The sequence below is a fragment of the Lethenteron reissneri genome, chromosome 40 (assembly GCF_015708825.2).
Source record: "Lethenteron reissneri isolate LAM-NWPU_2019-01 chromosome 40, ASM1570882v1, whole genome shotgun sequence".
Classification (NCBI taxonomy): Eukaryota; Metazoa; Chordata; class Hyperoartia; order Petromyzontiformes; family Petromyzontidae; genus Lethenteron; species Lethenteron reissneri.
Window position 1 is genome coordinate 966154 of NC_083818.1, and position 67027 is coordinate 1033180.

The 67027-nt window shown below is 55.2% G+C and overlaps 1 protein-coding gene across 7 annotated transcripts; it reads left to right on the plus strand.

The window, feature by feature from the left end:
• The first annotated feature begins 14584 nt into the window (after positions 1–14584).
• Positions 14585–44187, plus strand: LOC133352519 (uncharacterized). Of its 7 annotated transcripts, none has more exons than XM_061568222.1 (12): positions 14585–14797; positions 15781–17199; positions 25484–25669; positions 31398–32155; positions 32825–32870; positions 33658–33983; positions 35998–36093; positions 38292–38446; positions 38942–39078; positions 39916–40080; positions 40984–41072; positions 41615–44187. In XM_061568222.1, the coding sequence occupies exons 2-12, from the start codon at positions 16188–16190 to the stop codon at positions 42149–42151; spliced, it is 3507 nt and encodes a 1168-aa protein (XP_061424206.1). In that variant the 5' UTR covers positions 14585–14797; positions 15781–16187; the 3' UTR covers positions 42152–44187. The 7 variants fall into 7 exon arrangements, with proteins under 7 accessions (XP_061424206.1, XP_061424212.1, XP_061424207.1 ...); XM_061568228.1 differs by having other exon boundaries at positions 31398–32014; XM_061568223.1 differs by lacking the exon at positions 14585–14797 and adding an exon at positions 14825–14966.
• The last annotated feature ends 22840 nt before the right edge of the window (positions 44188–67027 follow it).

Below are 67027 nucleotides of genomic sequence, written 5' to 3' on the forward strand. Positions count from 1 at the left end.
TAATCACCACTAACAACCGCCACTCACCCTCCCCACTCACCCTCACCACTCACCCTCACCAATCACCACTCACCCTCACCACTCACTACTCACCCTCACCACTCTCCCTCACCACTCTCCCTCACCACTCTCCCTCACCACTCTCCCTCACCACTCTCCCTCACCACTCTCCCTCACCACTCACCCTCACCAGTCACGCTCACCACTCACCACTCACGCTCACCACTCACTACTCACCCTAACCACTCACCACTCACCCTCAACACTCACCCTCACCATCACCACTCACCCTATTCCCGTTTTAAAAACTTACTCACGTGTCGCCAAGTATGCTTGAGGGTGATTGGTGATTGGTGAGGGAGAGTGGTGAGGGTAAGTAGTGAGGAATAGTGGTGAGGGTGAGTTGTGAGGGTAAGTGTGAGGGTGAGTGGTGAGTGGTCAGTGATAGTGAGTGGTGAGTGATAGTGAGTGGAGAGGGTGAGTGGTGATGATGAGTGAGGGAGAGTGGTGAGGGAGAGTGTTGAGGGTGTATACATTTTTTGCCTATGATGACAGCAGTACATGCTGACGTTTTGTATGTTAAATGTAAAAGCTAAATGTGTGAATGTGTGTGTCGGAAATGTTAAGGGCGATCCTAAAGGAATCTACAACCTTCGATGATTCCTTTGTGCGATTCAAAGAATCGATTCCTGGTGCATAGGTTTCCATTTTTAATTGCAGAGTTTTATTTTCATTGGTATGTTATGTTTTAAAGTTTTCAGAAGATTTTAAATGTATTTTCCCCCGGGCAACGCTGGGTATATCGAGTTTATACCACAAAGTCGTCGCCTCAGACGTGTGGGGTGTCGAGGCCTAGTACCGTGCAGAGCCTCTGGCCTCGCCTAGAATGCCCACCCGGCCGAGGCTGGGTGCTGTGGCCGTCACCCCCCCCCCCCCCCGCTACAATAATACTGTCTAATCGCAAAAATTTTATTATCTACCGACCCTATGATAGTAATTGCACACATTGGGGTGGGGGGGGGGGGAGTGAAGAGGACGTGAAACTTTGTGTTAATGCGTGCACATTTTTTAACGGGAATTAAAAATGGCGTCCACCCCGTAGCGACGGCGTTGCTGCCAACCGCCCGTTGCCAGGGGCAACCGCCTTCCCGCATGCCAGTCGGCAATAGTAAATAAATAAATAAAGAGAAATTGCACTAAATCGATAATCGGTCCGATTTAAAGTTTAGAGACGAAAAATCGGAAATGCCTAAGTTTACCGCGGGCCGGGGGCGTGCCCACCTGCAAAATTTAATCTCGGCGAACCCCACGGTCCGAGAGCTAAATCCCCCGGAAGGGAGCGTACGCAGACAGACGGACAGACAGACAGACAAAAAATGAATTATATAGGTTAGATTGGATTTCTCCGGTATAATTAAATATTTTCATTCGGGAAAAACAATTCTGAAGATTATGATGGTGATGAGACTTTAAGAGCGGTCCTTTGTGCATTTCAACTAAAACACTATCAACAAAACTCTTTTATTTTACCAGGTAAGGCCCGCTGAGCTACGTAGCTGTTCTTCAGAAGCGACCTATCACAAGTGATAGCTCAACCGAGTGGCTTATCAATGTGGAGATTTATAGCAGCAGCCAAATACTCTAAAAGCGTGATTTTTATTCTAAATGTGGAGGGAAAAAAACGGAGGACCTGGAGAAACATCCACGCGACCACGGGAAGAGAGATGCCGAAAATTCCAAATATACAGCAGCAGGCGTCAGGGTCGGGATCGGACCTACGACCTCCTGCAAACCAGGCGAGCGAGTTAACATCTCCTAGCCACTTTGGCGCCCCATGTGATAACTGCGCAAGAGGCGTAGAATCAGAGAGATTTCAATACACGGATGTTTGTTTACCGATTTCAAGCCTCAACGTCCACTTGGTTCAACTGTGGGTTTGTTTAACTGGACGAGAACTCAGGGTGACCTTTATAGGGTCTCATTCGCAAGACTCTGTCGATTGGGTGAATAAGCGAGTGAGTGAATGAGTGGGTGAGTGAGTGAGTGGGTGAGTGAATGAGTGGGTGAGTGCATGAGTGGGTGAGTGAGTGAATGAGATTGCGGGTAAGTGTGCAGTTTAATTGAGTTGATGAGTGAGCGAGCAAGCGAGCGATTGAGTGTGATTTTCTTTCAGCAGGAGAGAATCCAAGAGACCAGGATGAGTCTCATTGGCATGAGTGACCTTGGGTGGCATCAGCCCTGCCAGTCGGGGCGCGATGATGGCTGCGATACGCACCTGAGCTTGCGTGGAGGCTCGTGAAGGACCGAATGGGGGAGCGGTGGTGCAGCGGTTAGCGCTACGAACCCGACGACCTGAGTTCGATTCCCGCTCACGGCCACCAACACCGGTGACGATTACACTATGTAACACAATTTTTGTTCCCGGGTAGTAAGTGTTATTTCCTAATTGCTTATCCCTAATAAGTATAGAAAATGTATATTATTCCCCACAAATTTTTGCTTTTGTAACCACGACAGTGATATTTTAAATTTTACCTATTTTCAATAAGAAAACGGGCGAATTTGTGTCTTTTCGTTCACAAAGTCAGAAAACAACAACATATTAATCAAAATTAACATTTATTTATACTAAAGTAATGCAAAAATGACTACAAAAGATTTAGAAGTGAATATTTTTTCGAGATTTACGATTATACTGTCGATCACTTTCACGAATCACCCCCAAAATGTAGTTTCCCATCATGTTCTCGTTATACTGTCCTTGGTAGCGGCGTTCAAAGTACAGTATATCCTGGTGGAAGTGCTCGCCTTGCTCCTCCGAGTATGCTCCCATGTTCTCCTTGAATTTATCAAGATGAGCATCAAGGATATGGACTTTGAGGGACATCCTACAGCCCACGGTGCCATAGTTTTTTACCAGTCTCAACCAGGAAGCCACGAACCACTGCAACAAAGCTGTTCCAAGCCGCTTTCTCCTTCCTAGTGAGCTTCTTGGGAAATGATTGCACTCCAGGATCTTCTTTATCTGTGGTCCGACGAAGACATCGGCTTTGACCTTTGCCTCAGACAGCTTAGGGAATAAGTATTGAAGGTACTTGAAGGCTGCCGACTCCTTATCTACAGCTCGGACAAATTGTTTCATAAGGCCCAATTTGATGTGCAGTGGTGGCATCAGCACCTTCCGGGGGTCCACCAGTGGCTCCCACTTGACGTTGTTCTTCCCCACAGAGAACTCTGTCCGCTGTGGCCAGTCCTACCTGTGGTAGTGTGCCTTGGTGTCCCTGCTGTCCCAAAGGCAAAGATAGCAGGGAAACTTGGTAAAACCGCCTTGGAGACCCATCAGGAATGCCACCATTTTGAAGTCTCCGATGACCTCCCAGCCGTACTCATCATACTTCAAGGCGTCCAGCAAGGTCTTGATGCTGTTGTAATCTTCTTTGACGTGCACCGAGTGAGCCAGGGGAAGAGACGGGTACTTGTTACCATTATGGAGCAGCACGGCTTTGAGGCTCCTGGATGAGCTGTCAATGAAGAGGCGCCACTGTGGAGGGAGCTGAAGGGTCGAGTTGCCAAACATCAGCCTCGAAACCTTAATGACTTGGAGAAGATCTGCAAAGAGGAGTGGGACAAAATCCCTCCTGAGATGTGTGCAAACCTGGTGGCCAACTACAAGAAACGTCTGACCTCTGTGATTGCCAACAAGGGTTTTGCCACCAAGTACTAAGTCATGTTTTGCAGAGGGGTCAAATACTTATTTCCCTCATTAAAATGCAAATCAATTTATAACATTTTTGACATGCGTTTTTCTGGATTTTGTTGTTGTTATTCTGTCTCTCACTGTTCAAATAAACATACCATTAAAATTAAAGACTGATCATTTCTTTGTCAGTGGGCAAACGTGCAAAATCAGCAGGGGATCAAATACTTTTTTCCCTCACTGTAGATACACAGCGACACGTAGAGATACTCATAGATACACAGCGACATGTAGAGATACATACTCATAGATGCACGAATAGATACATACTCGTAGATACAAAGCTACTCGTAGTGATATTCATAGATACACAGTGGCACGTAGAGATACATGCTCAAAGAGATGCATGACAAACAATCGACAGGAGTGCGACTGTGGCCATGCAACCCAAACTGTAGGACCATCAACACCACACCTGTCAACCCCTTATCAGTGCCCTACATTATTACAGACCAATTCAGACCTTATTGGTCACCCCGTGCCCTTATAAATCTAAACGTTCATCCTACAAAGTCCCATCACAAGAGAGAAACACAAACAAATCGACAAAAAAATACGTTTTTGCCCGTATTGAAACGGTTGTACGCCGTATGGATCTGAAAACTCAATTTTCCTGTACAAGAATACGGGGTAGACATCATGGGTTGAAAGCTATGGTATAGTAGTGTACTATATACTACACTATACACGACACTACTATAGTGTAGTGTATAGCATATGCGTGCCTACCCTATTACAGACCAATTCAAACCTTATTTGGTTTAACACGTAGGATTTGGCGAACAATATTATTCATAATGAAGGTTATTGTGGGTTCGATCGCGCAAGTATAAATGTGTCGTAACCCTCCACCACCCGACACAGCCAATTAGTAAGGGATTTGTCACGTACATAAAACGCCAATTAGTTACAACTTCAACCCACCGGTCACAACAATTACAATTTGAGTAGTACGACGTTTCGCTGGTAATTACATCCAGCATCATCGGGCGATTTGCCAGAATAGTGAAGCCATCCACCTGCTTCCGGTCTTAAATAGAGCAGCATCAGGACGACGTCATCACTGAACCCATCAGGTGCAGAGATCAGAAGTAGAGGAGGGGGGTATTGTAATTTTTAGATTAGTAATCAGTTAATTATTATGTGTTTTTTCTAGAAGGAATTGTAATTGTAAGATTATTTAAAAATATGCTTCCAGGCCGCACTAAGCCTGTAGCTGTCAGATCGGTTAAAATTATTTGTATTTCAATTTCAATGGATTCTCGAATTAGTCCTGGCCAGTAATAATTCGTTTTACACAACACTTAAACGTTATCAAAGTCAATTGAGTGTCCTTGTTGGCAAGCATGTTCTGCAACTGCTGACAGTTGTGTTTGAGAGTATTTAATGTTTCTTTAGTGTTCTTTTAGTCTTATGCTGTTTTGCCCCGTCTGTCCAATATAGCATTTGCCACATAAGCAATTAATCCGATATGCCACCTTCTGTTGATAACTTAGACAATTCATCTTAAGTACAAGATACTAGTTTTGGAATGTTGTGCACCGTGCCAAATCTTACTTAGATGTTTAGCTTTTGCAAAACTCTTGCTAATTTGTCAGTGATATATATGTAGTGGTGGTATTGACGTGCGCCGGCAGTGATGGATCACGGGGCGCGGGGTTGGGCACGCGGTGTGGGCGTGGCATGGACGCGCGCGCCGGTGGTGAGGCGCGCTCACACAAGCTGGGAAAAGAGGATCGTAGCGAGTGCGCAGTGATTGGTCAGATAAGTGGGTACTCTCAGCGACGTCCGCAGGAGGGGTATAAAGGGGGACGCGCGAGAGCACTCGTGGTCAGTGTTAACCAGTTGAAGACCGAAGACGGGGTGGAGGAGGTAGGGGCCCTGTGTGGCTCGGAGCCGAGACTGGGGGGACCGTAGTCCGACGCCCGTGTGGGTCGGGACGGTGGTACCCAGAGCCGAGACGGGCACCCCGGCTGGGTGTGTCCCGGAAGGCTACGGGGCGTAAGAGCCCGTGTCAGTACAGCTGAGTGGGTGTTGGTCACCCGTGTAGCTGAGTGGGTGTTAGTCACCCGTGTAGCTGAGTGGGTGTTGGTCACCCGTGTAGCTGAGTGGGTGTTAGTCACCCGTGTAGCTGAGTGGGTGTTGGTCACCCGTGTAGCTGAGTGGGTGTTGGTCACCCGTGTAGCTAAGTGGGTGTTGGTCACCCGTGTAACGAAGTTGTAGCTGAGTGGGTGTCCGTCACCCGTGTAGCTAAGTGGGTGTTGGTCACCCGTGTAACGAAGTAGGGTGTTAGTCATCCGTGTAACTACAAGTTGGTGAAAATAAAGAGTGTGCTACCCGTGAAGTCGTCTCCTGCCGAGTTACTACTTTACAACTGGCGTCAGAAGTAAACCTGTCTTCAAGGAGAATGGACACAAGGAAGACTTCTCGTTCCCACGTGCAAGACCGGGGAGACGACGACGTACCGGTGACACCACCCTCGGGAGGAGAGGACGAGGAGTTGCCGCCGATGCAGCACTTCGCGGAAATGGCCGATGCTCCGCCCGCCTCCGACACCAGCCTGCAGGACGCACACTCCCGCCTGGCGGAGTTGCTGCTCGCCGCCGCTGCGATCTTGGCGGAGATCTCCGTTCCAGCGGCCGGTGGAACGCCTGCGGGGTTGGAAGAGGCGGCGCGGCTGGAGGGTTCCCGCCATAAGGCGTTTCGCGCCAAAAGTTTGGGAGTTGGCGCCATTTTTGAGGGTCCGCCTCCGGTTGGCGGGAAACGCGGACACCACGTGGCCAGAGGTCTCCACACAGCGCAGCCCGCGTCATCGGCGAGCGCCGGAGCTCTCCATTTTGCGCCTGCAGAGGGAGCCGACATTTTCTACAACCACAGCGGCGCGCGGGAAAATCGTTCCAACGACGACGACGACGATCGAGTTCTCCAGCAACGATTGCCCGCGCTGTCGGTGTTCAAGGCGGACGGGGGCGACTGGGGAGCCTTCCAGCGACGGTTCATCGCGCATCAAGAAATGTCGGGGTGGTCCGACACCACTGCCCTGCGCGCGCTGCCAGCGATGCTCGACGACGACGCGCTTGCGGCCTTCACGTCTGCCCCGAGGTCGTCCCGCTCAACGCTCCAGGCCGCGCTGCACCTGTTGGCCAAGGTGTTCGGGCCGCCCTCGACCTGTCGCCACCAGTTCTACGATCGGCGGAAGGTGGTTGGAGAAACAACGCTCGCCTATCGCACGGCGCTGCTCGCCCTGGCGGATTCAGCTTTTCCCCGCATGGACAAGGAGGGGAAGGACGCCATGGTGACGGAGCAGCTGCTGGCGCTGGCTCACGGATTGGGAGTTCCCATTAATACGGCGGACGAGATGGACATCTGCTCCCTGGGGATTGCCACGAGTATCCACGCTTACGAGGTCCTACAGCGGAAGCCGACGGTCGTCTGCGCATCGGTGGAGAACGGGGCACCGGCCGCCACGATCATCGGACCTCAGCCTGCTGTGCCTCGGGAGGAGGCCTTCGCTGGTTCGAGGCCGGGGGAGTGGAGAACGGGAGGTCGTTCGCCCACACGCTCCTTCCGCAAGCTGGAGCAACCGAAACCTACGACGTCCCTCGTCGTCTGCTACAACTGCGGCCTTCGGGGCCACGTCGCGTCCGGGTGCCGGGCCCCGCGTCAACGCACCGCGGGACCACGTCCGGACGACGACCAGGGACTCAAGACATCCCAACTGAACCCGGCAAGTCGCGGCACCTCACACGTTCGGTCCACACGCACGGCACGTTCGGGTCGCCGCTTAGCGGTGGGGGGACCGTGTATGGGCGCCGGGGGTTCGGTTCGGCGAGAGGGGTCCGCGTACGGCCCGAAGGCAGTCGAGTGGTCCGAATTGGCCCACAGGATTGTGGCTGCGTCGGCCGGGTCGTCCGTGGTAACGGGGTACATTGACGGGGTTGAGGTCCGGGTGCTCGTGGACACGGGTGCGTCGGCCACTATTATTTCGGACCTTATTTATAATATTCTTCCCGTACAATGTCGACCACTTCTGCCGGTGGACGTACCATTTTACGCGGCAAACGGGGGATCTTTGGGAATCATCGGCCAGATTCGGGCGAATATTTGTATTGGCGACATTAAATTGGCGGGTCCTATTTTTGTATCATCATCGTTGGCCGTTCCTTGTTTACTAGGCACGGACTTTCTGTCTAAAATGCCCATAAAAATTCTCATAGACCAGGCCTGCATTGAGCTTCCGTCGGGTCGGCGGGTTGAGTTTTTGAAGAGTCCAAATAAGATACGCACGGCTTGTGCGACGGTGCAGGCGCTGGCAACCCGGACTGTACGGGTGCCCCCGGGATCGCAAATGTTGGTACCCCTTCGGTTGAGAAAACCCCTTGGGGCGGATGCGGGGGCGCAGGGAGTTCTATTGGGGCCGTCTAACAGGGCTAAAGGGGACCTCGACTTAGCGGTGGCCCAGACCATGGTGAGGGGGGACAGTGAGCCGTTCGTTGTGGTCCTGAATACGGGGTCGCGGCCGGCCGTGATTACGCAGGGAACGGTGCTCGCTCACGCCGCGCCGCTACCCGTCGAGGAACAGCTCGTTGCTCACGCCGATTCGCATGTCGATACGCATCCCCAAAGTGAGGAGGGGACGGAGTGGTTGGACTCGTTGTGTGCCGGGTCCAGTACCTTGTCCAGTGTGCAGTTGGGTGCATTGAGGGGCTTGCTGCTCGAGTTCGCTGACGTGTTTAGCAGGCACAAGTACGACATTGGCTGCACAGACCTGTTGCGCCACCACATAGAGACTGGGGACGCGGCCCCTATTCGACAGAATCCCTTCCGGCTCAGTCCAGCCGAGAAGGAGCATGTGCAGTCGGCAGTAAATGACATGTTGGCGGCCGACATCATTGCGCCCTCTTCCAGTCCGTGGGGTGCTCCTATCGTCTTGGTTAAAAAACAGGATGGATCCCTGCGGTTCTGTGTTGATTTCCGCCGCCTAAACAAAATATCAATGGCCGATGCGTATCCGCTCCCCAGGATGGATGAGTCGCTGGATGCCTTGGCAGGAGCACAGTTTTTTTCGACGCTCGATTTGCTTTCGGGATTTTGGCAATTGCCCCTCGATGACGAATCAAAACCTAAAACCGCTTTCCGGACACCGGGAGGCCTATTTGAGTTCAACCGATTGCCCATGGGTTTACATTCCGCTCCTGCCACGTTCCAGAGGCTCATGGAATTGGTTTTGTCAGGCCTTCAATGGGACACCTGTTTGATTTACCTCGATGATATCATCGTTTTCAGCCGAACTTTTGAGGAGCACCTCCAGCGACTGAGGGCAGTGTTTCTCAGGATGCGTTCCGCGAAGCTTAAATTTAAACCGGCTAAATGTTTTCTGCTTCGGGAATCGGTCAGGTATTTGGGCCATATCGTTAGCCGTTCGGGGATCTCGACGGACCCTGCTAAGACGCAATGCGTCGGCTCATGGCCAACACCGACCTCTGTTACTGAAGTCCGCAGCTTCATAGGATTTGCCTCCTATTACCAGTCGTTTTGTCAAACAGTTTGCCACCATAGCCAGGCCCCTGCACGCCTTGACGGCTAAAGGGGTGCAGGTTTCACTGGGGGCCGGAGGAGGAGGCCGCGTTCTGCTCCCTTCGTGACGCCTTGGTGCAGGCTCCCCCCTTGTGTTACCCCGATTTCACGCAACCGTTTGTGCTCGACACGGATGCCAGTAACACGGGTATCGGGGGAGTGCTCTCACAGGTGGTCGGGGGGGTCGAACGGGTGGTCGCCTACTGGTAGCAGGGTTCTGTCCCCCGCGGAACAACGCTACTGCGTGACACGGCGTGAATTGCTGGCGATTGTGTTTTTTATACAGCAATTCAGGCCGTATCTGTATGGCCGTCACTTTACGGTTCGCACGGACCATGCGGCTCTCCAATACGCTATGCGGGTGGCGCAGCCATCCGGCCAATTGTCCCGATGGTTGGAGGTCCTTCAGGACTACCAATTCACGACGATTTACCGCAAGGGGTTGCGCCACTCGAATGCGGATGCATTGTCACGGTTGCCGACGCGTACGGAATGCGCATGTCAGTTGGGATCGGCGCGGTGTAAACCTTCTGTCGATGTCCCCGCGGAAGTGGTGCTAGTCGCCACAGATACTACGGGGGTCGACGCCCCCACGGGGAGGGACTCGCTGTTAGCATTGCCTCTCATCGAGTGGGGCCGTCTGCAAATGGCCGACAGCTCCCTACTCGCGCTACGTCAGAAGGTTAACGTTCCCGAGGGCGGGGAAACGCGGGTCGGTTCCTGGGTGTGCAGACAGGGCCTCTTGATGAAGTGGGACTCCATGTCCCGGCGTCACATGCTTGTGGTGCCGGTTGCTGTACGGGGTAAGGTCGTCCTGGCTGCCCATGAACGACTCATGCATCTGGGGTTTCACAAAACGCTCGCCCTCATTCAGCGAGACTACTATTGGCCTGGGATGGACAGTGACGTGGCGAACATTCTTAAGGGGTGTGTAGGGTGCGCTAAAAGAAAACCGCCGCAAATAGCGGCTAATCCACCGCTTCAATCCATTCAAGTTTCGCGCACGAACGAATTGGTCGCGCTAGACATCTTGGGGCCCTTTCCCACTACACCTCGGGGAAATAAGTTCCTGCTGGTTGGCGTAGAGTACTTCACCCGCTGGCCCATGGCGTGGCCACTCGCCAACCAGTCGGCTGCGGCAGTGGCGGACGCCTTTGTCCAAGGTTACGTTTTGGACAAAGGCGCCCCCGAACGCTTGCTGACGGATCAAGGGAAAAACTTTTCGAGTGTTTTGTTGCGCGAGGTGTGCGACCTGTTGGGTACAAAGAAAGTACGTACCTCCCCGTACCACCCGCAGACTGACGGTATGGTTGAACGTCTGAACAGGACGATTACGTCTATGCTGTGCCAACAGGTATGCGACGACCAGGTGGATTGGGACTTACAGGTACCGGGGGTACTAGCGGCCTATCGGATGGCACCCCATGCGGCGACGGGGTTTTCTCCATTTTTTCTGATGTATGGGCGGGAGGCTGATCCGGCCATGGACGTCCAACTGGGGATTTCACAGCCACGTGCGAAATCTAAATTGGCAGACCACATTAAGTTTAACATCGCCAAATTGGCTGAGGCGCGAGAGGCTGCGAGATTGAATTCACGCTCTCGGCAGATCGCGAACGAGCGATTGCATGAACGGAAGGTGCATACGCACAATTGGGAACCGGGCGATAAGGCCTGGCTGCATTGTCCACACGCACCGTTGGCTACGTCCCCCAAACTGTTGAGACCATGGAGGGGACCGGTGGAAATTGTGCGGGTTGCACGACCCCAGAGTATACAGATTAAATGGGGAAAAACGCCGTTGGTACGTGCACTCCTCCCGACTGAAACCCTACGCGGCGCCGCGTGACCCCGGGTTGTGCCGTGACGACCGAGCGTGTGATGTGACCGTCGACTCGGGGAGGGATGTGTCGCAGGCTGATCCTCACGTGTCTCCACCTGACCCACCCCCAGGTGTCTCGGACCTGACGGCTGTTGACCGTCGGGAACCGGAACCCCGCGGCTCGCACGGAGCCCCGATGCCTGGCCCATGCCTTCCTGAACTGCCGGCGCCGCCGGATGGCCAACTTGCGTCCTGTGCCGTACGACGGTCCGGCAAGGCGGACTCGGTCAAGGACGCAACACTTTTCATGAAAAAAAAAAAAAAATATATTCTTTTTTTGTTAAAGCCCGACTTCGTTGCCGGCTTCCCCCTCTGCCGGGGTAATGTCCCGTTCAAGGGACGCTCGGACATTGGGACGCTGCATGAGTCGGAGAGAAAAGAAGAGAAAATGATTAAAGAAATTTTTTTTTATTGTTACTCTTTCCGCATACACAGTATCGTTGCCACTCGCCGGATTGTGCATGTTGTTCTTGTTGCGGGTGTGGCGGTTGCTGGGTTTTGCGGATTGCGGTGTTCATGTTGTGTTGTTAGGGTGTTATGTTACGGGGCACACATGGGAGTGAAGGGGTGTTGTATGTTTTATTAGCAGCCGGGTCGGCTGCGAGCTATGTGGTAGGGGGTGATGTAGTGGTGGTATTGACGTGCGCCGGCAGTGATGGATCACGGGGCGCGGGGTTGGGCACGCGGTGTGGGCGTGGCATGGACGCGCGCGCCGGTGGTGAGGCGCGCTCACACAAGCTGGGAAAAGAGGATCGTAGCGAGTGCGCAGTGATTGGTCAGATAAGTGGGTACTCTCAGCGACGTCCGCAGGAGGGGTATAAAGGGGGACGCGCGAGAGCACTCGTGGTCAGTGTTAACCAGTTGAAGACCGAAGACGGGGTGGAGGAGGTAGGGGCCCTGTGTGGCTCGGAGCCGAGACTGGGGGGACCGTAGTCCGACGCCCGTGTGGGTCGGGACGGTGGTACCCAGAGCCGAGACGGGCACCCCGGCTGGGTGTGTCCCGGAAGGCTACGGGGCGTAAGAGCCCGTGTCAGTACAGCTGAGTGGGTGTTGGTCACCCGTGTAGCTGAGTGGGTGTTAGTCACCCGTGTAGCTGAGTGGGTGTTGGTCACCCGTGTAGCTGAGTGGGTGTTAGTCACCCGTGTAGCTGAGTGGGTGTTGGTCACCCGTGTAGCTGAGTGGGTGTTGGTCACCCGTGTAGCTAAGTGGGTGTTGGTCACCCGTGTAACGAAGTTGTAGCTGAGTGGGTGTCCGTCACCCGTGTAGCTAAGTGGGTGTTGGTCACCCGTGTAACGAAGTAGGGTGTTAGTCATCCGTGTAACTACAAGTTGGTGAAAATAAAGAGTGTGCTACCCGTGAAGTCGTCTCCTGCCGAGTTACTACTTTACAGATATGGTAGTTTAATCGTCTTAATAACCTGATTGCTTTCAGCAGTATTGCTGTTCGATCTTGGTTTGGCATTCAATGCTCTGTTAATTTGAGCATTGATGTAGCCAATCATTTGTAGCGCTTCTTTAACATGTTTAATCTCTCTCCTCAGACTTTCACCATCTGACACTGTTTTAGCCCGATGTATGAGCATCTTGATGAGAGAGGATTTCAGTGCGAGGTGATGATGTGAATCTGCATTCATATAGGCATCAGTGTGGGTTCCCTTTCGGTAAACGGTGTGTTATTTTTTTGCACGCTTTTATTTAACTCACTCTGTCTGTTGTTGTTGTCGTATCCTCAAATCTTGTAACTCAATTTTAACCTACTTCCCAATGTGGTATCGACTGCAAACTTGGTATACTTATGTCATACTGATGACAATACTATATTCTATCATTAAAATAATAATAAATATTGTTAAACCATCTTTTTTATATGTTATGTTTCGCCTTGGGTCTCATTGTCCACGCTCAAGTCACGTTGGTTATAAATCACCACGGCCACTTCCTGGAGTCATGGAGTTATGCCATTATGTGTACGGTACATTTCATTAAAGCGTGTTTAAATTTTTTAAGTATATATTACTTATTTTACCATTTAGGCCGCATCCGAGCAAAATATCTAGGAAAGGGAGCATGTTATTCAAATCCATTTCCATGGTGAACTGGATGGCCGGATTTTGTGAATTGAGATGATTTAGAAATTCATTAAGTGTATCTTTACCATGTGGCCAGACAACCAAAGTGTCAAATACATATCTAAACCAAAAAGATGGTTTTAATGTACTTGCAAGTGCTCTTGCTTCAAAGATTCAGACCGTATTGGTCACCCCTTGCCTTTAAAAATCTCAACGTTCATCCTAAAAAGTCCCATCACAAGGGAAAACACGAACAAATAGACAATATTTGTTTTGTTGCCCATATTGAAACGGCTGTACGCCGTATGGACCTGAAAGTCCAATTTCCCAATGAAACAATACTGGGTAAACCGCGTGGGTTGACAGGTATGGTGAACACCGCCGGTGAACCCAATGAAACAATACTGGGTAAACCGCGTGGGTTGACAGGTATGGTGAACACCGCCGGTGAACCCAATGAAACAATACTGGGTAAACCGCGTGGGTTGACAGGTATGGTGAACACCGCCGGTGAACCCAATGAAACAATACTGGGTAAACCGCGTGGGTTGACAGGTATGGTGAACACCGCCGGTGAACCCAATGCGGTCTGCGATCCCTCAACGGAGGAGGAGGAAGAGCCACAACGACGCAAACTCTCTCTGCTGAAGCCCTCTCGCCGTGGCCAGGAAAAGGTCTCGACATTGGCCTGTAGCTCCTGAGTATAGTGCTGCCTAAGGCAATAATAGAATACTGTAGTCCATGGACAACTACACTATAAACTAAACTGTGTTTTTATTTTTATCAGGTAAGGCCCGCTGAGCTGTAGAGCTATTTTTTTCAGAATCGACCTGGCTATCACAAATGATAGCTCAACGAAGTGGCTTATCATGTCAGAATCAGAATATTGATTTATCCTGGAGAAATCCGATGAGCTATAAAGCTCTTTTTTCCACATATTGTCCAGTAGGGGTTGGTCAGAAAGTTACCACAACAAACAATACAAAACACGATAGCAGTGCAAAGTATAGGAGAGGTAAACAAATAACCTTGAAAAACATATATTCTTTCTTACTAGCTGAAGCCCACTGAACTATTAATTTATTTTTAAGAAGCAATCTGGCCACAGATAATAGCTCAACCAAGTGGCTTGTCACGTGGAAATGTATTGCAGCTAAATCCCGTTGGACTCCGCTCGCTGGCAATTATGTGGGTTTTTTTTTTTCCGGAGCTCAGCCACAGCTCCACCCACCACCGGAACTAAAAAAACCGGGCTGCGTTTCCTCTTCGCAGCCCGGACGATTTTCTGTTGGGACATGCGGCCTAGTCTTCCTCCGCGGCCTCGCGGCTCCTCGCGCCACAGGCTCCCGCCTCCTAGCAGAGTGCCTCCGGTGTAAAACAGATTAACACAAACTCTCTTAACCCTCCGCTCCGTCTTCACGTCCAAGTTGAATTCTCACCTCGAGCGTCTTAAACTCTGAGCGCTGAGCGAGGGAACGGCACCCGAGGCGGCCGGGAGGCTCCAGGGACCGCGGTGAACTTAACCCCCACCACCCCCCTCTCTCCCTCCCTCCCTCCCTCCCTCCCCCGTTGTAAATGATAAACTCAACGTTTTATAAGTGTTGTAGTTTAGACGGCGAGGTGAGATGTTGCGCCGCGAAGTGATTGAGTGAAGGGGAAGCGTCGCCCGATTCGTGGCCGAGGTGAGAGCGCGCGCCGCCCTCACGCGAGTCGAGCACCCGCATTGGGGGTGGTGGTGGTGGCGGCGGCGGCTCGCGCGACCAGTATCATCGGTGAGAGGTGTATCTACGGGGTTTGAGCGCGTAAATATATACATGCGTCGTGAAACCCGCCACCACCCGACGCCATGGGGCAATTAGCAAGGTTTGTCACGTAAACAGAACGTGTCAATTCGTGACTGGTACAGCAACACCGGTTGTGTGTTGGAGAGCCAAGCCACAACATTTACAATCTGAGCCCGACGTTTCGCCAGTAATTACAAGCGCCATCATCAGGGGGACAGCAGCCAGACTTGTCCTCCTGTTGCGCGATGCATCACGTGGACGTGACATACACAATGCGGATGGACGCGCACTCGTCACGCGAACGTGGAAGTGTCAACAGCCAGTTCGTCGTGGCACGAGCGTTCACGGCGGGATCTGACGCGAATGGCGTTGACGTGTCTGTCACGGAGTCACTGAAACTGACACCAGCGTCACTGTGACACTGACACTGAGGCACTGTGTCACTGTGGCAATGCGGTGGTCAAGCACTGGATGTGGTCGCCGCGAGCTGTCACCCCCCCCCCCACAACGCGCGGTGTCTGACGCTCGCGGCGCGCCTTATCGTTCCGCGATACCAGCACTCGACACTGGGACAACGTTGCACGAGCAGTGTGTGCGTGCCCGTGCTGTGATGATGTTACACCGGCACTGTGATGATGTTACACCGGCACTGTGACATCGACATTGTGACACCAGCACTGTGACACTGACACTGTGACAATTGATTTTGCAGGTAATTGGAGTCCACTCGTCTTCCAGTCGAATGGCGTGGCTCTGCCCGTTCTGCTAACGTCATCATCGCCTCTCCTCGTCCACCTCGTTCGCAGTCGCCTCACCCCCCCTCCCGCCTCCACCCTCCCAATCTCCTCCACGCTCCCCATCTCCTCTCGACCTTCACCACATCTCTCCTTTCTGGCCGCCTTGCCCTCGCATATCCTCCATCTCTAAGCCCTCTCTGCTTTCTCCTCCACCGCAATCTTTCATCCAATTATCCTGCATCTCCACTGCCTCGCGGTTTACTCTCCTTCCTCTTCTGCTGACCTCTTCCTCCAGCTCCTCTATATCGTCCTCTTACCCCCACCATTCGCACCTCCTCCCTACCACTACCATTTTCACCACCTCCTCCCCTCCACCGACACCATGACGGTTCGCCCGTGCCCCGACCACTGCGTCTCCATCATGACGACGCTGAGCGCCCAACGCCTCTCGGGCTCCTCGCTCTGCGACCTGGCGCTCATCGTCCACGTCCCTCCTCCTGCTCCTCCTCCTGCTGCTGCTGCCGCAGCATCATCGGGATGTGGCACAACCAGGCGGAGGAGGGGCGTGGGGAGGGAGCTCGGCCGAGGGAGAGCCGGGGGAGCGGAGGGAGCTGGTGGGGGAGCTGGTGGGGGAGCTGGTGAGGGAGCTGGTGGGGGAGCGGAGGGAACGGGAAGTGGTGCCGGGGAGCTCGTGGTTCTGATGCCGTGCCATCGCGCCGTGCTGGCCGCGTGCAGCCCTCTCTTTCGAGACGCCGTCGTCGAGACGTGTGGGGACGTGCAGGATAGCGGCGGCGGCGGCGCCGGCGGCGATGCTAACGACGTGGGGACAGACCGGTGGGAACGCGCGTGGGAGGACGGGGAGATGGTCGGGAACGAGGGGACCTCGGCCGGGAGCAATGGCCACGCGGTGAGCGAAGGAAGTGGCGTTGATGTGGCCGTGAGGACAGAGGAGGAGGAGGCGGCGGATGCAGCCGATGCGAGAGACCAGACGTCGGCTGAGAAGGACGGCCTTGGCGCAGCCATCGGAAACGACGGTGGGGGCGCAGCCGCGACGGAAGAGGCGACAGCTCTGGAAGAAGGGGAGACGATGACGAGGGATGAGCAAACGAATGTGAAGGAAGGAGAGGAGGTTCTGTGGAAAGAGGGAGATGCCGTTCTCAAGGAAGAGCAGGCGGTCCTGAAGATTGTGGAGATAGTGATTGGAGAGACAGTTTTAAGTTGTTATCAGACGGCTGAGGAGCACAGCAGCAGTGCAGTAACTGAGAGAAGTAACCCGGAGACAGCTGTGGCAGAAGAGGAGGAACCTGTAAGGGATGCGGAGATGGCCACGAGGAATGAGACGCCGACGATTCATCCCAGCTCGCTGGGACAGTGGATTCCTCGTCTCCGACCAGGTTTCCCTCGCCATGTCACAACGCATTGGCCTGCCCCTAGCAATACACAAGTAAACACGACTGTCAAGTTAAGTCAATCTTTTTGCGATTGTGGCTCGGTGGCTCGGAGGTCAATCAAAGCGCTGAGCTGGGTTCAAATGCGGAAAACTTTCAAATGGCTCGCAGCTCTTGTCATATGCAGAAAAAGAAAATTGGTGAAATAATTGCACGTGAATACTGGGCAGACTTGTTCAATTTTAAATACAGTTAATGCAGCATCGTTAGCTGAAAACTACAATTACATTACAATCACCAGTTTTAATTTGGCCCCTTTACACTGCAATTGATCAAATCGCACTGAAAAAAAGAGCTTACAGAATATAATTAATTTTAATTGCAAAAATGTTTTTCACGATTATGGCCATGCGTCATGAACATGAGCTTGTAATGGATGAGGCATGCCTTGTGTTAATCTGTGTTCCTTGCACGTTTGTGTTCACCCCACGTGTTGTGTTTGTGCCTGTCCATGTGTTTCTTTTTCACTTTGCCTCCCCTGTGCATGCATGCCTCTATGTGTGTCCACGGCTGGAGGAGTGGTGGCACAACGGTTAGACATTACGCTACGAACCCGAGTGACGAATATTTGAATCGGTGCTGGGCCACCCCTAGGACGACTCTTCCTCAAATGAGTACCGGATGCGGTGTGTAAACAACATCGCCACTGGGCGTGGTGCTGGCCACCCACCCCCTCGTGTGCTGTAACCGGCCTTCACAGGTGCTCGCTAACAGTACTTGCCATAACAGTCTGTTAAGGAGGATCTTTAATGTCTTTTTAAATCCTTTATATTAAGTTTGCGTGCTTGCTTGCTTGCTTAGGACCGTGCAAATCTTTCGGTCGTTTTTTAACCCACTTCCCGTGATCCAATCGAGCTGACATTTTCCACACAGACTCGTTGTGCCAGACAATTATTATTCGTGAAAAAAAATTCCCAAAATTTTACACTTTTTAGGCAAAAAACATTTATTTTACATATATTCAAATATAACGCATTCATGGCTTTGGCTGAACATCACAGTGCAAGAGCCCAGAGCGTAACCCCTCCACAGGCCATGGTGGAGTAGCCTAGTTAGTAGCGCCCTCGCTTCCCATGCCAAAGGTCGCGGGATCGATCCCCGCGTCCTCCACAGGCGAATATATTTTTTAATCCTTTATATTAAGTTCGCTTGCTTGTGTAGAGGTGTAATTGCGCATGGCTACGAATGTTGAGGTGTGATTATGCATGGCCACGGATGGCCAACAAACACAAGGGGCGGGGTTACGGCCGTACACAAGGGTGGCGCTAGCACCGACGTCCGCATGTGTATCCCCCACGGGCCCCCCCTCGGGGGCGAGTCCTATAAAAGGTGATGAGCTCGAGGGCTCGAGGTGGGGACTCAGCTTTAACCAGAGAAGACGGAAGACCAGCTAGTGTAGGCCCCAGAGCTCCCCTGGCTCGCTGTCCTTATAAGGGCCGACCAGGGCAAGCCGGTGGCGTGGCCCCGAGAGCCCAGACGAAGCTGGTCTGGTGACTCAGGGAGCCGGGATCCCAGCTTAACCAAGCTGGGACAGATAGCCTCCCCTAGTCCCGTAGTGGAGGAATTGGTATAGGTTAGAGGGGTTAGCTGTCGAGAATCCCTGTAGCCAAGTGACCTGTAATAACTGTGTTGGTGTAATAAATAAGTGTGCCTCCGATCCTGTCGTCAAGCCTCCATATATACTTACTACATCTGGGGTCAGAAGTAAACGTCCAACGATGGACACACGAGGGACGACACGTACCAGGGAGTCGGAGATGGAAGACGCCGCGGCCGAATCACCACCAGAGATGGCCGGGGTCGATTCGGAGCAGCCGGGGCCGAGTACGCCCGCGCCGCTACGACAGGAGGAGGGGGATGCGTCGGCCGAAGGACTCCGGCTGGCCCACTCCCGCCTGGCGGACCTGCTCTACGCCGCGGCCGCCGCGTTGGAGGAGATCACGCGGCTGGGGGCTGGAGGAGCAGCGCGGGTCGACGACGGCAGCCGGCGCGGGGCGACGTTTCCCGCCACCCCGACGCGGCTCGCGGTCAAATTTCCCGCCATATCTACAGTACGAGCGGAGGGCGGGGCCGGCCCGCGTCACGTGTCTGCTGAGCGCCAAGCACAAGCCGTGACATCATCAACGCCGGCCGGCGCGTCAACATCGGAGCGACCGGCGATGCCATGTGCACGGCCCGCCCACACTGTATCATCGGCGGGGAGCGACGGAGAGCGTTCTGCGGCCACGGACGCCGCCTTACAACAGCGTCTGCCGCCTCTTAAAGAATTTGTCGGCGCTGACGGAGACTGGGGCGGCTTCAAGAGGCGGTTCATCGCTCATCGAGATGGCGAACTGGTCGGACGCCGAGGCCCTACGCGCGCTGCCAGCGATGCTGGACAACGACGCCCTGGCTACCCTCACCTCGGCGCCGAGGGAAAAGCGCGCCACTCTACACCTGGCGTTGCAGCTGCTGTCAGCCGTCTATGGGCCGCCTTCGGACTGCAGGCAGCTGTTCCACGATCGGAGTCGGGGCGCCAACGAGTCACCCCTGGCCTTCCGGACGGCCCTCCTGGCTCTGGCGAAGGCTGCTTTCCCAAGGATGGACGAGGAAGGAGTGGATGCCATGGTGGCCGAGAAGCTGCTGCTACTCGCTGACGAGCTGGACGTCAACGTCCTGGCTCAGGACGACGCGGAGATGTCGTCCCTGCTGGTCGCGCGCCACATCCATGGGGGCTTGCGGTCCCTGCGTCGAAAGGCGGCAAAGGGGGCGGCCAGCCATGCCATGGCGGCTACCGCCCTCCCATCGGAGGAGGTCTGCGGGGTGGAGCGGCGAGGGGAATGGAGAGCGGCGGCACCACAGGCTCGGAATGGACCGAGCCGCCAGGAGCAGCCCAGGACATCGGGGGCGCTCACACGCTGCTACAACTGTGGCCTGCAAGGCCACGTTGCGTCAGGATGCCGGGCTCCCCGTCAGCGCGGGGCGACACCTCGTCAGGACGCCACGCCGTCTCCTCCCAAGCTCCAGCAGAGAAATACGGCGAGTCGCGGCACCTCACACGTTTGGCCCACGCACACATCCGACACACACTCACGCGCTCAACCAAACAGGGCTCCAAATTCCCCGTCCGTCGCGCGCGATTGTTCTATAATGCGGCGAGCGCTCCAACCGGGTCAGTGGTCGGAGCTCGCCCATCGTGTCGTTGCTGCGTCGGCGGGATCATCGGTTGTGGTCGGTCATATTGATGGGGTAGAGGTGCGGATTTTAATTGACACAGGGGCATCGGCGACCATTATATCTGATTTGATTTATAACATCCTTCCCGTTCAAAGTCGTCCCTTGCTCCCTGTTGACGTGCCATGCTATGCTGCTAACGGGGGCTCGCTGGGCATTATTGGGCAAATCCGCGCCACTATCTGCATTGGAGACATTAAATTATCCGGGCATGTTTTGGTTTCCTCCTCACTCGTGGTTCCGTGCCTGTTGGGGACGGATTTCTTGGCCAAAATGCCCATCCGCATCCTGATTGACCAGGGGTGCATTGAGCTCCCATCGGGCCGACGCGTTACATTTTTGTCTTCCCCCACCACGGAGCGCCGGGCGTTTGCCACCGTGCAGGCGCTCGTGACAAAAACTGTGCGCGTACCTCCGGGGGCTCAGATGCTCGTCCCTCTTAGGTTGCGTCGGCCGTTTAATGAAGGGGTTGCGGATCGGGGGGTCTTGTTGGGACCATCTCGGGCCGGGGTAAATGGACCCGATTTGCTCGCGGCTCAGACCATGGTGAGAGGGGATGGGGACCCCTTCATTGCAGTCCTTAATGTGGGATCGCGAACGGCCGTGGTTCCTCAAGGGACCGTGCTTGCACACGCAACGCCGGTACCCTATGAGGAACCACTCGTGGGTCAGGTATCCACCGATCCTCCGTCGCGACCGCATTCGGACTGTGATGACGGATGGCTGGATGCGCTTTGCGCGGGTTCAGTGGACCTGTCCGACTCGCAGCGCGCGCAGCTGCGAGTTCTCCTGAGCGAATTTGCTGACGTTTTTAGTCACACAATTTGATATTGGTTGTACTAAATGGCTGCGACACCATATTGACACGGGTGACAGCGCGCCAATCCGCCAAATCCCTTTCGGTTGAGTCCCGCCGAAAAAGGATCATGTCAAATCGGCTGTTGATGACATGCTAGCCGCCGATATCATTTCCCCTTCAACAGCCCGTGGGGCGCGCCGATCGTTTTGGTGAAAAAACATGAAGGCTCACTGAGATTTTGTGTCGACTTCGGCGTCATCAACAAAATCTCTGTGGCAGATGCGTACCCAGCTTCCTCGGATGGATGAGTCGCTCGACGCCCTGCGCGGTGCGCGATTCTTTTCCACCCTCGATTGCTATCAGGATTCTGGCAGCTTCCTCTGGATGACGAATCAAAACCTAAGACTGCTTTTCGTACACCGCAAGGTCTCTTCCAATTTAACCGCTTGCCGATGGGTTTACATTCTGCGCCGGCAACTTTTCAGCGGTTAATGGAATTGGTCTTGGCAGGTTTGCAATGGGATTCGTGTTTGATTTACTTAGACGATATCATCGTCTTTAGCAAATCCTTCGAGGAACACCTCCAGAGGTTGCGTGCTGTTTTTCTCAAAATGCGGGCTGCCAATTTGAAATTTAAACCACAGAAGTGCCATTTACTCCGCGAATCGGTGCGATATTTGGGTCACATTGTTGGGCGCTCGGGGATATCCACTGATCCCGCCAAAACGGAATGCGTCAGCTCCTGGCCGACTCCCACCTCTGTGGGAGAGGTCAGGAGTTTCATTGGGTTCGCGTCGTATTATCGGCGATTTGTGGCTGACTTCGCTACGATTGCGAAACCATTGCATAACACGGGCATCGGGGGCGTGCTGTCCCAGCTCATTGGGGGCGTAGAGCATGTGGTGGCTTACGGTAGTCGGGTACTGTCTCCAGCCGAACAGCGGTACTGCGTTACCCGTCGGGAATTATTGGCGATTGTTTATTTCATTCAGCAGTACCGCCCGTATCTGTACGGTCGGCGGTTCACCGTCCGTACAGATCATGCGGCCCTACAATACGCCCTGCGGGTTCAACAACCATCGGGCCAGTTGTCTCGATGGTTGGAGATTCTCCAAGACTATGACTTTGTCACCACATATCGTAAGGGTCTTCGCCACACGAACGCTGACGCCATGTCGCGATTGCCACCCACTTCGGAGTGCGCGTGCCTCTTGGGTTCGGGGCGTTGTAGGTCTCCGAACGTCACCACCGATTCGGTCCTCGTGGCCGCTGCCGATGCGCCTTCGGTTTCGGGTCCTATCGAGCAAGAAGGGAGGGATTCGTTGCTGGGGTTGTCGGTCGCGGAATGGGGTCGCCTCCAAATGGAGGACACCTCCCTCCTCGCTCTGCGCCGTCGCGCCGGGGGGGTTGGCCAGGGGGTGGAAAACGTTGACTCGTGGGGGTTGTTCCAGGGACTTTTAATGCACTGGGATGGTAAAACCCGGCGCCAGCGGCTCGTGGTGCCTGCTGCTTTAAGGGGTAAGGTGGTATGGGCTGTTCATGAGTGGCTTCTGCACTTGGGGGTTCACAAGACCTTTGCCACGCTCCAGCTAGATTTTTTTCTGGCCGGGCATGGAAAAGGACTTGGGGGATCTCCTGGGGTCATGCACGCAATGCGCGCAGAGGAAGCCACCTGCTAGGGGGTCCAACCCTCCGCTGCAGTCCATAAAAGTTTCCCGGGTTAACGAGCTCGTCGCTCTGGACATACTTGGCCCATTTCCCGCTACACCCAGGGGCAATAGGTATTTACTAACGGGGGTTGAATACTTCACGAGATGGCCTATGGCCTGGCCCCTGGCGAACCAGTCGGCAGCAGCCATCGCGGAGGCCTTTGTCCAGGGCTATGTCCTCGACAAGGGTGCTCCGGAACGGCTGCTTACTGACCAGGGTAGGAATTTTTCTGGTAAACTCCTACGTGAGGTGTTGCGACCTCTTGGGTACGGAGAAGGTTCGGACCTCTCCGTATCACCCACAAACTGACGGGATGGTGGAACGGCTGCATCGGACCATCACGTCCATGCTGTCCCAGCAGGTGTCGGTATCCCAGACGGATTGGGACCTCCGCATAGCCGGTGTGTTGCAGGCCTACAGAATGGCTCCCCATGCGGCCACCGGATTTTCCCCTTTCTTTTTAATGTATGGGCGCGAAGTTAACCCCCCTGTGGCGACCCAGCTGAAGCTCTCGGCGCTCCAGGCGAAGTCTAATTTGTCCGAACACGTTAAATTTAACATCGCTCAATTGTCTGAGGCGCGGGAAGCGGCCGTGCAAAATTCTGAACTCCGCCAGAAGGCGAACGAGAGGCTTCGGTTGGGGCGGGTGCAGGTGGTCAAATGGAAACCAGGGGACAGGGCGTGGTTGCACTGTCCCCAGGTGCCGCTGGAAACCTCGTCAAAATTGGTACGGCCGTGGCGGGGGCCAGTGGAGGTCGTACAGGTCTTGCGGCCGCAATGTGTTCGCGTCAAATGGGGGAGGCGCCGGTGGTATGTGCACCCCTCAAGGTTGAAACCATTCATCGCGCCGCCCCGTGGTTCACACACACACACGCATGGCCAAACGTGTGAGGGTTCCGCCGACTCCCCGACGTCGCTTAACTCGCCTAACCCGACATCAACTGTTCCGTCCCCAGGCGCAACAGGAGTGACGGGTCCACACCCACCAACCCCTCCCGGAGGGGTCGGGGGTCACTCGGCAGCGACGCCTGACTCTCTTGCACCCGGACCGTCAACAACCGTCACTGAGCGTGCCAGGACGGGCCCTTGTGACGGGCCCGCCGCGAGAACGCGCGCCAAAACGCGCAGACTATTGTGAGGTCGGCCGTTGGGGGGCCTTGCGGACAATGGGAGGGGTGGCGTCCGGAGTGTGTGTATATATGTTGGTTTTGGGGTATTTATTCGGGGGGGGTGCGTCGGGTTATTTTTTTTCTCTCTCTCTTTCTCTCTTCTTGTTGTTGTTCTTGTTAAGGTTCTCTTGTTCTTGTTAAAAATTACGCGAGGCACACACACGGGGTTTTCGTGAGGGATGCACCTTTATTCTGATTTTTTTGCAGCCAGGGACGGCTGCGAGCTGTACAGGGGGGGGTGATGTAGAGGTGTAATTGCGCATGGCTACGAATGTTGAGGTGTGATTATGCATGGCCACGGATGGCCAACAAACACAAGGGGCGGGGTTACGGCCGTACACAAGGGTGGCGCTAGCACCGACGTCCGCATGTGTATCCCCCACGGGCCCCCCCTCGGGGGCGAGTCCTATAAAAGGTGATGAGCTCGAGGGCTCGAGGTGGGGACTCAGCTTTAACCAGAGAAGACGGAAGACCAGCTAGTGTAGGCCCCAGAGCTCCCCTGGCTCGCTGTCCTTATAAGGGCCGACCAGGGCAAGCCGGTGGCGTGGCCCCGAGAGCCCAGACGAAGCTGGTCTGGTGACTCAGGGAGCCGGGATCCCAGCTTAACCAAGCTGGGACAGATAGCCTCCCCTAGTCCCGTAGTGGAGGAATTGGTATAGGTTAGAGGGGTTAGCTGTCGAGAATCCCTGTAGCCAAGTGACCTGTAATAACTGTGTTGGTGTAATAAATAAGTGTGCCTCCGATCCTGTCGTCAAGCCTCCATATATACTTACTACACTTGCTTAGGACCGTGCAAATCTTTCGCTCGTTTTTTAACCCACTTCCCGTCATCCAATCGAGCTGACATTTTCCACGCAGACTCGTTGTGTGTGACAATTAATTTTCGTCAATTTTTTTTTCCAAAATTTTACACTGTTTAGGGAAAACTAATTAAATATTTAATTACCAATTGCTTAATACTGGCAGACAATCATCTGACCCATAGATTGCAGCCATCTCAAGCCAGAGGACGAGAGAACTCTAGCCGCCATGCATATAAAGGATTTAGAGTGAAAAACTTTGTTTTTACGGGTTTACTTGTTCATACCTTCGAATGCGCCTGTGCGTGCGTCCGTGGGAAGCGGGAGTGTAGCGGTTTGCATGTTGCGTTACAAACCCGGCGACCCGTGTGTGTGCATGCGTTGTGTGTGCGGCCACCCGGGTTCGATTCCCGTTCACAACCAACACCAGTGACGATTAGCTCAACCGGTCCTGGGCCTCCCCTAGGTCGGCTCGGCCTCCAACAATCTGATAAGCCTATACGGGGGGTGGGATCTTTGCCTCTGTCTTTTGTGTGCAGCTGTGCCCGGGCACTGGCTGTGCGAGCTGCCCCCCACGCTGGGCCCTCTGGCCGTGTCCCGGCTCCTGGACTTTGCCTACTGGGGTCGGCTCGACGCGCACGCTGCCCGCGACCGCTTGACCTTGCACGCCGCGCAGGTGCTCCGCATGACCGGAGCCATCGCCGCCTTCATGGAGCCCGTGAACGGTGCCGCCCTCCTCGCACTCCATGTGCCCACAGTCCCTCCCCTGCCCGCACTTCCTGACCCACAGTGCTCCTCCTCTTTGGCATTCTTATGTCTTTGCCAGTGGAAACAACCGAGCTGTACCAGGGCCGTGACACGGTGCCCCACCCACACATCCTCTACCCACAGTGCCCCACCCACACATCCTACACCCACAGTGCCCCACCCACACATCCTACACCTACAGTGCCCCACCCTCACTCCCACACCCACAGTGCCCCACTTACACATCCTCTACCCACAGTGCCCCACCCACACATCCTACACCTACAGTGCCCCACCCTCACTCCCACACCCACAGTGCCCCACCCACACACCTACAGTGCCCCACCCACACTCCTACACCCACAGTGCCCCACCCACACTCCTACACCCACAGTGCCCCACCCACACTCCTACACCCACAGTGCCCCACCCACACTCCCTACACCCACAGTGCCCCACCCACACTCCTACACCCACAGTGCCCCACCCATACTCCTACACCCACAGTGCCCCACCCACACTCCTACACCCACAGTGCCCCACCCACACTCCCACACCCACAGTGCCCCACCCACACTCCTACACCCACAGTGCCCCACCCACACACCTACAGTGCCCCACCCACACATCCTACACCCACAGTGCCCCACCCACACTCCTACAGTGCCCCACCCACACTCCTACACCCACAGTGCCCCACCCACACACCTACAGTGCCCCACCCACACTCCCTACACCCACAGTGCCCCACCCACACTCCCACACCCACAGTGCCCCACCCACACTCCTACACCCACAGTGCCCCACCCACACACCCTACACCCACAGTGCCGCACCGACACTCCCTACACCCACAGTGCCCCACCCACACACCTACAGTGCCCCACCCACACTCCCACACCCACAGTGCCGCACCCACACTCCTACACCCACAGTGCCCCACCCACACACCCTACACCCACAGTGCCGCACCCACACTCCCTACACCCACAGTGCCCCACCCACACTCCTACACCCACAGTGCCGCACCCACACTCCCTACACCCACAGTGCCCCACCCACACATCCTACACCCACAGTGCCCCACCCACACTCCTACACCCACAGTGCCCCACCCACACTCCTACACCCACAGTGCCCCACCTACACTCCTACACCCACAGTGCCCCACCCACACTACTACACCTACAGTGCCCCACCCACACTCCTACACCCACAGTGCCCCACCCACACTCCTACACCCACAGTGCCCCACCCACACTCCTACACCCACAGTGCCCCACCCACACATTCCACACCCACAGTGCCCCACCCACACTCCTACACCCACAGTGCCCCACCCACACTCCTACACCCACAGTGCCCCACCCACACTCCCACACCCACAGTGCCCCACCCACACTCCCTACACCCACAGTGCCCCACCCACACTCCTACACCCACAGTGCCCCACCCACACTCCTACACCCACAGTGCCCCACCCACACTCCTACACCCACAGTGCCCCACCCACACATCCTACACCCACAGTGCCCCACCCACACTCCCTACACCCACAGTGCCCCACCCACACTCCTACACCCACAGCGCCCCACCTACACTCCTACACCCACAGTGCCCCACCCACACATCCCACACCCACAGTGCCCCACCCACAAATCCCACACCCACAGTGCCCCACCCACACTCCTACACCCACAGTGCCCCACCCACACTCCTACACCCACAGTGCCCCACCCACACTCCTACACCCACAGTGCCCCACCCACACTCCTACACCCACAGTGCCCCACCTACACTCCTACACCCACAGTGCCCCACCCACACTCCTACACCCACAGTGCCCCACCCACACTCCTACACCCACAGTGCCCCACCCACACTCCTACACCCACAGTGCCCCACCTACACTCCTACACCCACAGTGCCCCACCCACACTCCTACACCTACAGTGCCCCACCGACACTCCCTACACCCACAGTGCCCCACCCACACTCCTACACCCACAGTGCCCCACCCACACTCCCACACCCACAGTGCCCCACCCACACTCCTACACCCACAGTGCCCCACCCACACTCCCACACCCACAGTGCCCCACCCACACTCCTACACCCACAGTGCCCCACCCACACTCCTACACCCACAGTGCCCCACCCATACTCCTACACCCACAGTGCCCCACCCACACTCCTGCACCCACAGCGCCCCACCTACACTCCTGCACCCACAGTGACCCACCCACACTCCTACACCCACAGTGCCCCACCCACACTCCTACACCCACAGTGCCCCACCCACACTCCTACACCCACAGTGCCCCACCCATACTCCTACACCCACAGCGCCCCACCTACACTCCTACACCCACAGTGACCCACCCACACTCCTACACCCACAGTGCCCCACCCACACTCCTACACCCACAGTGCCCCACCCACACTCCTACACCCACAGTGCCCCACCCACACTCCTACACCCACAGTGCCCCACCTACACTCCTACACCCACAGTGCCCCACCCACACTCCTACACCTACAGTGCCCCACCCACACTCCTACACCCACAGTGCCCCACCCACACTCCTACACCCACAGTGCCCCACCCACACTCCTACACCCACAGTGCCCCACCCACACATCCCACACCCACAGTGCCCCACCCACACTCCTACTCCCACAGTGCCCCACCCACACTCCTACACCCACAGTGCCCCACCCACACTCCCACACCCACAGTGCCCCACCCACACTCCCTACACCCACAGTGCCCCACCTACACTCCTACACCCACAGTGCCCCACCCACACTCCTACACCCACAGTGCCCCACCCACACTCCTACACCCACAGTGCCCCACCCACACTCCTACACCCACAGTGCCCCACCCACACATCCCACACCCACAGTGCCCCACCCACACTCCTACACCCACAGTGCCCCACCTACACTCCTACACCCACAGTGCCCCACCCACACTCCTACACCCACAGTGCCCCACCCACACTCCCACACCCACAGTGCCCCACCCACACTCCTACACCTACAGTGCCCCACCCACACTTCTACACCCACAGTGCCCCACCCACACTCCTACACCCACAGTGCCCCACCTACACTCCTACACCCACAGTGCCCCACCCACACTCCTACACCCACAGTGCCCCACCCACACTCCCACGCCCACAGTGCCCCACCCACACTCCTACACCTACAGTGCCCCACCCACACTCCTACACCCACAGTGCCCCACCCACACTCCTACACCCACAGTGCCCCACCCACACTCCTACACCCACAGTGCCCCACCCACACATCCCACACCCACAGTGCCCCACCCACACTCCTACACCCACAGTGCCCCACCCACACTCCTACACCCACAGTGCCCCACCCACACACCTACAGTGCCCCACCCACACATCGTACACCCACAGTGCCCCACCCACACTCCCTACACCCACAGTGCCCCACCCACACTCCTACACCCACAGTGCCCCACCCACACTCCTACACCCACAGTGCCCCACCCACACACCTACAGTGCCCCACCCACACTCCCACACCCACAATGCCCCACCCACACTCCCTACACCCACAGTGCCCCACCCACACTCCTACACCCACAGTGCCCCACCCACACTCCTACACCCACAGTGCCCCACCCACGCTCCTATACCCACAGTGCCCCACCCACACTCCTACACCCACAGTGCCCCACCCACACACCTACAGTGCCCCACCCACACTCCCACACCCACAGTGCCCCACCCACACTCCCTACACCCACAGTGCCCCACCCACACTCCTACACCCACAGTGCCCCACCCACACTCCTACACCCACAGTGCCCCACCCACACTCCTACACCCACAGTGCCCCACCCACACATCCCACACCCACAGTGCCCCACCCACACATCCCACACCCACAGTGCCCACCCACACTCCTACACCCACAGTGCCCCACCCACACATCCCACACCCACAGTGCCCCACCCACACTCCTACACCCACAGTGCCCCACCCACACATCCCACACCCACAGTGCCCCACCCACACTCCTACACCCACAGTGCCCCACCCACACTCCTACACCCACAGTGCCCCACCCACACTCCTACACCCACAGTGCCCCACCCACACTCCTACACCCACAGTGCCCCACCCACACTCCTACACCCACAGTGCCCCACCCACACTCCCACACCCACAGTGCCCCACCCACACTCCCTACACCCACAGTGCCCCACCCACACTCCTACACCCACAGTGCCCCACCCACACTCCTACACCCACAGTGCCCCACCCACACTCCTACACCCACAGTGCCCCACCCACACTCCTACACCCACAGTGCCCCACCCACACTCCTACACCCACAGTGCCCCACCCACACATCCTACACCCACAGTGCCCCACCCACACTCCCTACACCCACAGTGCCCCACCCACACTCCTACACCCACAGTGCCCCACCCACACATCCCACACCCACAGTGCCCCACCCACACTCCTACACTCACAGTGCCCCACCCACACTCCTACACCCACAGTGCCCCACCCACACTCCCTACACCCACAGTGCCCCACCCACACTCCCACACCCACAGTGCCCCACCCACACATCCCACACCCACAGTGCCCCACCCACACTCCTACACCCACAGTGCCCCACCCACACTCCTACACCCACAGTGCCCCACCCACACTCCCTACACCCACAGTGCCCCACCCACACTCCTACACCCACAGTGCCCCACCCACACTCCTACACCCACAGTGCCCCACCCACACTCCCTACACCCACAGTGCCCCACCCACACATTCCACACCCACAGTGCCCCACCCACACATCCCACACCCACAGCGCCCCACCCACACTCCTACACCCACAGCGCCCCACCCACACTCCTACACCCACAGTGCCCCACCCACACATCCCACACCCACAGTACCCCACCCACACTCCTACACCCACAGCGCCCCACCCACACTCCTACACCCACAGTGCCCCACCCACACATCCCACACCCACAGTGCCCCACCCACACTCCCTACACCCACAGCGCCCCACCCACACTCCTACACCCACAGTGCCCCACCCACACATCCCACACCCACAGTGCCCCACCCACACATCCAACACCCACAGTGCCCCACCCACACTCCTACACCCACAGTGCCCCACCCACACTCCTACACCCACAGTGCCCCACCCACACATCCAACACCCACAGTGCCCCACCCACACTCCTACACCCACAGTGCCCCACCCACACTCCTACACCCACAGTGCTCCACCCACACTCCTACACCCACAGTGCCCCACCCACACTCCTACACCCACAGTGCCCCACCCACACTCCCTGTGCCCACGGTGCCCTGCCTGCACTTCCTATACCCACAATGCTCCTCTTTAGTACTCGTACACGTTTGCCACTGGAAGCAACTGAGACGTGCCAGGGCCGTGCCGAGTCAACCTGACACGGCTCGGCAGGCGCCAGGTTGCTTTTCCACTGCAGAAGCCGAGCCGCTGACGTCGGACGCAATGAAGCGGCAGAGACGCGTCCTCACGGCATGCTGACCGATGTCACGCACGACGAATGAGTCGAGACGTACGTATACAACGCGGTAACTCTGTTGGCACGGTTTAATTTGTCACGAGCGCCAATTCGTTCGGAATTCTGCTCTTCTGACTCCACAGTTGGGGCCGACAGAGGTGGGGCTACCCCTAGCGAATTCAACGACACCACCGACGACGACGACGGTAACGGCACGAGGAGTAGCTCGGCTCCGCCTCGAGCGCGCGGAGTTCCGGCACCTCGGCACGGGCGTCCGCAGAAACGTCCGAGGACTATCCCGGTGCCCTACAAGGACTCCACGGCTGCTGAGGACCTATGGCCGGCCAATAACGTGCCCGCACCGGCAGAATCGAAGGGGGACCCCCCCCCAGCCAGGACCTTACAGGCGTCCAGGAATATGCCCGTGCTGGCAGAGCCGAAAGAGGACCGATCGAAGCTCCAAAGGGTGTCCAGGAAAGTTCCAGCGACGGCAAAGTCCACGGACGACTCGCCCGAGACCCCACAGGTGGCCAGAAAAGTGCCGATGCCGGTGGAGTCGGCAGAGGACCTACGGAAGACCCCAAGGGCGTCCAGGAAAGTGTCCGTGTTGGCGGAACCAAAGGAGGCCTGCCCGGCCAAGGTGGCACCACCTGCAGCCAAGCAAGTGCCAGAATCCGAGGACCCAAGGGAAGAATCGCCGCTGCCTGCCGAGACCCCGCGGCCAGCCAGGAAAGCGCCAGCGCCCGTGGATGAACTCGAGGTGCCCCCTGCTAAGACCACACGGATGGCCTGGAAAGTAGCGGTTTCCGGGGAATCACGGGAGGTCCCACGGGCGTGCGAGGAAATTGCTGGCGAAGCCCAGTTGGTGAAGCGTGTGTGCCGCGATGAGGTTTCGCTTGCCGTGAGTGTTTTTATTTTTTTAACACAACTTGCTATGCAAAACAATAGACTACCTGGCCATAAGTAATAGTGGGCGGAGCCACTTTGACAAAGGGCGGAGCTACTTGGACAGTGGGCGGAGCTACTTGGACAGTGGGTGGAGCTACTTGGACAGTGGGTGGAGCTACTTGGACAGTGGGTGGAGCTACTTGGACAGTGGGTGGAGCTACTTGGACAGTGGGTGGAGCTACTTGGACAGTGGGCGGGGCTACTTGGTTTAGTGGGCGGGGCTGATGAAGGGCGTGTCCCAGTTGAGTTTAAGAAAAATGCTGTAGCCTTTGCCAGAGAATAATGGTGAGAAAATTAAGTATTTAATCACGTGCAGAACTACACACAATGCCAGTCACCGGGGTTTGATTCCCTGCTGTGGACAATATCGGTGGCAAGTGGGTGTGAACCTGTCCTGGACCTCTCCTAAGTTGACTGAGACATGAGTACCTGGTGCCGTTTATGAATGTCTAGTGAGACAAAGGTGGCCAGACGTGATCCAAGGTCACGTTACCCATCATGTGCGTGTTTGCCTTAATGGATGCTCACTAACAGCACCAACCCCAACAGACTGTTAAAGGCGATATGGGGGATCTTTGTGTGTGTGCGCGTACATTGGTGTTGTTGTCTTGTTTTCCTGAAGCTGCCTGGACCCGCAGCTCCAAATGTCATCTTGCAGAATCCTCAAGGTACCAGCAACACAACCCTAGCTCTGAGCCTAACCTCACACTCGCACTGACACGAACTCTTCCTCTATCACTAGGACTGACACCAACACACTGACTCTAAATTACTGACACTCGCACGGACGATAACTCTGGCACTGATTATAACCCTCACCTTAAGCATAACCTCAACCCTAGCCATGCATGCCACTGGCCTAGCGCTAGCCTAAACCAAAGCTTGCAGCTAACATAACAATAAACGCTAGCTCTGAATCTACACCTCGACCAAACCCCTCCTGTTTAAATCCGATGCAAGTCACAGTTTGATGTCCATTCTTTCTGATAACTTCACTTGCAATCGTATTGGACACCTCTCTTTGTCTGTTTATATATCGGTGCGATGGTCATCATATATCTGTTTGATGTTTGCCATAACTTAAATTTGTAATTGTAATGGTCTGTCTGCGGATAATCGATAGCAGGAGCCCACTTGCACTGCAGGGAATTTATTACTTTGACGTTTGTGCAATATTCTCGATGTTCTCACGTGACGCGGTTGTTTTTGTGCCGGTTTCTATTTTGCTTCATTCCTGCACTTTATCTTTCTCATTCTGCTGTCGTCAATTTTGTTGACCCAGGTCACTCGCACTCGCAAACGAGAAGCCACATTCTGCTCTCTCGAGATCCCCGTTTAAACAAAATAATCTTGAAACGTGAACCATCCCCCTAGCCTCACCCCCAGCCTATCCCTCACCCCCCCAACCGCCGCTGACCCCCGCCGCCTCTGCCTGCCCCGCGCGTCGCCTACTAGATCTGAGCGATGAAAACGATGGCGCCACGATGAACGTCGCCGCAGCTACGCCGGACGCGGACGGGGCAGCCGCCTTTGCGTTCGTCAAAGGGTGCGGGGCCACGGTCGACACGGACGTGGCCTTGGCGGCTTTTTCGGCGGCTTCGGCGGCGGTGGAAGCGCACGCGGCTGCGGCGGACGCGGGATGCAGGAAGAGGACGACTTCGCGGAAGAAGGCGGCGGAATCGGCAGCCGCCGCGGGAAGCAAACGGTCAAGCGGGCAGAGGCCCAGACGCCCCAGAGTGAGGACCCCTGGCGGCGAGGAGCCTGCCGTGAGGGAAGAAGAGGTGAGGCTTTCACGGGGGCCGGTCGTCCACATGTCCTTGTGTGTGTCTCTCTGCGTGTTGGCCCATATTTGTGTCTGCGTAGATGTCTCGGTGTAGTCTGTGTATTTATCTGTGTGTCTGTATCTCCGTGTGTGTGTATCTCTCTTTGTGTGTCTGTGTATCTCTCTGCGGTTGTCTGTTTATCTCTCTGTGTGTCTGTGTATCTGTGTGTTTGTGTGTATGACTGTGTCAGATGGAATGATGTGGTACGAGAGGATATGGAGCTCGGTTGACTTGCAAATAGCTGGTATCACTGTGGAGGAGGTTACTGGGCAGGTAGAGGCAGATGCCCTCCAGCAAAAACGGAGGGCGGAGGAGCGACGCTCACAACAACGAGCGGAGTGCCAGGAGATTAAAACACAGCAAGCTGCCACAGTAGGGGGCACAGGTGGTGCATCGGCCAATGGTTTCAATCAGTCAACCCATGGCACCTGGGTGTGTCCCGTGCCCTCCTGGCAGCGGTCCTTGCACATAGTCTGGCACGAGGGCCATGGTGACGTCACCGGCACTTCGTGGCAAATGGCAGTTGGTGTTGTGTCTGTGTATCTCTCTGCCTCTGTGTGTCTGTGTATCTCTGTGTGCTTCCGTGTATTTATCTGTGTGTGTACCGTATTTTCCCGCATATAGCCCGCATACGCATGTAACCCGCAGACGCATATACCCCGCAAAAATTGCGTTTTGTGTAAACAAATTTCAGATAGCCCGCACCTCCATATACCCCGCATGCATTCATATCTTTAATGTCGTTACCGCAGCTTAATTCCATCATATTAATACAAAGTTTACATTTGTAATACATTCCACTATCAATTGTTAACATTAAAATCATAACGTGCACAAAGAAAACAAACTAACCGGAAAACAGTGAACTTAAAACAGTAAATAAGTAACAAAAGTAAATATCCAATAAATAAGTAACACATAACTGGTAGATAAGTACAGTTTTGTTTCAAACTTCCAATGGCTCTGTTGCCGGGAGGCAGTGGCGTTACCGTAGTGCCGCTACTGGACCGGTAGCTACCCCTGTACAGTTTCAGCACTGGTAGATTGCGCACTGCGCAGACAATAGCGGCACTCCGGCAACGCCATTGCCTCCTGGCAAGAAAGCCATTGGAAGTTTGAAACAAAGCTCATGGTCGCGACTGTATAGTGCTCAGCCAATAGCAGCGGCCTAAGGGACTCGGCAATTATGATTCCGCGACTGGTAGACGCTTGTTAAGGCCCTTCCCATTGTGCAATCCATAGCCTCTGCTGAAACTTTCGCATCCCCCTACAGCCACTGAAAGTATTACGGTAAACAAAGTGCGCCCACTTCAAACATTGTCGTTTCATTGTACAAACAATTCGAAACATTTAAAACGTGATAACATGTGCAATTTTAGTGTGAGTGGTTTATTCAGCAGTGCTTTAGTCAAAGGTAAGTGTTGCATAGTGGATAGTCCTACCATGAAAAAACTTAACGAGTTATGACATGTCACACGTGCAAAATATTTTTGGGATAGCCCACACCTCCATATACCCCGCAGGGTCTTGTTTTGTTTGTAAAAGTGGTATACCCCGCGGGTTATATGCGGGAAAATACGGTATCTGTGTCTGTGTATCTCTGTGTGTGTCTGTGTATCTCTGTGTGTGTCTGTGTATCTATTTGTGCGTCTGTGTATCTCTGTGTGTGTATCTCTCTGTGTGTCTGTGTATCTCTGTGTATCTGTCTGCCAGTTCAGTCTACCCCTCTTCCCCCTCCCTACCCCACCCCCCCCCCGTCGCCTTCACCCACTCGGCCACGTAAATTGGTCCCCCACAGTGAGCCGATCATGAGCCGCGTACGGCACGTAACGATCTGTCGTTAAACTGCTTCGACTGTGAACGCGCCAGGGCTGGCCGCTTTGGTGCTCGGCGGTGTGGGGGCGGCAGCGCTTGCCCCATGAGTGATCCCCCCCACCCCATCCCCACCCCCCTCCGCCCCCCTTTGCGACAGAAGTGGCCAAAGTCGGACCCCGGCGGCGCCGAAGAGACCGCGTGGCCTCCCGTGGCCTCCTCGCCCCCCGGCAAGGCCGAAGAGAAACGGCATCAGGTGATGAAAAGGGGGGTGGGTGGGGAGGTATCGGAGGTTTTTTTTGCATTGGGCTGTTGGAGGAAACCCGCTAGGGAGAACCTGGAGGGGAAAGCCGTTGCTGAACAGGGGGATAGCGTACTAACTCCACATGGAGAAACGCGGCCCTTGAGTCAGCAATCGAACCCAGGCCCTTTCAGCTGCGAGGCATGACTGAGTCGCAGACGTTGTCTTGGGAGCAACACTTTTATTAAACTCTTAGCACAACATACTCCAGGCTATTAACACAACACACTCCAGGCTATTGACACAACATACTCAAGGCTATTAACACAACATACTCCAGGCTATTAACACAACATACTCCAGGCTATTGACACAACATACTCAAGGCTATTAACACAACATACTCCAGGCTATTAACACAACATACTCCAGGCTATTAACACAACATACTCCAGGCTATTGACACAACATACTCAAGGCTATTAACACAACATACTCCAGGCTATTACCACAACATACTCCAGGCTATTGACACAACATACTCAAGGCTATTAACACAACATACTCCAGGCTATTACCACAACATACTCCAGGCTATTGACACAACGTACTCTTGTGGTGGTGACCACCCAACTTAGCACGCTATGGCGGAACTAGACACGGTTCCACCATCCCAGTCCGGACCACAAGCTGGGTCCCGGACCGCGTGGCTGGAGGCTTCTTCAAGCTTGACGTAGATCTCCTGCCTCTCCAACAGTAAGAACCCCGAGCCCCTCACAGGGCCCCCCCCCCTTATATGGGGCCGGGCTGGGGCTGGCTCCGCCTCTCGCCCCGCCCACCTCGATCTCTCTCGCCCCCTTGCCCGAAAGCTCTCGAGAGTTCTTCTCGGACCATGTGACCACCCATTGGTCCCCTCCACCGGTGGCCCCCCTCCAGTATCATCCGGTAACATGTCCCCAGGTCGGCCAGAGTATCGTGCCCCCAACGTAACCCCAGCTGGCTGATGCTCTCTCAACGGGCGCCCGCACCGCACGCTGTGCGTGGTGCCACCACACTGAACCAGCGCTCACCCAAGCCCCCACTAGGGCTGGTACTACACCCCGTGTCTGTGGTGTACACACAGCAGTATACATCCCGCCGTGGCCTCGCAGGCCGGCACCACACAGTGACATTCCCAGTCACTACAGTTGCGCGAGGAGGGTCGAGGTATGGGAATTATATGAGGAGGAACGGGGGAGCAGAGTGGTCTGGAGAGATGAGGATCGGGAGGAAGAGGCGACGTCGGGGCCTCGACGTTGTTGCGTGGAGGAGGGGGGCGGCGTTTGTCTTCACATTGGGTGGGGAGAGGCGGGAGGGATTCGGAGTGGTGGTGGGCGCAGACAAGTAGCACGATTCATGGGAGGCCCGGACCGATGTTGGTTGTGTATTTGGTACCTCAGCGGGGGTTTATATGAACCATCGCCAAGCTATATGAGCGGGCGAGAGTGCGGTGGTGAGGGATGGGACTGCATGGTCAGGGAACGCCTTCTTGTGTGCTTTGAGCGAACGCTTTCTACGCGAGGTCTTGTGCTGCCCCCCAGTGTCTTGCAGTCAGCATGTGCTGCACATGCTCATAAGCATGCGCGCGTATGTGAAGTATCCGTGTCGTGCGCTACTCGAACACTTAAATACACGCACACATGCATTAGCAAAGATCACCCATATAGCCTTAACAGACTCGGGAACAAGTGATGTTAGCGTGCACCGATGAAGGCCGGCACGGCACACGAGGGGGTGGGTGGCCAATACCACGCCAAGGCGATGTACGTAGCAGAGCATTTATAGCTCGTGGTGAGACTGGGCCTTAAAGAAGGCCCTATCTGGTGTCGGCCAATCAGTTTCAAAGACAATGCGTGTATAATTATCAGAGCATGTTTGTTTGCATGTTCACAAGTACTGTGTGTGGTTAATACAGACATGATTCCTTGCAAAAGGTTCCTATTTGGTGTTTGAAAGTCTTATGAATTTTTGTGTTTAGTGTCCTTCCCCCGCACCTCCGATTACAGCACGGTTGGCTACGTACGGTGCGAAAGAAGTTCAACACACACACGTGCGCACACACACTCACCACCTCGCCTGCTCTTACCAGTCTTCGTAGGCGCCCGCGTAACAGCACTTGACCCAACAGTCTGTTCAAGGCTACACGGGGGATCCTTTCGTTCTGTGTGTGCCAGTGCACCGAGTGCAGCAAGAGCTACGCGAGCCAGAGGCAGCTGGAGATGCACAAGTCGTTGAAGCACCGGAACGAGGGGCTGTGCATGTGCGACATGTGCGGCGTGACGCTGGGCACCCGGCAGGGACTCCACATGCACATCAAGACCCAGCACAAGTGAGCGGCGTGCTCTTGGTGGCGTGTGCGTCTGTCGGGTCATCTCGGGCAGGTAACCCGCAACACCTGGACCTGTTCCCGTGACCTCGTGCCAGCAGCAGCGGGCACGGCTCGGGCTGGAGAACAGGTGGGCTAATGCGGTGCAGGGGGAGGAAGGTGGAGCCGAGTGGACTGGACGACGACCGGTACCAGCGGTGTTGAGATCGGCCTTTGTGGAGGAGGCTGCTACTGGGCAGTTGGAGGCAGTCCCGTGACCTCCTATCGGCGAGCCTTCGACACTCGCCGCAAAGTGCACATAGCCTGGCACACGTACTATGGTGATGTGTCCCCGTCATTTAGTGGCGAATGGCGGCCATTATTATTGTATGTACGCCTATGAGTGTCTACCTGCGTGTGTGTGTGTATCTGTGTGTATCTGTGTGTGTGTATCTGTGTGTATCTGTGTGTGTGTATATCTCTGTGTGTATCGTGTACGCATGTGTTGTACCCCCACAGGGACGAGCGCACATTTGTGTGCGAGTTCTGCGGGCAGCGCTACGGGCAGCGCACGGGGCTCATGATTCACCGGCGCAAGCACACGGGGGAGCGCCCCTTCTCCTGCTCCATCTGTGGCAAGGACTTCATGTCACGTGGTACGTGCAGGTCTTTAAATAGACCAGTACCGGCCCTCTACCGGCCCAGTATCGACCGTTTACCAGCCCACTACCAGCCCAGTATCTGCCCACTACCAGCACAGTATCTGCCCACTACCAGCCCAGTATCTGCCCACTACCAGCCCAGTATCTACCCACTACCAGCACAGTATCTGCCCACTACCAGCACAGTATCGGCCGTCTTCCACTCCAGTACCGGCTCTCTACTGGCTCCGTATCAACCCAGGAGCAGTCATTACCCATGTCTTGATTGTTCAATGTTGAATGTGCCTTATTATTGAGGGTCTACTGCGTGTTATCTTGGTGTGGTTTTGGGATTATTTAGTTGTTTTTGCTGCCTTGCTCTACCTTGATAAATCTGACGTATTTAATGATTTTACCATTTATATTTAGTTAATTGCCCGCCATTTTTCTGTTTCGTGCTCCTTTCGTCGTGTTTTTGTTGCCCTGTACGAGGACATTTGTGATAAAAGAGCTTCATAGCTCATCGGATTCCTCCTTAAGTCTAAAAATTATCAAAGATTCTGATACCGGCCCGGCACCAGCCAAGTGATGGCCCTGTCGTTGCCATGAACCGCACCACCGATTAGCCCCGCACCTCCGATGATTACGGTTGGCTACGAAAGAAGTTCAACGTACAAACGTACACACAAACCAGCGCAGTACCAACCCTGTTCCGGTGCTCTCCTGGCCCAATACAATACCAAACAATCACCGAGCTCCTATCCTCCTCCTCCCAATCCCGCTCCTCTCCCTCCTCCCCGCACTCCCCGTTCCCTCCACGACCCCCCCCCAACCCCCCGTTGCCGCGTGCAGGAACGATGGCGAAGCACGAGCGCACGCACACGGGCGAGCGCCCGGTCCCGTGTGAGCGCTGCGGCCGAGGCTTCGCTGACCGCGGCTCGCTTGTGCGTCACATGCAGAGCGTGCACTCGGACGGGCCGCTGCTCTCCTGCACACTCTGCTTCAAGCCCTTCAAGTGTACGCACCCCACCGCCCTCACCCACCAGCTCCCCACTCCCTCACCACCCCCTCCTCACCCCCTCCTACCCCCACCTCACCCACCCGCCACGGCACACCACATCCAGTTGTAAATGTGCTTCCCCATTGTTGGATTAATCTTAACTCGTTCCTTACTCCCTGTTAAGGAACGAGTTCCCCACCTCCGTACCAAATCTATGAATACTTCTCAGGACTTTGAGAGATAGCAGCTGCTTGGGGAGGCCTTCACCCAGCAGTGGATCATGGCTGATGACGTTGAGACTTGCTTGCTTAAAGGACAGTCCACCAGCCAGGTCGTGGTGATGGTGGTGGTAATGATACTGTGAGAAGCTATGAGTATGGTGCCACAAGTTTGGATGTTAACTTCACTTGTGTGCTTCTCTCTCTCCTCCGCTCTCCATTCTCTCCTCTGACTTATCACTCTTCACACTCTCCCCTCTTTCTCTCCTGTCCTCTGAACTCTCCGCTCCCTCTGCACCCTCTCTCTCCATTCTCCTATATCTCCTATCCACCCCCCTCTCTCTCCACTCAACTCAGCACTTTTCCCACTCTCTTTCCCATCTCTCTCCCTCATTTTTGATTTCTCTTCTCTCACCCTCCCCCCCTTTCTCTCGTCCCTCTTGTATTTCCTCTCTCCCCGTTTACATTCTGTTTTGTCTCTTTCGTCTCTCTCTCGAGTCTCTCCACACTCTCTCTCCCATCTTCCCCCTCTCTTCAATCTCCTCTCGCATGTCTCTCCCCTATCTCCCCCCCACCTCCTTTTCTCCTTCTCTCCTCTCTCTGCCCCTTCCACCTTTCATCTCCCTTCTGTCTCTCTCATCTCCCTCCACTCTCTTTCCCTGCCCCATCTCTCCCCACCTGTTGCATCTCTCCATGCGTCAGCGAGCGACCAGCTGCGTGCTCACCTCCGCCGGCACACGGGGCAGCGCAAGTTCAACTGCTCTCTGTGCGAATACAAGTTCACTCGTCAGGTGTGGGGGGGGGGGGGGCGGGGGTGGGTGTGTGCGGGGGGGGGGGGGGGGGGCGATGATGAGGGGGGTAACAATGTCACAGCCATCTTCATCGTCACTTTGCGATTGGCATCATCGTCATCCCCATCGTCAGTAGTCTCGCCACTAACGTTGCCATCGGAAACATCGTTATCGGCAGCAGCATCATCATCATCAGCTTCGTCAATGTAATCAATATTCTCGTCGGCTTCATTGGCATCACTGTTGTTGTTACCATCATTTTCGTTAGCATCATTATCTTCAGCTTCGTCATCACCATTGTTGCTATTACCATTGTCATCATCGTTAGATTCAACATCAATCAGGAGCGCCACGGTGTTGTCCCATCATCAATCCCTGCCCCGTCAACAATCCCTGTCAACATCAATCCCTGCCCCGTCAACAGTCCCTGTCAACAACAATTCTTACCCTGTCAACAATCCCTGTCCTGTCCACTCGCCGCGGTGTCAGCTGATGAACACATTTTCACAGCCCTGTCTTCCCCCTCCCCTCCCCCGCACCAGGCCCACCTGCGGCGGCACATGGAGGTCCACGGCCGTGTCACCGACTACTGCCCCCAGTTGCGGCGGCTGCGCACCACCGCTGCCGGTGACCAGGAGAACGCCGCCACCGCCGACTCCTTGCAGCAGCAGCAGCAGTTGCAGCTCCAGCTGCAGCAGCATCTCCCGCCCGGCACGGCGCTCACCGTCCCCGTCGCCGGGCAGCCGTCGCTGCTGACTTACACCATCACTCCGTCTGCACTGAGTGCCAGCCAGAGCCTGGCGCTCGCCGTGGACCTGCTCAACGACGTGAACGGCGAGGGTGGCGAGGTGGCCGTGGAAGAGGTGGAGGAGATGGGCCATGAGCAGCACGAGCACGAGCAGCAGCTGCTTCAGCTGCAGCAGCAGTTTCAGCAGCACCAGCAGCAGCAGCAGGAGGAGGAGGAGCAGCAGGTGGCGGACGTGGCGACGGTGGCCGGTGGGGAAGACCCGGGAGTGGCGCTGCTGCTTAAGCTAGCCGAGCAGAACCCGGGGGACGTGTTCGTGCTGATGCAGTCGTGAGCGGCGATGACTGATGTGAGCGGGGTGGGTGACGACTGGGGGAGAGGTGTAGCCCTGCGTTATCGTCAGCATCGTCATCATCGTCGTCGCCATCATCGTCGTTGCCATCATCACCGCCACCATCATTGTCACCATCATCATCAACGTCGTCAACGAGTATGTTGGGGGTAACGAGGCGCGGCCCCGCAATCGCTTGATCTCGTCACCCTGCTGGGAGAAGGGGCTTCCCCACCAGAGGGCGTTCTAGGGACACGAGCGATATGTTAACAAATGAGAGGGGGGTGGGGGGAGCGAGGGGCCCCCCATTCGGTCCATCCGGCTGCTTTGTCGGTAGCAGATGTGTTTGGGGAACCTCACCCGGGCCAGTGCTTGAGGAGTTTCGGTGAATTCGATTCCACGACGTGTTTATTGCGGACCTGTCCCGGACTGCTCCACCACTATTACAGAGGAGGGTGTATTGGGCCTCCTCTTCCACATTCGCTAGACTCCTTGGAATAGGTAGAAGTACCCACATTTTACGCCACCGCCACATGGACCCATGCGTCGGCAAACTGCTGGGTGAGCAGAGGCAGTGGGGGTTGGGTGGGATTAAAAAAACTTGGCAATTGTTTCGACTGCCGCCCCGGGAGATCAAATGGAATCGGCGACATCTGTATTGCGAGTCCAGCGTGCTCATCAACGTAACTAACCCCATGCTGTTGTCATCGTCTGGGTTGTCATTATCTTCATCACCATTATTTACATCATCATCACCACCATAAATTACTGTCACCAGCACCGCCACCATCGTCAACAGTTTCATCATTGTCACTATCATTGCCGCCCGTTAAAATGTTTTCACGATCGTCATTCTGATCATGATCATCGTCGTGTCAACATTATCACCGCCATTGTCCACATCATTGTCATCTTTGCGCATGGGGGGGTCTGACTTGCCCGGGTGTCAAATGCTGACTTCCTGGGTTCTGTCCGATGATACTGGACGTGGCTTCAATTGAAACGTCGTGTGTCTGATCGGTGAGTGAGCTGAGACAATCGTAATCGGTGTGGCGTTAAAAATTCTCCCACTATAGGGGACAACTTAATTTGTTTTGCCTTTGGGTGGTGGAGGGACTTGACGACACATTTGCCAAGATCCTTTACGCGGTCTAACCCCAAAAATCAAATGTGAACAATTATTATTTTTTCTCGCATTTAAGGTTTTATTCGTTACCAATTTGTACCGGCCCCTGTTCTGTTAATATTTATTGCTATTTTCAATTGTACTCGGCAAATCTTGTCACGAGACTGGAAGCAATATCTATTGGAGACTCTCATGGTTCAAGTTTCTCAAGTAAACGTTTCTTGAACTGGGTGAGATCTCAGGGGGCCAGGATGAGCCTCATTCGCAAGGCTGACCCGGGCATGGTAGCGACGATTGCTGATGCGCGTACAATTTGCGAGCCATTGTCGAATTTGGTAAATTTGGACTGACACAGGCACACAACAAACGTCGTCCTCCTCTCGCGTCCATCGTGAAGCACGCGCCGCCGAGTATCTTTGTCCTTGTCGTCGTCGTGCTCTTCGACGGCGCGGGGTGTCCTTACGGTTAGTACACAACCGTAGTAGTAACCAGGGGCGACCGCTGGATTCGAGCCATGGACCTCTGCAACAAGCGACAAATACACAACGCCCGTGGCCACGCGTCTGTGAGCGAGCCGTCTCACCATCAGACAACTCAGCAAGGAAGCTGGACATCGACTGCGAGAGAATGGCCTGCCGAACGTGGGATGGTATTTATTTTGTTTTTGTTGTTCCGATGGCTTTCTACTTCATCGCCGTGCCATGATGATAGGAACTCTGCGTTCAATCCCACCGGGCATCGCGATTTGCAATCCGTTACGCGTCCCGCTCCGCCAACCAATCGGCTGCCAGGACAACGACCCTGACCCAACGTGGATGCCGCCGTTGCACAACGCCGAGTCTCCTGCAGGGCTGAAGTTGGATATTTACGTTATTAATGCTGACGAATGTTTGATAAAGTGATGCGAGTGTGATCTTTGCACGCATTTATTTTTGCGAACGTGTTGAGAGTGCGTGTAGGTAATTGTTTGAGTGCGTTTGCCTTGCTTGGTGATGTTAATGTTTCTGAGAAAGTGTAATTTATTCGCGTGCGCATGTGAAGCGTGTGCCATGCCGGCCTTAATTGCTTGCTTAACAGTATTAAAAAAGGCTTTCTGATTTCGTCTATTTATGAACAGTGGGGTTCAGTGTGTGGGAGAGTATTTGTACGCGATTTGGGCACGCGTGTGTCTGCGTGTTGGGTATCGATGTAGGTGTTTTTTTTACGGCTCGAGAAATGCTTTTAATAAGTAATATTTAAAAATACGTTTTTAAAAACACGCTTTAATGAAATGTACCGTACTCGTAATGGCAGAACTTCACGACTCCAGGAAGTGGCCGCGAAGCTTTCCATAACGTAAGGGGTGTGGACAATTAGACCAAAGCCGAAACATAACATATAAAAATGAATGTTTAAAAATGTTTACATTTTTAACGATAGACTATAGTATTGTCATCAGTATGACAAGTATACCAAGTTTATAGTCGATACCACATTTCGAAGTGGGTTTAAATTGAGTTACAAGATTTGAGGATATGACAACAGCAGACCCAGTGAGTTAATAGAAAGCGTGTAGTAGTAGTAATCAGAAGGGGCTGCTGTTTGGGGATAACCAAAGCGAGCAATTGCCCCTCTCTCCCTCGCGACGTTTCGCCTCCAGCGTGCGCGCGTGTGAGCGCACGTAGGGAGCGGTGGTGCATCGGTTGGCGCGCTGCGCTACGAACCCGGTGACCCAAGTTCGATTCCCGCTCGCGGCCAACTCTTGACGATTATCTAAACCGGTCATGGGCCCCTCCCCTAGATCGACTCGGCCTCGAATGAGTACTTGGTATGGTGTGTAGTAAACATCACCACTGGGGAGACAAAGGTGGCCGGGCATGGTGTTGGCCACCCACCCCCTCGTGAGCCCTCATAGGTGCTCGCTAACAGCACTTGCCCCAACAATCTGTTAAGGCTACACGGGGGATATTTGTGTGAGAGCACACACGGAGGGCAGAGGAGCGACGCTCACAACAACGAGCGGAGCGCCGGGCGGATAAAACGCAGACAGTTTGCATGTGTGGGAAGCACAGCTGGTGCATCTCTGCCGGTCATCTCAGTCAACCCATGGCACCTGGGTCTGTTCCGGCTTTTGGCGAGCCATTGAAAGACGGTCACTGCATCGCACGGCGCTTTCAGTTGCGCTTCTGCGACCGTCTGTTACGCTCTTCCAATTTAAAATCGAGATTGACCAAATCATTTCTTTCGAACTGCTCTTTGTGTTTAGTTTGTGGTTCTTCCCCCGGCACCTCCGATGCAGGCGGTTGTCTACTTACGGTGGCGAACTAAGTTCAACGGACGCACAGCGGACATTGGCCGCTTCACGCGGACTCAAAGTGCACCGAGCATGGCACGGTCGCCGTGGTGGCGAGCAGCGGCAGCGGTTGTTGTTGCGAGTGTCCACGTGTGCGCGTGTGGACGTTGATATGGCGGACTTGGGCAATGTTCGCATCGCCCAAACGTAAACTCCCGCAGGGCATCGGAAATTGGACAATTCACAAAATAAGTAACATTTTAAAAAACTTTAAAAAACACGCTTTTATGAAATGTACTAGTAATGGAAGTGGCCCCGAGGCTTGCCATAACGTAAGGGGGACCGTGGGCAATTACAGGCAACGTCAGTTGAGTGTGGACAATTAGACCCAAGCTGAAACATAACATTAAAAATAATGTTTAAAAATATGTTTTTTCTTTTCGAATATAGTATTGTCATCAGTATGACGTAAGTATACACAGTTTGCAGTCGATACCACATTGGGAAGTGGGTTAAAATTGAGTTACAAGATTTGAGGATAAAACGACAACAATAGAGTGAGTTAAATGAAAGCGTGTTAAAATGTACGAAGTCGTTCGGCACTCGGGGGGGGGGTATGGAGTAGGGGGGGTAGGGTGGTGGAATAGGGTGGGGGGTGTGGGGAGGAGGTGGAGGAGGGGAGGAGTAGGGGGGCATCAGACCAGATATGACCCAAATGAAAATTATTCAGGAACTCGGCTCTTTTGTTCTCACCCTGGTTGAACAGAATGTACACGTGTTTGCAAAACGTGGTCCGTGGAAGTTGACAATACAGAGCTACTTTTCACATCCCTACGACTACCGCTCATCAACACCAGGTGGTGCTGCTACTGCAACCATTTCAGAGTTGAAATTCGCGATCTACGACCGAATTGAATCAGAGTAGATTTCTTTTGTCGGGTTTGTCAACTTAATGAAGACGGTCAATTCTGTGTCGTAAGGTCCTCCACCACCCAACACCGCGAAACTAAAATTGAATTGATAATTGTTTTTTTTACCCTTCTATCTGGCAACAAAACTGACACCTTTTTTACAAGGAGTCATGTTTGCATAGATCACAATACCTGCAGTCATAATGCAAACAAAAAACATAACTGATAATGTATGCACTGTCCTTGAAGTTGATTGGTCCACACCCGAGACAGCTTTCTTTAGAGCCTAGTCTCACATGGGTTGGACCAGATGACGCCAAAAGGCGCACAACTCAAAGACAATGCACCATCAGAGTATGAGAGCTCGGGGTAAGCATTTACACCATTGGAACCTCATTTGCCAGTAAAAAATATGATAATTGTTTTTACCCTTCTATCTGGCAACAAAACTGACACGTTTTTATAATTATCATATTTTTTACTGGCAAATGAGGTTCCAATGGTGTAAAATTGAATTACCACGTGTATAAATGGTGAACGACGCCTCCAATTGAGTCGGAGAGCAATCCTCACGGAGAAACGTAGCAATTGGACACGTGGCTTATCGTTATTTTATTTAATGTTACAGAGAATGCCTCCCATATTTTTATTTACAATTGAGGTTGCATTTTTGAAAATTTTAATTGTTTGGCAACGTCAACGGGTGTTGGAGGGTCTTGCGACAACAATTTTTTTTTGCCAGATCATTGTGGCGTGACCGAAAAATCTATTATTAATTATAATGTTGCCGTACTGAAACCCCGCGTGTTATGTTGGCCACATTTTTATGAGACCAGAAAACTCGCAACAATTGAGAAACCTTGTTTCATCGCAACTCATTTTGTGCACGAGACTTTGGTTCTTCGGCTCTCGATGTTAGTTCGCTGGTCTCTGTGCCAGTCGATGTGGACTCTTGTGTGAGCCCTTGGTAACCCGGGGTCGGGATCCATCAAACTCGGCTCAGCGGTTGGTCGGGCGGCTGAATCCCGGACTCGAACCCACAATGTCAGCGGTGCCCGGCCTCCGTGGCTCCCGGCATGGCCACAATGACCCCTCCCCCCTGGGAACACCCCCCCACCCTTCCACGGTATTCAATGACTGACGGCTCCAGCTCGGCTCCAGCTCGGTGATTTGATTGGCTGCTGAGGGAGGTGGTCGCGTGCTTGTTGCTATGCCCAGGAATTGTCACTTGACTAGTTTTTCAACTAAATAAAATACAAAGCCCCGAGGCCAGTGGTTCTTCACCTTTACTGGAGCCTTGATTCTCAATTGTTAAAACATGTATAATGTTAATAATAAAAACAGAGTTTTTATGAAACAAAGTGGTTGTATTTCCGCCCCCAGAAAGGGCATCTCGCAACCCCAGGGGGTGCAGCGTGCGCCCAGGTCAAGAACCACTGACCTATAATAGAACACCGGTCGCCACCAATCTCACCACGCAGGCCACCAACATCGCAGCCCCCCAGATCCATGTGGGACGCCTTCTGGCGTGCTCTGGTTTACCACTGGTGGTGAGACGAGGCCATGAAGATGGCCGCTGTCTCTGGTGTAGGCCAATCAGTTTCAAAGACGATGCGGACATTATTGTTATCAGAGCATGGTTGCATGTTTTGTCACAAGTAGTGTGTGGTGAGTGCAGACTTTTGATGCCTTGCAAATGGTATCTTGTGTTTGAACATCTTAACACAACTCCTGTTTTTATTGCCAGAAAAGTCAAAACTTATTCTTATTTTTGATATTCGCCTCACGCTTATCGAACATGCTGTTTGTCTTGTATTTAATTTGCAGAGCAGAAGCCGATGGGGTAGCGTTCAGAGCACAACGCGTTTGCGATTTTGCAAGTACGCAGTCCTTTCTGCTTTCGTCTTTTCCCCTTCCCAAGTTTTTGGACATCGCCTTGATAAAAAAAATCTCCGAAGATGGGAACCCCCCCCCACTTCACAAGCCACACCACACACAATCCTGGCTGATGATGACAATGATTCCAATGACGTTACCAAGCCGCGTCCGTCATCTGCCGTCCAGCAGCACACGTGGGAAACGGAGATGAAGACTTGATATTTTCTCCTAGCTATTTTCGTTTGCTATCCGATTAACCGTGCCAGCGAACCGCCGATAACCGGTGGAGGAATCGGTGAATTCATTGGATATTCTAGATTTGAAGCTTTTGTGACTGCAAAGATTCATACTCTTTGTTTTTTTCGGTAAAGTCACGTAGGTAAAATTTTTATGAAATAAATTAAATATTTAATTTATTTTATTTCATTTTATTAAATTAAACATTAAATTAAAAATGTAATAAAATAAATAAAAAAATGTAATTAAAAATGTAATAAAATAAATTAAATATTTTTATTTCATTTTTACCTACGTGACTTTACCGAAAAAACCAAAGAGTATGAATCCCTGCAGTCATAAAAGCTTCAAATCTAGAAAAGGTAAAAATTTAATACAATAAATTAAATATTTATTTTATTTTATTTCATTTTTACCTCTGTGACTGGATATTCTCGTCGGCCCCATGAACTTGTGTCGTAGGCATTAAGTGATAACTTTCCAACGGTTGGAACTGCTGCTGCTGCTGCCCATGTAATTACCACCGCTCATGTTATTACCACCAGGTTCATTATTTAGTCTGTGCCCTAATTCGATGGGAGCGCGCTACGTGCCGTAGTTATATAAGCAGCTTTAATTTTAAACAATGTGCCGATCCTTGCAATATAAATATATTTATTCAAGAAGATATCTTGGTTAAATTTTTTATCATACAAACCAAAAAACTTGAAGCACTTTTCGTAGGCCCATTAGTCTTCGAAGGCATCAGGCACAGTGCCTACTGTGGCCTATTGGATAATAGTGCCCTGCCCCAGACTAAATTTCGTAAGGCTCCCTTGGGGGATTGGCTTGACAAGCTTGTAGGATGTCTCACCACACACCGCACCGCATCGTCATCTTGCCTCCCAATTAAATCTCAATTGAGCCTCGAGGGAGTCACGTGTGCTCTGAAGAGAGCCACGCGCGCTCTGAGAATTAATGCGGGCGAAAAAAACCCCATGAACAGTTCCTGAAGATTATGAGACCTCCTTTGCCAGTAGTAAGATATAGTAATAGGTTTTTACCTTTTTATCTGGCAACAAAACTGACACCTTTATACAAGGGATCATGTTTGCATTAACCACAACACTTGCGGTCAAAATGCAAACAAAAAGACAACTCTGATAATGTATGTGTAATGCGAGCGTAAGCGGGGTTCGCTGCTGGCCTCTGGGCCAATCATACGGCCTGGGGTATTGGGGGGCGGAGCCAGTATGGGGGCGTATGTGAAGGTCCGCCGCTCACCTCGGGTCCAATCGGAAGCGAGGTGAGTGGGGGCGGAAGCTAGGGGCGGAGCCAGCAGGGCGCTATGGGGAGGCCAGATCTGGAAGGTTCGGAAGGGCGTGGTGAGAGGGAGGAGACAGGGTCACGTGGTGAAGGGGATATAGGTGAGAGCCCGGAAGGGCTCCGGGTCAGTTGGTAGAGTGAAGAAGCGGGACCACGTTGGGTGGCCGGAGGGAATCGGCGCCATCAGCCAAGTGGCTGCAGGAGCTTCGGCACACCGTCGGCCAGCGGTGTGCGGAGCGGGGGAGCGGGAAAGACTGACGGAAGAGCGTGTGCGGGGCGCGTCACGAGGAGCAGCTGGTCCGGTGTCGGGACCAGTGGGGTGCGGGTGTTAACCCGAATAATGAGTGATGGAGACCAAGCAGTGCATGGCGAAGTCCTTTATTACATATGCATTGTCCTTGAAATTGATTGGTCCACACCCAAGACAGCTTTTCTTAGAGCCCAAAAGGCGTCATCTGGTCCAACACCATGTGAGACTGGGCTCTAAGAAAAGCTGTCTCGGGTGTCGACCAATCAATTTCAAGGACAATGCATACATGATCAGAGTTGTCTTTTTGTTTGAAGTTTGACCGCAAGTGTTGTGGTTAATGCAACCATGATCCCTTGTATAAAGGTGTCAGTTTTGTTGGCAGATAAATGGGTAAAAACATATTACTAGTTCCTGAAGGATTTTCATTTTGGTCATCTCTGGGCTTAGGCCCCCCTACTCCACCCCCCTACTCCACCTCCCTCCCCACATCCCTCCCTACTCCACCCCCACCATATCTCCCCCTACCCCCCCACATCCCCCCCCTACTCCACGCCCCCCTCCACCATAATCCATCCCCCCCACTACCAGCTGCACATCCCCCACCACTCTCCACACTCCACCCCCCAAATTCCTCTCCCCCCCTCCTCCCCCTCCCACGTCCCTCTCATATCCCCCCTTAACCCACTCCCCCCCAACTCCACCCCCCACATCCCTCTCCCCCCCTACTCCCCCTCCCACGTCCCTCCCTTACTCCCCCCTCTACTCCACCCCCTACTAACCCCCCCACATCCCCCCCTACTCCACCTCCCCGCCCGACCCCCCCCCCACATCACGCGCTAATGACCTCGCGGCATGGAGTCGCGAGGGGGGGGGGACGCTTGGGGGGGGGGGGCGGTGGCGTCAGCGCCTGGCGGTGAATCATTGATGAGCAGCGTGGGCACAGCACACAAGTGGTGAGGGCGTGGTGAGGATGTGGTGAGGGTGTGCGGGGCTGGTGTGGTGAGGGTGTGGTGAGGGTGTGTGGGGCTGGTGTGGTGAGGGTTTGGTGAGGGTGTGGTGAGGGTGTGCGGGGCTGGTGTGGTGAGGGTGTGGTGGGGCTGGTGTGGTGAGGGTGTGTGGGGCTGGTGTGGTGAGGGTGTGTGGTGAGGGTGTGGTGAGGGTGTGGTGAGGGTGTGTGGTGAGGGTGTGGTGAGGGGGTGAGGGTGTGTGGTGAGGGTGTGTGGGGCTGGTGTGGTGAGGGTGTGGTGAGGGTGTGTGGTGAGGGTGTGGTGAGGGTGTGGTGAGGGTGTGTGGTGAGGGTGTGGTGAGGGGGTGAGGGTGTGTGGTCAGGGTGTGTGGGGCTGGTGTGGTGAGGGTGTGGTGAGGGCGTGCGGGGCTGGAGTGGTGAGAGTGTGGTGAGGGCGTGCGGGGCTGGTGTGGTGAGGGTGTGGTGAGGGTGTGGTGGGCTGGTGTGGTGAGGTGTGCCGTGGGGTGGATAGCTTGCGGTATGTGGGAAAACATTGGGGTGGTGCGTGGGGAGGTATGGATTGGCGCTTGCTTTGGTGTGGTATGATGGAGTGATTGTGGTATGTTGGGGTAGTGTGGTATGTTGAGGTAGGGTGGTATGATGGGGTGGTGTGGTATGATAGGGGTGGTGTAGTACGATGGGGTGGTGTGGCATGATGGAATGGGGTGGTATGATGGGGCGGTGTAGTATGATGGGGGTGGTTTGGTATGATGGGATGGTGTGGTATGAGGTGGCACTGAATTTGCATTGGGTGCGTTGAGGGGCAGTGTGGTGAGGTGTTGAGCGGTGAGGTGTGGGGTGCCGTGGGAAAGAGGGCGCGGCGGTGGCGAGATGTTAACTACCTCGCCTGGTATACAGGAGGTCGTGGGCTCGATCCCGACCCTGACGCCTGCTGCTGTATATTTGGAGTTTGCGTGTCTCTCTCTCATCATCATCATCACGGTGGCTATGAGATGTTAACTACCTCGCCTGGTATACAGGAGGTCGTGGGCTCGATCCCGACCCTGACGCCTGCTGCTGTATATTTGGAGTTTGCGTGTCTCTCTCTCTCTCATCATCATCACGGTGGCTATGAGATGTTAACTACCTCGCCTGGTATACAGGAGGTCGTGGGCTCGATCCCGACCCTGACGCCTGCTGCTGTATATTTGGAGTTTGTGTGTCTCTCTCCCATCATCATCACGGTGGTTAGGAGATGTTAACTACCTCGCCTGGTATGCAGGAGGTCGTGGGCTCGATCCCGACCATGACGCCTGCTGCTGTATATTTGGAGTTTGTGTGTCTCTCTCCCATCATCATCACGGTGGTTAGGAGATGTTAACTACCTCGCCTGGTATGCAGGAGGTCGTGGGCTCGATCCCGACCATGACGCCTGCTGCTGTGTATTTGGGGTTTGGGGCGTCTTCTCTCCCTGTGGTCGCGTGGATTTTTCTCCGGGTCCTCCGGATTTTCCTTCCACATTTTTAGAATGAACATCACGTGTTTAGAGTTAACATCACGTGTTTAGAGTATTTGGCTGCTATAATTTGTGGCCAAGGTCGCTTCTGATAAAAAGCTACCTGCTAAATTAAAATAGTTTAATTGTTTTAATAGAGTGGTGAGGTGTGGCATCGTGTGGCGTGGGAAGCAGCGATGAGAGATGGAGTGAGGTGGCGTGGGAAGGTGCGGTGGGGAGTGGCGTGGTGAGGCGCGGCGTGGTGAGGTTTTGGTGAGGTGTGGCGTGGTGAGGTGTGGCGTGGTGAGGTTTTGGTGAGGTGTGGCGTGGTGAGGTGTGGCGTGGTGAGGTTTTGGTGAGGTGTGGCGTGGTGAGGTGTGGCGTGGTGAGGTGTGGCGTGGTGAGGTTTTGGTGAGATGTGGCGTGGTGAGGTGTGGCGTGGTGAGGTGTGGCGTGGTGAGGTTTTGGTGAGGTGTGCCGTGGTGAGGTGAGGCGTGGTGAGGTTTTGGTGAGTTGTGGATGCGCCGTGCAGGTCACGTGTGACCTCTCAGCCGCTGGCAGTCGTCGCATTCGTGGCCCCCCGAAAGCCTCAACAACAACAACAACATCAACAACAACATCTCGCATCCGACAATCGCCGCTTCGCCAAGTTCATAGCAAAAAAATATACAGCAGCTGTCAACTCGAACATTTTAACTTCGATAATCTCATAAATAAATAAATAAAATTACTCGCAAAATGCGACAGCAAAAGATTGAGGACCAATCAGTCAATCGATCCTCCCTGCCCGAGACACACGACTATCATATATTTGAGGCAAAATAATCACGATCATTATTGCCAGGCTCGTGTCGAGCTCAGGACCCGCGTCGAACAGAGAGGCAGGGGAGTCCCTCGCCATTAAACGTCACTGCCTGCACCATCACGTTCGATAAAATAAATACATGTTTTTTTTATTACTGCACAAATAAAAAGGTAAATAATAATAATAGTTGTTGGTTTAGGCGAGGGTGACGCGCCGCTAGTGCGCCGACCGTTGCAGAGGTTCGCGGTTCAACCCTCGGCGGCCGCCCCGGTCAGTACTGCGCCGCGTTGTATTCACGGAGGAATAGGAGGGTGATGCAGACGGCACAGAGGACACCTGTTCATGGGCACAGGTGACCTCTGTCTACACGAGTGGACGTGCAGGGTCGCCAGGCGTTGTGGGCGCCGCGGTGGCTAGGAGGTGTTAACTACCTCGCCTGGTGTGCAGGAGGTCGTGGGTTCAATCCCGATCTTGACGACGCCTGCTGTGTATTGGGAATTTGTGTCTCACTCTGCCCGTGCTCGCGTGATAAACACGCGTTTACAGAATGTAGCTGTACTCTGTTTTTTTTCGGTAAAGTCACGTAGGTAAAAAATAAATTAAATCACGACGTTTCGGAGGCAACACAAGCCTCCGTCTTCAGGTGGAGCACGCCACAGCAATCCACTACAGTGACTCGACTAAAAAGAAAACGTCTGTGGGCATTGTGAGTTTATGGGTCTCTATGAGTCGATGGGTCTCTATGCTCATCATGGGGTCTCTGTGTGAGTCAATGGGTCTGTGTGAGTCGATGGGTCTCTGTGTGAGTCGATGGGACTCTGTGTGAGTCGATGGGTCTCTATGCTCATCATGGATCTGTGTGAGTCAATGGGTCTCTGTGTGAGTCTATGGGTCTCTGTGTGAGTCAATGGGTCTCTGTGTGAGTCAATGGGTCTCTGTGTGAGTCAATGGGTCTCTGTGTGAGTCGATGGGTCTCTGTGTGAGTCAATGGGTCTCTGTGTGAGTCGATGGGTCTCTGTGTGAGTCAATGGGTCTCTGTGTGAGTCGATGGGTCTCTATGCTTATCATGGGGTCTCTATGTGAGTTGATGGGTCTCTGTGGCATTTTAAATGGCACGCGCGTGAGTGTCTCCCACGCGCGTCCCATTCGTGACGCTATTTGGGATTGCTCCTTAGGTTTCCATTGGACATCGTTCCGGCTGTTTATACCTTCATTGGTCGAGTCATCATTGTTAAATACCCCTCCACCACCCCTGGGTGAGTGTACACGCAGCCCCCTGTTCAGCACCCTCCCTTCCCACGTCACGCGCCGGCTACCGTCGCATCAGCAGCGCCACGCAACCCCCTGTCCAGCACCCTCCCGGCCACCGACTCGCTCCACCCGAGGAGCCGGTTTAAATCTCGATACCCACCCGGGGGTGGAGATCCAGGAACTCGGCGCAGCCGACGCGTTGCGGCGTTGCGACACGGCCACATTGTGACGCCAGTGGGCCACCCACTCATTCAGGTTCCCCAACACCCCACCCCCCCCAGGGCACATACTTCCACGACCACGAGATACATTTAGGATTATGTCATTTTTTTGTACTATGAACAAAGACTTCTGCACGGGTTGCAAGAGGCGCTTCCCGGTGCGCCTTTGGGTTGGCACCGTGCGTGGCCGCGCGCGACGCCCTACGTTTCGCTCCCAGCTGGGGCTGTGGACGTGTCGGCGGCTACGGGCACCGGCGGGCAGACAGCGTGACAACGCAAACCCGGGGGGTCCCCCCCCCCTCGCGAAGCAGCCCCACGACGTCCCGGTCGCCCCCTTGAGTGGAGCTGCTGAACTCTTCCATTGGAGGTTGCCACTTCGATTTGGCAGCCGCCGCTGTCCCATTCAAACGTGCGACGGTGGCGGCAGTGGCGGCGGTGGCGGCGGTGGTGGCGGCGGTGGTGGTGGTGGCGGTGGTGGTGGCGACTGTGGCGGTGGTGGTGGTGGCGGTGGTGGTGGCGACTGTGGCGGTGGTGGTGGTGGCGGTAGTGGCGGCGGTGGCGGTGGTGGCGGCGGTGGCGGTGGTGGCGGTGGTGGCGGTGGTGGTGGTGGCGGTGGTGGCGGTGGTGGTGGCGAGGGTGATGGCGGTGGCGGTAGTGGTGGCGGTGGTGGCGGTGGTGGTGGCGACGGTGACGGCGGTGGCGGTGGGGGTGGTGGTGGCGGTGGCGGCGGCGGTGGCGGTGGTGGCGGTAGTGGCGGTGGTGGTGGCGACGGTGATGGCGGTGGCGGTGGGGGTGGTGGTGGCGGTCGCGGTGGCGGCGGTGGCGGCGGTGGCGGTAGTGGTGGCGGTGGTGGCGGTGGTGGTGGCGGTGGTGGTGGTGGCGGCGGTGGTGGTGGTGGCGGCGGTGGCGGCGGTGGTGGCGGTGGTGGTGGCGGCGGTGGTGGTGGTGGTGGCGGCGGTGGCGGCGGTGGCGGTGGTGGTGGCGGCGGCGGTGGCGGGGTTGGTGGCCGTGATAGTGGCGGTGGTGGTGACACCACCACGAGTCGTAATTTTGTTTTGATGGTCACCGTCCACCGTGGAAATTATTCCAGAAATGAATCGAGAAGCCACCCGACTCAAGTCCAGGGCACGAGGACAAATCTTGCCGCCTCGCAACACGGAGCCAGCCGATCGTGGTGGCGAGGAGATGTTAACTGCCTCGCCTGGTACGCAGGAGGACGTGGGTTTGATCCCGACCCTGACGCCCGCTGTACATTTGGAGTTTGCGCCGTCTCTCTCCCCGTGGTCGTGTGGATTTTAGTCCGGGTCCTCCGGTTTTTCCCACCACATTTAGAATCGACGTCACGTGTTCAGAGTACTTCACTGCTATAAATTTCCACGGGACGATTAGCCCACTTCGTTGGGGCTATCATTTGTGACGACCCACGCAGCGGTGACCGAAATCTGCGATCTCCCGATTCTACGCAGCCCAGCGTCTCAAAACGACGCGCGGCGCCCACGACCGGCCCGATGGAATCGCTCGGCACGAGCCGAAAGCACGCACGTGGGAGAGAGACGCCAACACCACGCACACGCACCCCGATGTGAAATGTTGCTAGGCACGTGGGAAATGCGCCCGTATGCGCACGTAGCCATTAAGTTCATTGTTTTATTTCTATCTCGCAACATGACCAATTCCCGTGACGCTGCGTGGGGGCAGTGGTCCGACGCGGTGTGACCAACGGGTTCCCATGATTCAGGTGTCGGCCACAGAGTCTGTGACGCGGCCAGGTGCGCATGGTGTGCGCGTGGTGGGTGCGCGTGATGGTGTGCGCATGGTGGGTGCGCGTGATGGTGTGCGCGTGGTGGTGTGCGCGTGGTAGGTGCGCGTGATGGTGTGCGCGTGGTGGGTGCGCGTGGTGGTGTGCGCGTGGTGGGTGCGTGTGGTGGTGTGCGCGTGGTGGTGTGCGCGTGGCGGGGTGCGCGTGGCGGTGTGCGCGTGGTGGTGTGCGCGTGGTGGGTGCGCGTGGTGGTGTGCGCGTGGTGGTGTGCGCGTGATGGTGTGCGCGTGGCGGTGTTCGCGTGGTGGTGTGCGCGTGGTGGTGTGCGCATGGTAGGTGCGCGTGATGGTGTGCGCGTGGCGGTGTGCGCGTGGTGGTGTGCGCGTGGTGGTGTGCGCGTGGCGGTGTGCGCGTGATGGTGTGCGCGTGGCGGTGTGCGCGTGGCGGGGTGCGCGTGGCGGTGTGCGCGTGGCGGTGTGCGCGTGGCGGTGTGCGCGTGGCGGGGTGCGCGTGGCGGTGTGCGCGTGGCGGTGTGCGCGTGGCGGTGTGCGCGTGGCGGGGTGCGCGTGGCGGTGTGCGCGTGGCGGTGTGCGCGTGGCGGTGTGCGCGTGGCGGTGTGCGCGTGGCGGGGTGCGCGTGGCGGTGTGCGCGTGGCGGTGTGCGCGTGGCGGTGTGCGCGTGGCGGTGTGCGCGTGGCGGGGTGCGCGTGGCGGTGTGCGCGTGGCGGTGTGCGCGTGGCGGTGTGCGCGTGGTGGGTGCGCGTGGCGGTGTGCGCGTGGTGGTGTGCGCGTGGCGGTGTGCGCGTGGCGGTGTGCGCGTGGCGGTGTGCGCGTGGCGGGGTGCGCGTGGCGGTGTGCGCGTGGTGGGTGCGCGTGGTGGGTGCGCGTGGTGGGTGCGCGTGGCGGTGTGCGCGTGGCGGTGTGCGCGTCCACTATCCGCCGTCGCCTATAGCCGTGTGGGTGCCGTGTCCCGAGGGCAGTAGCCAACTGATTGTTGGCGACGTCAGCGTCGTCAGCAACAACAACAACCAGCTAAGACACTGCCAAGGGGCCACGCACAGGCGCAGGCTGTCACCACCACCACCACCAACAACCACGGGGTTGGTGGTGGCTGTTGTAGGGTGATGGTTGATCGAGATGCTGCTGTTGTTGGGTGTTACAGGGACTCCTACAATTACGAACATTCGACTTAAGAACTTTCAAAAATATAAACAAACCCCTGTATATCCAGTTGCCCATTTGGACCGAGAGTCGTAAGTTCAACCGCCGCTGAATAGATGGTGGTGGTAGCATCTACATCTGCAGAATGTGAATAACCAGTGACATCTACATCTCCAGAACATGAATAACCAGTGGCATCTGCAGAACATGAAGAACGAATGGCATCTACATGTGCAGACCGTGAAGAACCAGTGGCATCTACATCTGCAGAACATGAATAATCAGTGGCATCTACATCTGCAGAACATGAAGAACTAGTGGCATCATCTACAACTGTAGAACATGAAGAACCAGTGGCATCTACATCTGCAGAACATGAAGAACCAGTGGCATCTACATCTGCAGAATGTGAAGAATCAGTGGCATCTACATCTGCAGAACATGAAGAACCAGTGGCATCTACATCTGCAGAACATGAAGAATGAGTGGCATCTACATCTACAGGGGATTATACAACTTTTAAAGCCACTCCCCGTGGTTAGTGGACACGCCGTACAACATGTTTGGAATCGACATGAGTAAAGTTGGAACAAATCGACTTACGAACACACCTCTGGAACATAACTCGTTCGTAAGTAGAGGAGTCCCTATACAGACAGAAGGCCGCGCCACGCGTGTGTGTGTGTGCTAGCGTGTGTGCTAGCGTGTGTGTGTGCTAGTGTGTGTCTGTCTGTGCTAGCGTGTGTGTGTGTGCTAGCGTGTGTGTGTGTGCTAGCGTGTGTGTGCTAGCGTGTGTGTGTGTGCTAGTGTGTGTGTGTGCTAGCGTGTGTACACGTGCGAGCCTCCACTGCCAATTCTCCACTGCTGGATGAGGTTCCTCCGCACGCGAACTCCACGAGCAGTGGATTGGAGCTCCTCCCCATCGTCAGTGTCGGGGTCAGCAGGTGGACGTTGCACGTTACTGTGACGGGGCCAATTCCTCCCTGATGAAAAGAAAGACAGTGGCGCCATGCTGTGTAGGGAGCGTGAGTGCACAGGTGCGTGAGCCTCTAAACCCCCACCCCCCCTATCCCCAAAACCCCCACCCTCTGTGCCCCAAACCCCCACCCCATATCCCCCAAACCCCCACCCTCTGTCCCCCAAACCCCCACCCCATATCCCCCAAACCCCCACCCTCTGTGCCCCAACCCCCCACCCCATATCCCCCAAACCCCCACCCTCTGTCCCCCAAACCCCCACCCCATATCCCCCAAACCCCCACCCTCTGTGCCCCAACCCCCCACCCCTTATCCTCCAAACCCCCAACCTCTGTCCCCCAAACCCCCACCCTCTGTGCCCCAACCCCCCACCCCATATCCCCCAAACCCCCACCCTCTGTGCCCCAACCCCCCACCCCATATCCCCCAAACCCCCACCCTCTGTGCCCAAACCCCCCACCCCATATCCCCCAAACCCCCACCGCCTGTCCTCCCCCCCCCCGATTCCCTCCCCCCCATGCGAACAAAGCGGTGGCACTCACCGCATTGACCCTGACAGGAGGGGTGACGGTGATAATGATGATGGCGGTGATGAAGAGCATGACATTGACAGTGATTTCATGATGACGATAACGATGATGGTGTTCTTGTGATGGTCATGGTGGTGGTGTTGTTGTGATGGTCATGATGATGGTGTTGTTGTGATGATGATGCTGTGATGATGATCATGATGATGTTGTGATGGTCATGGTGGTGTTGTGATGATAATCATGGTGAAGGTGATGATTGCTATCAGTGCCCTTGGCTGTAACTGGAACACTTGTGTGTGTTTATTGTTCATGCTCAGTCTACCTAGGCGATTCTCAAACCCGCGCGTGCATAGCACTGTATATCGGTGCATGTTACGATGTGTGGGACGTGAAACACCAGTACCAGTACACACACACATACTGCACACACACATACTGCATGCACTATACACACTACACAAACTGCAAACACTACCCACACAAACCACACACATACAATACTGCACACACATAAACTACACACAGTATACACGCTACACATACTACACACACTACCCACACAAACCACACACATACAATACTGCACACACATAAACTGCACACAATATACACACACTACACACACAAACAACACACACTATACACACTACACAGAGATCCTCCGTGGAGCCCTAACAGCCTGTAAGGGTGAGTGCTGCTAACGAGCACCTGTGCCGGCTGCAACAGCACGCGAACGTGAGTGGTAGCCAGCACCACGCCGGCCGCCTTTGTCTCCCTCACACACACGCAATGGGCTTTACGGGGGAAGTGAACTTCTGAGAACCACAATCCTTACCATAGCCCTCGCCCGGACTCGAACTCAAACACTGGTGCTACTGTAGAGGTGATACGCGCTGGGATTAAGGATCGTATGCACAGTGCGTGATGATTGGCTGTGTAGGTGGTGACGCGCGCTGACGGTGGAGGATCAGGGGTCAGCGCGGGGTCGTGGGTTACGGGGTACCGATTGGCTGTGGGCGGTGACGCGCTGAGAGAGAGTGCGTCGTGATTGGGTCATTAAGGAACGACGCTCACGTCGACGCCGCATCAGCTCCGTCCCTCGTGAGCAGGGGCTATAAAAGGGGATGCACACAGGCGTAAGGGCAGTGTGTAACCAGCGAAGAAGGAAGACGGGGATGAAGACCTAGAGCCCTGCGGTACCTAGCCCCGCTGTCCTAAGGGGACCGGGACTCTGTGTAACCCAGAGGCGAGTGTAGTGGGTGTAGCCATAGGTCTACACGAGCCGAATGTACTATGTGTAGCCAGGGCATAGGGCTTACACGAGTCGAGTGTATTGTGTAGCCAGAGGCATAGGGCTTACACGAGTCGAGTGTATTGTGTAGCCAGAGGCATAGGGCTTACACGAGTCGAGTATATTGTGTGTAGCCAGAGGCATAGGGTCTACACGAGTCCAGTGTATCGGGTGTAGCCAGAGGCCTAGAGCTTACACGAGATTAGTGGAGTGTGTCGGAGGAAGAAGAGAGACCACACGTTGTATTGTGATACCTAAAGGATTTAATAAAAGTGTGTTACCCGTCAAGAAGTTCCTGCCGTCAATTCCCATACTTCAACTGGCGTCAGAAGTGAAACGGTCCTCCAAGCATGGATACAAGGAGGAACCGTCGGACCCACGGGATTGACCACGAGGACAACCTCGACGACGCGGGCCAGCGGGCATCAGGGGGTGAGGAAGAGGAGCTGCCCACGGGGCAGGATCCACCGACGGCGCCGGTCGAGCGACGGGGGACTGACACCGTGCTTCGCGAGGCACACTCCCGTCTGGCGGAGCTGCTGCTCGCCGCCGCGTCCATCTTGGCGGAGATCAGCTCGTCGGGAGGAGCGGGGACGGCGGCCGACGTGCTACAGGATCGCCCTGCAGATTCCCGCCAAAACGATTTGGCGATTCCCGCCATTTCATCCGCTCCAACTTTTGGCGGGAACGGCCATCACCACGTGGCAGCGGTTCTCCATGCGCGGCCGCTGACGTCACCAACGCGCGCGGCGGACCGCCATCACACACCCGCCACTGGGGCCGCCATCTTACACACCGACGGGGGGGCAGAGAGGAAGCACGAGGAGGAGGACGACTTTATCTTTCAGCAGCGCCTTCCCACGTTGTCAGCATTCAAGGCGGAAGGCGGGGATTGGAGCCAATTTCAGCGCAGATTTTTGGCGCATCAAGAGATGTCCGCCTGGTCCGACGCTACGGCACTGCGGGCACTGCCTGCCATGCTGGACGACAACGCGCTCGCGGCCTTCACGTCCGCACGCAGGTCGGACCGCTCCACGCTCAAGGATGCGCTGGCTCTCATGGCCAAAGTCTACGGTCCTCCCTCGGCGTGCCGCCATCATTTCTACGCAAGACGGAAGGCGGACACGGAGACCGTGCTCGCCTACCGCACGGCGTTGCTCGCTCTCGCTGACGCCGCGTTCCCTCGTATGGACGAGGAGGGCCAAGATGCGATGGTTTTGGAGCAGCTGCTCAAGTTGGCGCAGGACCTGGGGGTCCCCATCAACACGGCCGACGACACCGATATTTCTTCATTACGGGTCGCCACGAGCATGCAAGCGCACGAGGTCCTTCAACGAAAGCAGGGGGTCGTCTGCAACGCTGCCGTGGCCTCAACTCCGGGTCCGGTTGACACCGTGCCCCAAGTCGTCAGCCCACGAGAGGACGCGTTCATCGCGGGACGAGCGGGGGACTGGAGGTCGGGGGGTCGTTCGCCTCTGCGAGCGGCCCGCAAGCTGGAGCAACCGAGATCTCCGACTACTGTCATCACCTGCTATAACTGCGGCCTTCGTGGCCACGTGGCCTCCGGTTGCCGCGCCCCACGTCAGCGCGCCATGGGACCTCGGCTGGACGACGACCAAGGCCCCAAGTCATCACTGCAAACCCCGGCAAGTCGCGGCACCTCACATGCTTGGCCCGCATACTCGACACGTATGGGTCGTCGCGTTGCGACGAGGGAGAGCCGAGTAGAGTTCGGGGATTCGGTTCGGAGAGGGGGGTTCGGCCGGGACCGGGGAGACATTAAATGGTCGGAATTGGGGCACAGAATAGTGGCTGCCTCAGCGGGTTCATCCGTCGTTACCGGATCGATTGATGGGGTCGAGGTCAGGGTGTTAGTGGACACGGGGGCATCGGCGACTATTATTTCGGATCTCATTTATAATATTCTCCCGGTACAATGTCGTCCGCTTCTTCCGGTGGATGTGCCATTTTACGCCGCAAACGGGGGATCGTTGGGCATTATCGGTCAGATTAGGGCGTCCATTTGCATTGGTGATATCAAATTGTCGGGACCCGTTTTCGTTTCATCTTCCCTGGCGGTTCCTTGCCTATTGGGCACTGATTTTTTGGCGAAAATGCCCATCAAAATTCTCATTGATCAGCGTTGCATTGAACTACCATCGGGTCGCCGTATTTCATTTTTGACGAGCCCTAATGTAATTCGGACGGCGTGCGCTACCATTCAGGCGTTAGCAACACAGACCGTGCACGTGCCCCCGGGTTCACAAATGTTGATTCCCCTCCGGTTACGGAAGCCATGGGGGAAGGAGGCCTCGGAACAGGCCATGCTTTTGGGTCCTTCTAATAGGGCTGTTGGAGGTCTCGATTTATCGGTGGCTCACACTTTGGTTGGGGCAGACAGGGATCCGTTTGTCATGGTTTTAAACGCTGGGGCGCGGCCGGCCGTCATTCAGCAGGGCACCGTGCTGGCTCACGCGGCACGGGTCCCTGCGGAGGAGAGGCTGGTTGCGCAGGCTGATCCGAGCCCCACGAATAGCGTACCATCAAAGGAGGACCTAGATTGGATTGATATGCTGTGCGCGGACTCTGACGATTTGTCAGCGCTACAGTTGGGTGCGTTGCGCGGGTTGCTGATTGAATTTTCGGATGTCTTCAGTAAACATAAGTATGATATCGGATGCACGGACCTGCTACGCCACCACATTGAAACGGGCGATGCGGCACCGGTCAGGCAAAATCCCTTCCGACTGAGTCCTGCTGAGAAGGAACATGTTCAGTCGGCAGTTAACGATATGCTGGAAGCCGACATTATTTCGCCTTCTTCCAGTCCTTGGGGAGCACCTATTGTGCTCGTTAAAAAGCAGGACGGGTCCCTGCGATTTTGCGTCGATTTCCGCCGCCTGAATAAGATCTCGGTGGCCGACGCGTATCCGCTCCCCAGGATGGACGAGTCTCTCGACGCATTGTCCGGTGCGCGATACTTTTCGACTCTTGATTTATTGTCCGGATTTTGGCAGTTGCCACTCGACGAGGAGTCTAAGCCTAAGACTGCATTCCGGACTCCAGGGGGCCTGTTTCAGTTTAACCGGTTACCCATGGGACTTCACTCCTCTCCTGCGACGTTTCAGCGTCTTATGGAATTGGTTTTGTCGGGCTTGCAGTGGGAGACGTGCCTCATTTACCTTGACGATGTCATTGTTTTCGGTAAAACGTTCGAAGAACACCTCCAGCGATTGAGAGGGGTGTTCTTGCGAATGCGATCGGCTAAATTAAAGTTTAAAACCGGCCAAATGCCATCTTTTTCGTAAATCCGTGAGGTACTTGGGTCACATTGTCGACTCTTCGGGGATTTCTACCGATCCTGCGAAGACGGACTGTGTCAGTTCGTGGCCGACGCCCACGTCAGTGTCAGACGTGCGCAGTTTCATCGGTTTTGCTTCGTATTATCGCCGATTCGTTGAGCACTTCGCCACCATTGCAAAGCCCTTGCACGCTCTAACGGCAAAAGGAGTGAAGTTCCGGTGGGGACCGGAGGAGGAGGCTGCATTCTGCTCCCTCCGGGACGCCTTGGTAAGGGCCCCACCCTTGTGCTATCCAGACTTTGAGAGTCCCTTCTTGCTAGACACGGATGCTAGCAACACGGGCATTGGGGGAGTGCTGTCCCAAGTCGTTGGAGGGGTCGAACGGGTGGTCGCCTATGGTAGCAGGGTGTTGTCGCCGGCAGAGCAGCGCTACTGCGTCACCCGTCGTGAACTACTTGCCATTGTTTTTTTTGTACAACAATTCAGGCCATATCTCTATGGTCGTCATTTCACGGTCCGGACGGACCATGCGGCGCTCCAGTATTCATTACGGGTTGCCCAGCCCTCGGGCCAATTGTCGCGGTGGTTGGAAGTCCTCCAGGACTATCAGTTCACGACTACGTACCGTAAAGGGTTGCGACACACGAATGCCGATGCCCTGTCGCGGTTGTTGCCTTGTCACAAATGTGCGTGCTTATCGGGATCGGCGCGCTGTAAACCTCCGGTTACGGAAGGTAGGGAGGCGTTGGTTGCGACCGCGAGCACACCAATTGGGGATGGTCCCGCTACCCCAGGGGGTCAGGACTCGCTGCTCTCACTGTCGCTGATTGAGTGGGGCCGTCTCCAAATGGCGGACAGCTCCCTGCTGGCATTGCGCCGAAAGACGGAGGGTTCCGAAGGTAGCCACGACCGAACTGGCTCCTACGAGCTTAAGCAGGGCCTGTTGATGAGATGGGACAGTTTGTCCCGGCGGCATGCGATTGTGGTGCCTTCTGCTGTGAGGGGGAAGGTTGTCTTGGCCGCACACGAACGCCTCTTGCATTTGGGAGTTAACAAAACGCTTGCCCTGCTTCAGCGTGACTATTATTGGCCGGGAATGGGGGGTGACGTGGTGAATATTCTGAAGGGTTGTGTTGAGTGCGCCAGACGGAAACCACCGCCCGTGGCAGCTAATCCACCGCTTCAATCTATTCAGGTCTCGCGCACTAACGAGCTCGTTGCACTCGATATTCTGGGGCCCTTTCCGGTCACGCCTAGGGGTAATAAGTACCTGTTGGTGGGGGTCGAATATTTTACCCGGTGGCCTATGGCGTGGCCACTCGCCAACCAGTCGGCGGCGGCTGTGACGGACGCCTTTGTCCAGGGCTACGTCCTGGACAAGGGGGCTCCCGAACGCTTGCTGACTGACCAAGGGAAAAATTTTTCGAGTAAATTACTGCAGGAGGTGTGCGACCTGTTGGGTACCAAAAAGGTGCGTACCTCCCCGTACCACCCGCAGACGGACGGGATGGTGGAGAGGCTTAACAGGACATTGACCTCTATGCTGTGCCAGCAGGTGTGTGAGTCGCATGTTGATTGGGACCTGCAGGTCCCTGGGGTCCTTGCCGCGTATAGAATGGCCCCCCATGCAGCTACGGGGTTTTCCCCGTTTTTTCTAATGTACGGTCGGGAAGCCGACCCGCCCATGGAAACGCAGCTGGGTCTGCCCGCACCACGAACTAATTCTAAATTGGCAGAGCATATTAAATTTAATATTCATAAACTGACAGAGGCAAGGGAGGCCGCACGGCTTAATTCGCGGGCTCGCCAAATTGCGAACGAGCGGTTGCGGGCACGGAAGGTGTCCGTGCACAATTGGGAACCAGGTGACAAGGCCTGGCTGCATTGCCCTCAGGCACCTTTGGCCACGTCGCCTAAATTGTTGAAGCCGTGGCGGGGACCCGTGGAGGTCGTGCGGGTGGCACGCCCCCAGTGCGTTCAGATAAAATGGGGGAAACGCCGTTGGTACGTCCACCCCTCCCGACTGAAACCGTTCTCGCCTCCGTATGGCCTCCCCTTGTGTCGTGAGGGCCGAGCATGTGACGTGACCGACGACCCTGAGGGGGAATTGTCCTTGCCTGCTCCTCACATGTCTCCGCCTGATCCGCTCCCAGGTGTCTCGGAACTGACTGCTGCCGACCACCGGCGGCCGGATCTTCACGGCGGGGCCGGTCCTTCCAGGCCCGACCCGTGCCGTCTAGAGCTGCCGGAGACACCGGACGGTCGCCAACGTCCCGTTCCATACGACGGACCGGCCAGACGGACTCGCGCTAGGTCGCGCTACTTTGTGTAACCTACCACGTGCGGAGTCGAGGCAGCCGGAGCGCCTCGGCACTGCGTGGGTCACAGTGACACTTGGCGCGTTCGTTTTACGGTGTTCGCTTTTATTGTGTTGTTCGTCGGGCTGTATATTGCTTCATATTTAAGGTTGTGTTATGTTGTTGTTGTTGTGTTACGGGGCACACTGGGATGTGGAGTTCTTTATTACTGCGTTGCGTTATGTTGTGTTGTAGGTTAACAGCCGGGCCGGCTGCAAGCTATGTGGGAGGGGGTGATGTAGAGGTGATACGCGCTGGGATTAAGGATCGTATGCACAGTGCGTGATGATTGGCTGTGTAGGTGGTGACGCGCGCTGACGGTGGAGGATCAGGGGTCAGCGCGGGGTCGTGGGTTACGGGGTACCGATTGGCTGTGGGCGGTGACGCGCTGAGAGAGAGTGCGTCGTGATTGGGTCATTAAGGAACGACGCTCACGTCGACGCCGCATCAGCTCCGTCCCTCGTGAGCAGGGGCTATAAAAGGGGATGCACACAGGCGTAAGGGCAGTGTGTAACCAGCGAAGAAGGAAGACGGGGATGAAGACCTAGAGCCCTGCGGTACCTAGCCCCGCTGTCCTAAGGGGACCGGGACTCTGTGTAACCCAGAGGCGAGTGTAGTGGGTGTAGCCATAGGTCTACACGAGCCGAATGTACTATGTGTAGCCAGGGCATAGGGCTTACACGAGTCGAGTGTATTGTGTAGCCAGAGGCATAGGGCTTACACGAGTCGAGTGTATTGTGTAGCCAGAGGCATAGGGCTTACACGAGTCGAGTATATTGTGTGTAGCCAGAGGCATAGGGTCTACA

Excerpts from the sequence above, each read along its gene's own strand:
- LOC133352519 (XM_061568222.1), top strand. The coding sequence starts at position 16,188 with ATGACGGTTCGCCCGTGCCCCGACCACTGCGTCTCCATCATGACGACG. Across the intron at positions 39,079-39,915 it reads CAAGGACTTCATGTCACGTG|GAACGATGGCGAAGCACGAG; the intron begins GTACGTGCAGGT and ends TGCCGCGTGCAG. Across the intron at positions 41,073-41,614 it reads AATACAAGTTCACTCGTCAG|GCCCACCTGCGGCGGCACAT; the intron begins GTGTGGGGGGGG and ends CCCCCGCACCAG.